The sequence below is a fragment of the Zea mays genome, chromosome 3 (genome assembly GCF_902167145.1).
Source record: "Zea mays cultivar B73 chromosome 3, Zm-B73-REFERENCE-NAM-5.0, whole genome shotgun sequence".
Taxonomy (NCBI): Eukaryota; Viridiplantae; Streptophyta; class Magnoliopsida; order Poales; family Poaceae; genus Zea; species Zea mays.
In genome coordinates, this window is record NC_050098.1 from 65,108,447 (window position 1) to 65,180,535 (window position 72,089).

The window sequence follows — 72,089 nt, forward strand, 5'->3', positions numbered from 1 at the left end:
CCACAACAAAATGGTGTAGTGGAAAGGAAGAATCGAACTCTATTGGACATGGCAAGAACCATGCTTGATAAGTACAAGACTTCGGATCGGTTTTGGGCCGAGGCGGTCAACACCGCTTGCTACGCCATCAACCGGTTATATCTACACCGAATCCTCAAGAAGACATCGTAAGAACTCCTAACCGGTAAAAAGCCCAATGTTTCATATTTTAGAGTCTTTGGTAGCAAATGTTTTATTCTTGTTAAAAGAGGTAGAAAATCCAAATTTGCTCCCAAGGCTGTAGAAGGCTTTTTACTAGGATATGATTCAAACACAAGGGCATATAAAGTCTTTAACAAGTCCTCTGGACTGGTTGAAGTTTCTTGTGACATTGTGTTTGATGAGACTAACGGCTCTCAAGTAGAGCAAGTTGATCTTGATGAGATAGATGATGAAGAGGCTCCGTGCGTCGTGCTAAGGAACATGTCCATTGGGGATGTGTGTCCTAAGGAATCCGAAGGCCACCACATGCACAAGATTAACCATCTTCCTCGATGCAAGCATCTCCACCAGCTCAAGGTGAGGATGAGGCTCAAAATGATAAAGAAGAAGATCAAGGAGTTGAGCCACCTCAAGAGGAGAGCAATGATCAAGGGGGAGATGCCCATGATCAAGATGAGAAAGATGAACAAGTTCCAAGACCGCCACACCCAAGAGTCCACCAAACAATCCAACGAGATCACCCCGTGAACACCATCCTCGGCGATATTCAAAAGGGGGTAACTACTCGATCTCGTGTTGCTCACTTTTGTGAACATTACTCTTTTGTTTCCTCTATTGAGCCACACAGGGTAGAGGAAGCACTACAAGATTCGGATTGGGTGGTGGCGATGCAAGAGGAGCTCAACAACTTCACTAGGAATGAGGTATGGCATTTAGTTCCACGTCCTAACCAAAATGTTGTAGGAACCAAGTGGGTCTTTCGCAACAAGCAAGACGAGCATGGTGTGGTGACAAGGAACAAAGCCCGACTTGTGGTCAAGGGGTATTCACAAGTCGAAGGTTTGGATTTCGGTGAAACCTATGCACCCGTAGCTAGGCTAGAATCAATTCGCATTTTACTTGCCTATGCTACTTACCATGGCTTCAAGCTTTACCAAATGGAAGTGAAAAGTGCCTTCCTCAGTGGACCAATCAAGGAGGAGGTCTATGTTGAGCAACCTCCCGGCTTTGAAGATAGTGAGTACCCTAATCACGTATATAAACTATCTAAGGCGCTTTATGGGCTCAAGCAAGCCCCAAGAGCATGGTATGAATGCCTAAGAGATTTACTCATCACTAATGGCTTCAAAGTCGAAAAGGCCGATCCTAATCTATTCACTAAAACTCTTGACAATGATTTGTTTGTATGCCAAATTTATGTTGATGATATTATATTTGGGTCTACTAACGAATCTACATGTGAGAAATTTAGTAGGATCATGACACAGAAATTCGAGATGTCAATGATGGGGGAGTTGAAGTACTTCTTGGGATTTCAAGTGAAGCAACTCCAAGAGGGCACCTTCATTAGCCAAACGAAGTACATTCAAGACATTCTAAACAAGTTTGGGATGAAGGATGCCAAGCTCATCAAGACACCCATGGGAACCAATGGGCATCTCGACCTCGACACGGGAGGTAAATTCGTAGATCAAAAGGTATACCGGTCGATGATAGGTTCTTTACTCTATTTATGTGCTTCACGACCAGATATAATGCTTTCCGTATGCATGTGTGCAAGATTCCAAGCCGACCCTAAGGAAGCTCAGCTTACGGTCGTAAAACGAATCTTGAGATATTTAGTTTATACTCCTAAGTATGGGCTTTGGTACCCTTGGGGATCCACATTTGATTTAATTGGTTATTCGGATGCCGATTGGGCAGGGTGTAAAATTAATAGAAAGAGCACATCGGGGACTTGCCAGTTCTTGGGAAGATCTCTGGTGTCTTGGGCTTCAAAGAAGCAAAATTCCGTAGCTCTTTCTACCGCCGAAGCCGAGTATATTGCCGCAGGCCATTGTTGCGCGCAATTGCTTTGGATGAGGCAAACCCTTAGGGACTATGGTTACAAATTAACCAAAGTTCCTATTCTATGTGATAATGAGAGTGCAAACCGCATGGCGGATAATCCCGTTGAGCATAGCCGCACTAAACACATAGCCATTCGGTATCATTTTCTAAGGGATCACCAACAAAAGGGAGATATCGAGATTGCATATATCAACACTAAGGAACAATTAGCCGATATCTTTACCAAGCCACTAGATGGACAAACTTTTAACAAACTTAGGCATGAGCTAAATATTCTTGATTCTCGGAATTTCTTTTGATGTCTTGCATACATAGCTCATTAATATACCTTTGATTATGTCTCTTTTATATACTATGACTAATGTGTTCTCAAATATATTTCAAACCAAGTCATAGGTATATTGAAAGGGAATTGGAGTCCTCGGCGAAGACAAAGGCTTCCACTCCACTCCATTGAATCACTCATCCTTCGTCGTCACTTCGAGCCACTCTCCTACTTTGGTATAATCTTCACTTATATTTTGTTCGCCAAAGGGGGAGAAAGTAGTTACAAGGGCTTATATTTCACTCAAGTATCCGTTTTTGGCGATTCATGCCAAAGGGGGAGAAAGTATTAGCCCAAAGCAAAAGGACCGCACCACCACCTAATTTTATTTTAAATTAAAGATTCTCAAATTGATATCTTATTGTGTTCAAAAGGGGGAGAAAGTAGTATCTTCAAAAATTGCAAAACCCTCTTGAACACTAAGAGGAGGATTTCACTAAGGGGGAGTTTTGTTTAGTCAAAGGAAAAAGCATATGAAACAGGGGGAGAAAATTTCAAATCTTGAAAATGCTTCGCAAAATCTTACTCATTTATCCTTTGATTATTTGCAAAAGGACTTTGAAAAGAATTTACAAAAGAATTTGCAAAAACAAACATGTGGTGCAAGTGTGGTCCAAAATGTTAAAAATATAAAGAAACAATCCATGCATATCTTAAAAGAATATTTATTGGTTCAATTCTAAGAAACCTTTGCACTTACATTTTGCAAACTAGTTCAATTATGCACTTCTGTATTTGCTTTCGTTTGTGTTGGCATCAATCACCAAAAAGAGGGAGATTGAAAGGGAATTAGGCTTACACCTTTTTCCTAATTAATTTTGGTGGTTGAATTGCCCAACACAAATAATTGGACTAATTAGTTTGCCCTAGTCTATAAGTTTTTCAGGTGCCAAAGGTTCACAATAAGCCAATAAAAGGACCAAGAAAGGGTTCAAACAAAGAGAGCAAAAGATATCCCAAAAGGCACCCTGGTCTGGCGCACCGGACTGTCCGGTGCACCAGGGCACTCGACGCTGAACTCGCTACCTTCGGGAAAATGGGAGGTCGCTCCGCTATAATTCACCGAACTGTCCGGTGAAGCACCGGACAGTGTCTGGTGTCACACCAGACTGTCCGGTGTGCCAGCGGAGCAACGACTACTTCGCGCGCAACGGTCGACTGCAACCGCATTCAATGCGCTACAGTGCGCGCTAGAGTCAGAGCACGCGCAGTTGGCGCACCGGACAGTCTACAGGACCTGTCTGCTGCACCACCGGACAGCCCAGAGGCCCCACCTGTCAGAGCTCCAACGGTCAGAACCCAACGGCCCGCTGACGTGGCTGGAGCACCGGACTGTCCGGTGCGCCATGCGACAGCAGCCTTCCAACGGCCACATTTTGGTGGTTGGGGCTATAAATACCCCAACCACCCCACATTCAAGAGCATCCAAGTTTTCCACCTTCAACACATTACAAGAGCTATAGCATTCAATTCTAGACACACCCAAAGAGATCAAATCCTCTCCCAAGTCCGGAATCACTCCAAATCAAATAGTGACTAGAGAGAGCGACATTTGTTTTCATTTGAGCTCTTGCGCTTGGATTGCTTCTTTTCTTTCTCATTCTTCTTGTGACAAACTCAATTGTAACCGAGGCAAGAGACACCAATTGTGTGGTGGTCCTTGCGGGGACTTTGTGTTCCGTTTGATTGAGAAGAGAAGCTCACTCGGTCTAAGTGACCGTTTGAGAGAGGGAAAGGGTTGAAAGAGACCCGGTCTTCGTGACCACCTCAACGGGGAGTAGGTTTGCAAGAACCGAACCTCGGTAAAACAAATCCTTGTGTCTCACGCTTTATTTGCTTACGATTTGTTTTTCGCCCTCCCTCTCGGACTCGTTCTTATTTCTAACTCTAACCCGGCTTGTAGTTGTGCTTAAGTTTATAAATTTCAGATTCGCCCTATTCACCCCCCTCTTGGCGACTTTCAGAGAGGAGCCAACTTCCTCAAATCCATATGCTTTTGCATGTGATGAAAGGAAGGGCAAAAAGAAGGCTCCCACTCCAAGTTCCTCAAGTGAAGAAGAGGAAGAAGAAGAAAGTGATGATGATGAAGATAATCAACCATGCACATCATCCTCCAAGGATGAAGAAACAATCCGACGCGTCGGAAAGGTAATGGGGATGATCCGCAAGATTAATCTAATGGGTGTGCCCCTGCAGGTCGAAGATGTTCTCTTTAACATTGACATGAAAAAGCAAAGAAAGAGAGGATGCTTCGCATGTGGGGAGAAGGGCCACTTCAGGGACAGCTGTCCAACTATGGCCAAACCCAAAAAGGAGAGGAGCAAAGGCAAGGCGCTAACAAGTGTTAGAACTTGGGATGATTCTTCAAGTGAAGATGAACCTCCAAGGACGCGCAACCACCGGTCCTCATCACGCTTATCACGGTCATCACACAAATGCCTTACGGCAAGAGGTAACAAAAACATTCCATCCTCTAATGATGAAAGTAGTAGTGATGATGAAGGTGAGGGAAAGCCCTCTGTAGATGAGCTTGCGGAAGCCGTTGAATTTTTCCAGGATGTTTGCACTAAGCAAAAAGCTCAACTTAAAACCTTGAAAAATAAGTTGATTAGCTCCCAAAATGATTACAAAGGTTTGCTAGAAAAATTTAAAACTTTTGCAAACTTAAATAGTGAGTTGTCAACTAAAATTGAGCTATTAGAGTCTAGTGCTCCATCCACTGCTACCGATGATGGCCTTATTAAAAAGAATGAAAAACTTAAGGCTAAGTTAGCTAGCTCCCAAAATACTATTGAAAATTTGCTAGAGAAAATGGAAATTCTTAGCATACACAATGATGAGCTAACTACTAAGCTAGAAAAAATTGGTAGCACCCCAGGAGCATCCTTAGTTAAAATTCCTGAAATTATTTAAAAGGATGCTTCTACTTCTTGCTTTGATTTAATTGATGATACTAACCCCTGCAACCAAGTTCTTGTTGAGAATATTGTTATAGAAACATGTTCGGATGAGGTTGCAAAGGAAAATGAGCAATTAAGGCAAGAAGTGGCTCGTCTTGGCAAGGCTTTGTATGACAAGAAAGGCAAAGCCAAACAAATCCGACCTCCACAGGATAACACCACTGTAGGAGTGAACAAGCCTATGGTGGGAGAAACTATGATTTGTAGGCTATGCCACATGGAAGGCCACAAGTCTTTCCAATGCAAGGCGATGACCAGGGATAAGCAAAGGAAAAAGCTCAAGCAAAAGCCATCAAGCAAAATCTCCAACACCTACATAAAAAAGGTGGACAAAAAGACTGCTACACCATATTTGATCAAGAAGAAAAAGAATGGAAAGGTGATAGCAATCAAGGCCAACAAGCAAGCCAACGAAGGAAAGGGAGCCAAACGCATCTGGGTGCCAAAGGAAATAATTTCAACCATGAAAAGCACCAAGAAGGTTTGAGTGAGTAGACCAAAGGTCTTCGGGAAATTTGGAGACTTGGCAAAGATAGGATGTATATCATGGGATACATCATATTGGATCAAGTTTATTGCCAAGTAGGTTAATAATGATTTTGGACCCAAATTTCCCCTCCTATGACTAAGGTAACTAGATTTATTGTATTCCTTATTTTTAGATATGCGTATCTACTTTCTTGTATCTAGTTTTACCTTTCATGCCTAGTATTTCATTTGATACTTGCTTTAGATTAACAATGCATGCATACTAGGTAAATCACATGGTAGGATTGCTTGCCTTCAATTCATATCCTTAAGCAACCTACATGGTTTAAAATGTTTATTTTAAGCACGGCACATAGCTTATTTAACATCCCTAAGTAAATGACACTGATGCATCAAAAGCTTATATATTACAATTTGTATCATTTAACTTATATGTGCCAAAGTTTGGATTATGGATAATCTGCCCCTCTTGATATCAAATCAAAGTGCATGTCTCCTACAAGTATTCAAAACTTGTATGCACACTTTCAGGGGGAGATTACTCTATAATCTAAGACTTTGAGACTAACACCTCTTTCAAGTCTATTTCTTGTGATAATCTCATTGTAAGGAAAATGAAGTCCCCGGAGAAAGACAATAATCTTCCACTGCAAATCTCCAAGACCTCTTCATTTTACATCATTTACATGTCTTCTCCGACATTTGGTTAGACTATATTTAATAACTTATACTTCCTTGTTGCTATACATGCATAAATGGTTCAATCATATTCTGTTATCTATGCATAAGGGAAGTTAGTCTATTCAAATCATGTCTTGCACCTCTAATTTTCACATGCTTTTTCTTAAGTAGAAGATCTCTGTCAGGAGGAGTATTTCTTCGTCTCTAAAAAGGGGAGAAACTTCTTTCTAAAAGAGAACACTCATTTAGGGGGAGTTTTCATTTGATATTTCTTCAAGTGTTTCATTCTGAGGGCAGGTCTTATTCACTTCCTACATGCTTTTAATGTCTTCCTTTTCGGTGGTTGATGCCAAAGGGGGAGAAGTTTAGGGACCAAAGCAATGAAAAATGTATCAAACACCAAACACCACCAATTTAAAATTTTAAATCTTCAAGTGGTTTTGGTTATTTGGTCCAAAATAGGAAGTAAGGGAATTACGGAGTTAGGGGGGAGGCTTAAGTCCATAATATCACATTTGTGGGGACAATCATGCATCCTAGCAAGTAGATTGCATATTTTCATTCAAATACTTATATTATTTGCTTGCTTTGGTTGTGTTGTTATCAATCACCAAAAAGGGGGAGATTGTAAGGAAAATGGACCCGGGGCCATTTGACTAATTGAGTTTTGGTGTTTGATGATCAACACAATCCGTGAACTAATGAGTTTCTCTAGTGTTTATGTTTGTAGTTCACAGGATGCAAGAATTACTTGGACTAAGGGATTGATGAAAGCAACACCTCAAAAGAAGACATTAAGAAGATCAAGAAAGGTCCAATATTGAAGGCGTGTGCTGCCTGCGGACTGTCTGTGCGTGGAGCACCGGATTGTCCGGTGGCACACCGGACTGTCCGGTGCACCAGGGAACCGCAGCCCAACGGCTAGTTCCAGGTGGCACCCGAAGAGAAGACCACTGGACTGTCCGGTGTGAAGGACCGGACTATCCGGTGTGGAAAGTCTGCGGCGCCAACGGTCACTTGTTCTGACAGGGCAACGGCTAGGCGCACCGGACAGGCTACAGTGTGATGTCCGGTGTGCCGCAGAGAAGCATCAACTTTTCTCCAACAGCTCTATTTATGTTGGGGGCTATAAATACACCCCCAACCGGCCATTTCCAGGTGTGGGAGCCCAAGCAACATACCAAGGCATATAGTAGACATTCCCAAGTGCTCTTACACCCAAGTGCTTAATAGAATCACTCGGTGATTAGCGTAGGTGCTTTGTCAAGTGTTTAGGTTAGTTAGACCACTTTAGCGCTTGCTCTAGGTGAACCCTAGATTGTTGAGTGAGTTTAGATAAACCTCACAACCCCTCGGCTCTTGTGTGAGCCGTTGTAATTGTACCGAGTGGGGTGAGAGTCTTGCGAGACCGTGACAACCGTGTTTGTGTCACGGCTGCCACCGTGTACCGGAGGGAACGAGGCCCGTGGTGTTTCGACCGGAAGCTCGATAGTGGAGACGGCGAGGAGCGTCCAAGAGGAGCCGGAAGCGTAGCACCACTTGTGTGTGGAGAAGGCCCGCGGCACTCTATGGAGGTACTCGATCGAGGTGCTTGGCCCTCGCATGGGCTTCCCTTTGCGTAGGGGCACCAACGAGGATTAGTCGGGACCTTGCGTGGTTCCGGATACCTCGGTAAAAACACCGGCGTCATCCACGAGAGTTTGCTTCTCTACTTTGCTCTTTAAGATTCCACATTTATATTAAGCATTTAAGTTTCAATCTTGTATTCATACTTATATAGTGTAGATTGAAACTTATCCATTGCGGTAGAGATAGCAACACTTAGCCAAAACCTAGTTTGCACATTCTAGTTTGATTATTTGCATAGGTTTTGCTCTAGGGATTTAATTGTGGCCTAGTTTAGTGAAAGTTTTAGAAGTCCTAATTCACCCCCCTCTTAGGCGTCACCCGTTTCCTTCACATGGCTTGACTTTGACACGAATTCATGGACAAGGTTATGATGGGGCTAGCAACATGAGAGGTGATATTAAAGGATTGAAAACATTGATCATGCAAGAGTCACCTTCTGCTTATTATATCCATTGTTTTGCACATCAACTCCAACTAGTTCTTGTTGCCAAGGGAAATAATGATTGTGTGTGGTTTTTTGATCAAGTAACTCTTTTATTGAATATCGTTGGAGTTTCTTGTAAGCGTCACGGTATGCTTCGAGATGCTAGACTCGAGAATCTCATGAAATCACTTGAATGTGGTGAACTTGAAACTGGGAGAGGATTGAATCAAGAGATGGGGTTGCCTAGGCCTGGTGAGACTCGATGGGGCTCTTATTACAAAACTATATGCAACATAATTACTATATATCATGTAATCCGAGATATTCTCATGATTCTTGGAGATGATACTACAATTAGAAGTGATTGGACAAGGATACATTCTATGCTTGGAGCATTTGAGTCATTTGACTTTGTTTTTGATGCACACTTAATGTTTGTTATTCTTGGATATACAAATGATTTATCAGTGTGTTTGCAAAGAAGGGAGCAAGATATTATCAATGCAATTTCACTTGTTAATGTGGCAAAGATAAGAATGCAACAATTAAAGCTTGATGGTTGGGATCAATTCCTTCAAAGAATCACTTCATTTTGCAACAAACATGATATCCATGTTCCTGCTATGGATGGAAATTATAAGCTTTATGGAAGATCATCACGATTTGTTCATAACCAAACCAATGATGACCACTTCAGAAGAGAAGTATATATTGGGGTCATTGATCAAATTAGCCTAGAGCTTGATAGTCGGTTTAGTGAGGCTAATATGGAGCTGCTTTCTTGTATGTCAGCTTGGATCCTTCTAACTTTTTTGCTTCTTTTCATGCACACAAGGTACGAAAGCTAGCTGATTTTTATCCTAATGACATGTCAAGCACTGACTTGTTACAACTTGACTTGCAACTTGACAGTTATATTGATGGTATAAGAGAAGATGATAGATTCAAAGACATACCTAATCTTGTGGACCTCTCGGTTAAGCTTGCTGAAACAAAGAGACATAAGGTGTTTGATATGGTTTATTTGCTTCTCAAATTGGTATTGCTTTTGCCGGTGGCGACATCAAGTGTTGAAAGAGCATTTTCTGCAATGAGTTTGGTGAAGACTAAATTGAGAAACAACACATGTGATAGTCTTTTGGATGATTGTCTTGTTACATACATCGAGAGGGATATTTTCTTCGAAGTGAATGAAGAAGATATAATTGAAACTTTTATGGCGTTGAGGAAGCACATGCCAGATAAGTAGTATTATTGCAATCTTTATGTTTAATGAATGCAATTTTCATGCTTATTTATTGAGTGTCAAACTTTATATCTATATATCAAATTGTTTACCAAATTTACTATATAATTATATGTACACTAGATAAAATTGTACATAAATTTTTTATTGCGATACACTCTATGTAAAAATTTAGGTCCGTTACTGGCCATACTAGGAATTTTTCCTTAACCAAACTGCCCCTAAATCGCACGAATGCAAAAGTCGAGGAGGTTTGTCTTCTTTCCGTAACAGGGGAGGGCCCATTATCAAAGTCATGGAAACTGTTTGCTCTTTGCCAGTGGCTCGGCCCATCCCTCGCCGGTTAGCAACGCGCAGCGAAAGTCCCTGCCGCCTAAAACCCTAGCCCCCGCCTCTACCTCCGCTGCTCGCCTTCCCCTCTCAGTCTCTCACACGCAGCCGCACGCCAATACTTAGCCTTCAGACGCCTAAAATGGGTCACAACGACGGAGAGCACGAGCACGAGGGCGACGACCTCTCCGCTGACGACTCTTCGTGGAGCGACGGCGTCTGGTCCGAGGACGACGATGAGGTGGGAGAGGTTCTTTTTATACCTTTGTCCTGATTTTTTTTTTGCGATGTTCTATTTCTGAGTAAGTTTTGTGGTTTTGTGTTGTGCGCAGGAGACGTTGTCGTTTGAGGATAGCGGCTCCGGCTCCGACGGTGAGTCCCACGAGGCTGCGGTGGCGGAAGAGAGCGACTCTTCGGAGGATGAGGTGAATCATTTGCGTTGTTTAAGCTACTGATTGGCAAACTCTTTTGTTGTTCCGTTTTTATCTTGGTTTTCTGAGTATTTGAGGTTAAAGTGAGTTAATTTTCGTGTTGTTTGCAGGTGGCGCCAAGGAATACCGTGGGAGACGTGCCTCTTGAGTGGTACAAAGACGAAGAGCACATTGGGTATGACATCGATGGGAGGAAGATCAAGAAACGTGATAGGGAGGGGCGCATTGAAGCCTACCTCAGGAACGCAGATGATGCCAAGAATTGGTAAGGCTTGAACTTGCTCAGTCACTCAACTAGCTGTTTTTAGTTCTGACCAATCTTGAATGGACGAATGATTATGCTTTGAGAATGCCTCATAGTAATGACAGATATTTATAATGCCATATATTTGTAATATGACATTTGGGATAATTTGCTCCAGTGGTAACTTTACAGAAAATTTGTAAGCTGGAAAACAACATCAGCATATTATAAACAAGTCGTCCTGGAACTTATGAAGTTCACATTGGCAGCTGATGTCCAATTTACACATTTTAGGGTGTTGCAGAGTTATTTTCCCTTGTATTTTTGGCGTGTTAGTGTTATGAATTTGTAGCCAAACTTGTGTTTCTGGAGACTGCAGAGTTAAAACATCTCTAAGCAGAATGAGCTAATTGGAGATGAGTGTGGCCATGGTTTATACATGAGATTTCTGTCATTAAGGACTGTTTTTACAATCTGGTTTTAGCAAATTAATTGTAATTATTAGGATAATATCCTGTGCCAATTTCATCTGAGCTTGCTTGATATACTGATATCTATAATAGATACTATTGTTGAATTATCATCCTACATTCCTACCCAACAACGGCCTGTATGAATTTTGAGTGTTAATCCTTGTTTACACCCTAGACCAACTACAGTGGTTTGTGTGACCTAAATGTTTAAATGCTGGTATTAGACCTGGCTTCTGTTATTGAATTATCATCCTACATTCCTACCCAACAATGGCCTGTATGAATTTTGAGCTTTAATCCTTGTTTACACCCTGGACCAATCACAGTGTTTTGTGTGACCTAAATGTTTAAATGCTGGGATTAGACCTGGCTTTATGACATGTACAGTAATAAACTAGTAGCAAACAAATATATAACAGTCAAAATTTAGGAGCTCTAGGTTGATCGTTTTGTGTGAAGCGAGGATGAACGTCAAAGAGTTGCTAAATATTTGTAGGCTCATCCTGCTTGGGGATTGGGCTTAGTATTTTGTTAGATCCTAGTGTGTCATACATTGACACATCATTCTTATATTTTGATTGTATTGAATCATCTTTTTGGTTATCACCACTAAGAACATTACCCGTAAAATTTTAAATTTACTTTAATATGAAAAATTAAGCTTTCAATTGCTGTCAGTACTCCTAAATCTTACAACAGGACATTGTTTATGTGGTTCAATCTATCTGCATGGCGTTTCAGTACATATATAGTTTCTCTAAGAACTTGTATTAAGCAAGTCATTGACAGTCACTTTGATTCAGTGCTCCAGACTATACTCATCATAGATCTTTCTTCTCTGAGAACCATGATTATTCAAATATGTTAATTTTGGATCTCCCTGTGCCAGTTAGCTGATGCATCTGATTGTCTACCTTATGCAATTTCTTTATCTTATACCTAATACCATTTGGTTGTTTGCATTTGGTATTATTTTTTTTGCTCATTTAACTTAATCTTATAACTTCTTTTCTTCTTCACCTAATGTAGGAGAAAGATCTATGATGAGTATAATGACGAGGAGGTTCAGATTACAAAGGATGAGGCTAAGATAATTAGTAGATTGTTAAAGGGAAAGACTCCACATACCAATGTTGATCCATATCCAGTATGTACTACAATCCTTATCTAATTATTACTCAAGGTGCTAAGTTTAATCCTTATCTAAATATTAGTCAAGGTGCTAAGTTTAATCCTTATCTAAATATTACTCAAGGTGCTAAGTTTAATCCTTAGCTAAATATTACTCATGGTGCTAAGTTTATATGTTAAGTAAATGATTATTCAACACCCTAGGATTATATTGTGAATGACTGGATACTTGCGTGAGTTGTTTTGTTAAAACTTTCATACTAGATCTCCTATCCTTAGCCTAAGTACAATGTGTAATTGTTGCTTATTGCTTGCTGACATGTGGCCTGTTTACAATTTAGTTTCACTGATAATAACCGATCGACCTGTACATGATATATACTTGTATAGTTTTGAATTCGTTATGCATAGTGCCAGTGAATTTTTGCTATCTAGATTCATGCAAATGGATTGCTCTTTTACAGTTAAATGATTTTTTTCTCCATATTTGTATACTGCACGGATGTGGCATACTGATTAACTTTTATCCTAGGATTATGTTGATTGGTTTGAATACGAGGATAAAGGTCATCCTCTTTCTAATGCCCCTGAGCCAAAGAGGCGATTTGTACCTTCAAAGTGGGAGCAGAAGAAGGTATATCATTTATCTCATCCCTCCCTTTTTTTAGACCATTCTTTTTATTTGGTTTGAATTTTTTCCAAGGGATCTGACTGCTTGGATCATGAATGTCTTATTATTGAGTTCTTCTCAGGTATCTATACAGATTCATTTAAATATTTTATCCCGTTGAGCAGTGTTATGCAATGGAAGGACAGTCCGGGCACAGTGGTGGAAGCCTCCCCACTGAGCCAAAGGTCCTAGGTTTGATGTAGCCTCTCTGCAAAAATGCAGAAGTAAGGCTTGCCTCGGTTATTCCTTCCACAGACCCCACTCATGTGGGAGCTTTCAGCACTGGGTCTATCCTTTCCTTGAGCAGTGTTATGCAATGATCTAATGAATAGCCATGAGTTAAATATTAAATTATTTTTATGATGATTATCTATCTCTTACTATTTTTTTTCTTTTAATTTCATCATACTACATCTACATTTCATGTTGTAATTATAATGTTTCAAAATCTGGGACCAAGCTGATAAAATAAAAGACACTTCAACAATGGCTTAACACTTTGTGTTGTTGTTGTCCTGCCACATTGATTATGCGACAATCTATGTGTCTTGTGCATCACCTGCATAGGCAGTGCAAGTCTATTAGTAGCCTAGGCTAGAACTACATGAAGAGAACATTTGAAAGAATGTAGTCACACATGTCATCACACATTTCTGGAAGATATTTGGTTGCTTAGGCAGTGAGGTGGTGGCTGCTAGGGATGTGGAAGATGACCCATGAAATAGACAGTTTGAGAGTGTGGAACAAGATTGTTTCATTGTTTATCACGTCACTGTAACCTGTAAGCATATCTTCTAATCTTAATGATTTTAACTAAATTATTTAGAGTTAAGTTCGATTGTTTTGGGAATTTGGGCGCATTGCTATGATATGACACATCACTGCTTATTGGTTCAATCCCTCTGCATGAACCATGAACTAGCCCACCTAGGGCATCTCATCATATCACATGTTTAGGAAGTAGCAGGTGACTTAGTTATGCAGTCACAAGTTTTATGTCTCAATTATGCATTCACTAGTGAATTTGGGAGTTTATTTATCATACTGTTATTCTTTGCGGTGCTACTTTTTTGTCTGAACAGCACAGTCTTGTATGTGCACCTGCATAATGGTGTCAGTAATCACAGGGCTTGTTTTGGATCTTCTCTTATACTGCTCGGTGATTGTATTGCGTCTTGACTCTTGAGTTATTTGAATTACTCCTTGAGCTTATGCATTCTGGTGGCAGGTTGTTAAACTTGTAAGAGCCATTCGCAATGGATGGATAAAGTTTGACAAGCCCAAGGAGGAACAAAACTTGTATTTATTATGGGGAGATGAAACTGATACAACAGATAATAAGCGGCATGGCTTGAGCTACATTCCTCCTCCTAAACCTAAGTTACCAGGTATGTCGACATTTTTTTCAGCGTAATCACTTCTATAATAATCTTTGAGAAATTATTGAAACATGTTTTCACTTGGTGCTCATGTACTATATAATTTTCTGTTGATTCTTCATGGTGTATCTAGGTCATGAAGAGTCATACAATCCTTCTGTTGAATACATTCCTACACAAGAGGAAATAGATTCATACCAGCTTATGTATGAGGAGGATCGCCCAAAGTTCATTCCGAAACGGTATTATCTTCCTTTTTATTATCCATTGCCTTATATCATCTAAATCATTTTGACTTTTGAGTTGTGCGCTTCACCAGATTTGAGTGCCTTCGAAGTGTACCTGCATATGAGAAGGCGTTGAGGGAAGGTTTTGATCGGTGTCTAGATCTTTATCTATGCCCTAGAACCCGCAAAAAGCGTGTAAGTTGAGCCCCTATGTTATTTTTATGCCATTTATTGCTTTAAAAGACTATTTATCTCTAATTTGTGCAAATCATTTGACAATGCCAGATAAATATTGATCCTGAGTCACTCAAGCCCAAGTTACCAAGTAAAAAGGATTTGAGGCCATACCCGAAAACTTGTTACCTTGAGTTCAAGGGCCATATGAGTCCTGTGAAATCCATTTCGGTCGAAATTACAGGGCAGTGGCTTGCATCTGGTATGCACCATTGCTATTTATTTTCTGCATTTATCTGAATATACGTGCACAGAACTTTATGATACTCAAATATGGTGATATTAACTAAGTCAATGAGAACTGTAATGTGTACTCACATCATATTTTCTCCATACACTGTAATTTATGACTTAGAACAGTAGCACTAACTATATCTCGGTTTTTTTGTTGCGAAAGTAACTTATATTTTGGTCAGCTTGGATTGTAGAGAATGCAGAGCTCATTTTAGTTGCATATAGAAGTGTGGTAATAAGTATCTCCAAGAGTCTTTTTAAATTGCACTCTCTAAATTATCATTTGGAGAGTCATTTGCATAAAAATTGATTTCTATATCTTTTCACTCTCCAATAGCTTTTCTATATCTTGTTTGCACTCTAGAGAGCCATTCTTGTTTTCTATCTTTGACTAGCGAAAAATCTGAATAGAAGATGGCTATATTTTGAGTATCCATTTAGAGAAGCTGCTGGAGGGTATTTTTTTACCCAAATCTCTATCCCTAGTAATTAGGAAGGATATAGTCTCTTGGAGTTGTTCTTACATGTCTTAATCCACATGAGAAGGGAGGTGAAGAGTATCATAATCTATTACTAAGCAAAACCTGTGGTTAGGATATTTTTAATAAAAAAAACTCGACCTACGGGGGTAAGAAGATAGCCCCAGACAATCAGGCATTACATTAAGAAGACGTCACATTGGTCGAGAAAACTCCTGAAACCCTACCCCACCCATACACAGTGACACCATAGCCCATGTGAGAATGTCTGAGGTCGGGGCTGGGCCTTTAGACCTGTGCTTTGACGTGGGACAAACGGGAGGATTTTTTTAACCTCAGTCTAAATTTCGCCCCCACAGGCACTCGAACCCATAACCTGAGGAGTGCTACTTAGATCACCTAACCAACTCAGCTAGAGGCCCTTTCACAAGATATTTCTTAATCAAGCCAAATAGTTCTTATATGAGTTATGAACTGTGTAGTATGATATGCGAAAAGTAGTAAATCGAAGTTGCTTTTAAAAAGTTGCAGCTGGCCAGCTGCTAAGTTGGCATTAAACTTGGGGGTTCTGTTTTAGTACACATAGATTATTGGTAACCTTCATTGTATAAGGTTAACTGACTTGAGAAGGTTTCTCCACTTTAGAAGACCATTTCATAAAAATGAGTGACAATTAAACTTGGGGGTTCTGTTTTAGTACACATAGATTATTGGTAACCTTCATTGTATAAGGTTAACTGACTTGAGAAGGTTTCTCCACTTTAGAAGAGCATTTCATAAAAATGAGTGACAATGTTAAGTTATAATTGCCTCTTTCTGAAGGTTCTTGTGATGGTACAATTCGTGTCTGGGAGGTTGAAACTGGTCGCTGTCTTAAAGTTTGGGATGTTGGAGGTGATGTCCGTCATATTGCCTGGAATCCTTCACCTGACAGGCCTATTCTTGCTGCTGTCGTGTAAGACCTTTGATATTCTAGCATATGTTTCCTTTATGTAAGTTTTATGTATTCTTATTATTTATTTTATTTGGTGTAGTGGACATGACCTACTACTTATTAATGCTGAGGTGGGGAGTGAAGAAATGCAAACGATGGTAAAAGATCTGCTCAAGGTTGATGAAATGGCTCTTCAAGATGACACTGGTGTGTTGAATTGATAGCCAATCAATGTACTGCCGTCCTTTTCAGTCTTCTGAAATACTTTTTTTTTTTATTTAACAGATGACAAGAAACCAGCTGTGAGGTGGTTGAAGCATGACAAACTTGATGGGATCACCTTAGTTCATCAAAAGGTATGATATTCATATTTTAACTTTTTTTTTATCTTTGAACTTAATAACTTGTTTTCTTTGCTTACTAGTTTATTTTTTGTTTAGGCCGTGTCAAATGTGGAGTGGCATTACAAGGGAGATTACTTCACCACAGTTGTGCCAACTGATATCCTTTATGAATCATGTCTTGTTTCTGTTTTATTTCCATCCGTTCCGGTTTCCTTTTTTTTCAAGTGTGGCACCTCTCCACTTGTAGGTATATTCACATTGAATATTCAGGACCAATGCTACCATAGATTCAAATTTCCCCTTTCAATTGTACACCTTAATTCCAATGTACGTGATACGAGAGCTGTATTGTTGCATCAGCTCACGAAAAAGCACTCGCACCATCCTTTCCGTAAAATGCCAGGCCTTCCTGTTGCTGCAACATTCCATCCAAGTCAGAAGATGTTCTTTGTTGCTACTAAGAAATTTGTTCAGATTTATGATCTCCAAAAAGCGCAGTTGGTAAAGAAGCTGGAGTCAGGTCTTCGCGAGATTTCCTCCATCTCGATTCATCCTGGTGGTAGGTCACAGTCACCTTGTTGTGAATTTTGAAATCTTCTAACGACTTGCTTCAAATTGATTGTAGCAAGATATCAATATTGGTTGTGTAAGTATTGTGATTACTTCATGTTTCTTTTGTAGGTGATAATGTTATTGTCGGAAGCAGAGATGGAAAATTATGCTGGTTTGATACTGATCTATCTACCAGACCATACAAGACTCTAAAGTATGGTCCTTATCTTATTTCAATCCCTTTTTGAAAATAAAAAGGACAAGTACCTTTTCATGATCTACATATTGCATTGCCAAGGTGTCATGGACCTTCGGTCCATGAGGATAGCTGTCTTCTCCGGCGAGGTTATACCCCTCTGCCGCAGGCTTGGTTCTAGGGTAGCAGCCCTAGGCGCTTGAGAGGGTCATTGCAAGGGAGAGAGATTGGTTTGATAATGATCTTGCTTGATTTATTCCCTGCTGCCATGCGGCTTATAAATAGCCCTATGGCTAACCAACTTCTCCTACAAACTCTCAACTAACTCCTACTTTCTTGGACTTATCTGATGCTAACCAACTCTCCACAATTCTCTCATCTCAATCTTATTCTCTAGCCTTATCCCAGCTCATCTCAATCTTATTCTCTAGCCTTATCCCAGCCTGGCTGTTGCCTCTCGCTCCCTATGATGCCCATGACATCTCCCCCTCCCTTGAGGACCAGCTCGTCCTCGAGCTGCCATAGACTTACCTGACACGACTTAAGGTTAAGCCTTTTACATCTCGGCTTACCTTTATTATTTAAGACGAAAATACAAAATAATTGTGGAACTAAAATATAAATTTGAACTGCTGCTATGTCCTCCTGGATCCCAAGGAAAGAGCTGAACTGCGGACTTCACGTTGGATGAAAGGTGAAGGAGGAACCAGCCCGTTCTTATGTTGGGTCTGTCCAGCACCAAGGCAGTTGCTCGAATGAAGGAGACGACCCTCTTTGGCCGTGCAGGGGGACTGCATACCCAGATCTCGACTTCTGCAGGGGGTTCAAAAAGTATAGACGAGACCTGGTGGTTGGGCGCGCAGGCTGCGAGTTGGTGCAGCGATGAGCTGATCAGCAAGTGTAGCTTCCGCACCGCCTGCCTAACAAGGAAGCCGCGCACTGCGGCTTGCAGGCGCACCACGACCTGCTCATGTGATGACGGCCATGGGGTGGCCCTGGAGGCCACAGCAAGGTGCTTCTCCCCACGAAGGGACTGTACCTGGCGGCGTGCCAGGAACCCTCGCGCTGCCGCCTGAAGCCGCACCGCTGCTTGGAGTTCCTTCTCTGTCTTCTCCTTGTAGCGGTGGAACATCACAACGAATTGATCCCACTTTTCTTCGAGTCGAGTGAATGCATCTAGAGTTGGAGAGGGCGGGTGGGAGGTCGTTGCGGCGGCATATGGCGCGGCGGCTGGTGGTGGTGAGGGATGGGCGGCTGGTGGTGGTGAGGATAACCTGGAGCTGATACCAGGTGTCATGGACCTTCGGTCCATGAGGATAGCTGTCTTCTCCGGCGAGGTTATACCCCTCTGCCGCAGGCTTGGTTCTAGGGTAGCAGCCCTAGGCGCTTGAGAGGGTCATTGCAAGGGAGAGAGATTGGTTTGATAATGATCTTGCTTGATTTATTCCCTGCTGCCATGCGGCTTATAAATAGCCCTATGGCTAACCAACTTCTCCTACAAACTCTCAACTAACTCCTACTTTCTTGGACTTATCTGATGCTAACCAACTCTCCACAATTCTCTCATCTCAATCTTATTCTCTAGCCTTATCCCAGCTCATCTCAATCTTATTCTCTAGCCTTATCCCAGCCTGGCTGTTGCCTCTCGCTCCCTATGATGCCCATGACATCCTACTGTCATGGGCATCATAGGGAGCGAGAGGCAACAGCCAGGCTGGGATAAGGCTAGAGAATAAGATTGAGATGAGCTGGGATAAGGCTAGAGAATAAGATTGAGATGAGAGAATTGTGGAGAGTTGGTTAGCATCAGATAAGTCCAAGAAAGTAGGAGTTAGTTGAGAGTTTGTAGGAGAAGTTGGTTAGCCATAGGGCTATTTATAAGCCGCATGGCAGCAGGGAATAAATCAAGCAAGATCATTATCAAACCAATCTCTCTCCCTTGCAATGACCCTCTCAAGCGCCTAGGGCTGCTACCCTAGAACCAAGCCTGCGGCAGAGGGGTATAACCTCGCCGGAGAAGACAGCTATCCTCATGGACCGAAGGTCCATGACACAAGGTTACCATTATAAGCAATCTTAAATTATCTGCGTGTTATATGAAAAATCGTACTAATACTGATGCTGGAAGTCTGCTTCCCTGGAGACATAATGGAAATCATTATTTAGATGCAACTTGATTTTCATGCGTTCTACTATATATTTAAATATATTAGATCGCTCATGGTCTAATGTATTCCACTGTCTTAATTTTTCTGCCTACTTTCTTTTAGGACTTATGCCAAATTAATATTTTGATAAATGTGTGCAATATTTATAAAATATGGGCAATATGTTTTGATGCCTTGTTGGTGTGGTTACTGCTTGCACTTCTACAATTGTCATCAACATCTATTATTTGTCCATCGCCTCATGAGTGCCAAATTAATATCAAAAGTTCCACAGTTATCTGCCAGTCTTGTCTTTGATTTTTGCTCTTTCTTTTTTCATTTTCAAATACTAATAACTTATTGGCTATATTTCAGGATCCATTCTAAAGATGTTACCAGTGTTGCCTTTCACCGAAAGTACCCTCTTTTTGCCTCATCCTCCGAGGATTGTACTGCCTATGTATGTCATGGAATGGTCTATTCTGATCTTAACCAGAACCCACTTATTGTACCATTGGGAATTCTTCGTGGCCATTCTAGTTCGGATGGAAGAGGTATGCATGTCACTGCTTCAATGATTTTTGCAGTGGCCTTAAACCCAACAATGAGGATACATCATTATTTACAGTTCTGTTTTGGTGGGAAACTAGTACATAGTTAAAATGGTTTTATTTCCTGCTAGATTGACCGTGTTCATTGGATTGGTTGATCTTAGTTTTTCTTGGAGATGCATTGCTGTGAGTGCAAAGATGATATTCGTGGCATTGTAGACTAGGACTTGTTTTTTATTCTTTGCAATACAAATATCATGATTTTCTTTATTTATACCTTAATCAGGCATATTATGTTGCTCCCCAGACATCTCAAGTGAATATTTGATCACTTTTCTTGGTTTGCAGGGGTTTTGGACTGCAAGTTCCACCCTAAACAACCATGGTTGTTCACTGCTGGCGCTGACTCTGTGATTAGATTATACTGCGACTAAGCATTCCTCCAAGGATTCATGATTTTGCCAAGCAATATGACGTGTAGCCTTTTGTTGGGCCTCAGTATGGTGATGATTGCTATATTCTGGTATGAAGTTGGATTGGTACACATGTATGAAGCCAAGAGTGGTGGATCTTTTGTTATGGGGTCATGGCTGCTCTGGAAAGGAACATTCAAACAGCGGGTAGGGTGTTTAATCAATGTCAACGGTTTGCCAGCAAGTGAAAATTTTCAAATGTTCAGTACAGCCACAGAGGCCTTAGAGTAGTGGTTATGTTCTTTAGATGTGAGACTTTAGACGCTTATTTTGGTGATTTTGTAATGTCACCTATCTTGTACCATGAATCTTGTAATACTAAAAATACTTTTCGCCAAGCTCATCCAAGGCTGAGGTTCACAGCCGTTCATCGCATGGTACTAGTGCAAGGATCGAATGGTCAAGATGGGTAGTTGAATTGGGCTCTAAAACTTTATGCGATAATCTTAGCCAGTGCAAATTAAACCTTTTTAGCACCCTGGGTCTTAAGTTCTTTAAAATCATTCTATTGAGCTGTTGATGCTAACGTACTTACGATGTCTAAGGTTAACATGCTAACCATGTCCTAGCAAGGAAAGAGGAAAACTCCACTTGTGAGGGTATGTCCTAGCGAGGATGATAAATCTAAGTTACCGTACATATAAGAGGAGGTTATCGTGACATTGAAGAGGATGTGAGTTATTTTAGACTAAATGGCCAACTAAAATTTACTTTTCAAAACATATGTAATATATCTATCTAGGTATGCACCATGATTTTCGTTTACTTATGCAATATATCTATCTAGATGTATCCCACGATTTTGCTAAGTGTTTACTATATCTTAAAAAAGGTATGCACTGTAGGTTACGATCCTATCAACTAACCTAGTTAGCTAGACTTGAAAGGAAAATCACAACCGAAAAAATATAACAAAAGCAAAAACTTAAACAATATAGAACATACAAACTCCAGATAATAATATCTTTGAGGTATGGAGAAGCTCATGCTCCGTCATCGTCTTTATTAGAGCCATTCATAATGGTATCCTCGTAAGATCCAATCTCTTTGTTGGTAAACTCCGAGGATAGCTTTCGAAACTTTTTCATATGCACATGGGTATTCGAGACCGTCTTTTCCAGACCGCTCCCTATCATCTCCAATCTTGACCGTCGCGGTTCTCATTTCTTTCGGTACAATCTAGACAGCCACAATACAAGTGCAATTGGTTAGATCTTAGAAGGTTAATAATGAAAGGAACAGTGTAACTATAGTGTTGGTCACCTCTTCTAATATCTAGGAATGGATGGCAACACAATTAACAATAGAAAACCCTCGTTCCTTAGAGGAAGAAGATTATCGAAATAGAAGAAATTTTGGGTCCAATGCAATTGTACGAGGGGGAATAATTGCTGTCATGTTTTTGTTATTGCTCCTCTTCCTTCATAAACTATTGCAGATGTACATTCGTAAGTAAGAAGGGTAGCAAAAAATCATAGCTTCGAAGGCAAAACTTTTCCAGTTCTCCTTTTCATCGTGCCCTTCTACATGGCACTATGCAGCTATTTATCGTTGGTGTGATCTCGCAAACATAGTTGGTGTGATCTCGCAAGATTACAAGCCCCTCCTTGCATAGGTCTAATACAAAGGTGCATGCAAGCACCAAGAGGATAATAGGTGTGTCTAACCTCACTTCTAATTACTACGACTAAACATAAAGTAAGCGCTAATGGAAGTGATCTAACTAACTGATAGTCGCCTAGAGGGGGGGGGGGTGAATAGGGCGAAACTGAAATTTACAAGTATAAACACAACTACAAGCCGGGTTAGTGTTAGAAATAAAATCGAGTCCGAGAGAGAGGGTGCAAAACAAATCGCAAGCGAATAAACAAGTGAGACACGTGGATTTGTTTTACCGAGGTTCGGTTCTCGCAAACCTACTCCCCGTTGAGGAGGCCACAAAGGCCGGGTCTCTTTCAACCCTTCCCTCTCTCAAACGGTCCCTCGGACCGAGTGAGCTTTTCTTCTTCTCAATCAAACGGGAACAAAACTTCCCCGCAAGGGCCACCACACAATTGGTGCCTCTTGCCTTGGTTACAATTGAGTTTTGATCACAAGAACAAGTGAGAAAGAAAGAAAGCGATCCAAGCGCAAGAGCTCAAAAGAACACGACAAATCTCTCTCGCTAGTCACTAAAGGCTTGAGTGGAATTGGAGAGGATTTGATCTCTTTGGTGTGTCTAGAATTGAATGCTAGAGCTCTTGTAGTAGTTGGGGAGTGGAAAACTTGGATGCAATGAATGGTGGGATGGTTGGGGTATTTATAGCCCCAACCACCAAATGTGGCCGTTGGGAGGCTGTCTGCTCGATGGCGCACCGGACAGTCCGGTGCACACCGGACAGTCCGGTGCACACCGGACAGTCCGGTGCACACCGGACAGTCCGGTGCCCCCTGCCACGTCATCACTGCCGTTGGATTCTGACCGTTGGAGCTTCTGACTTGTGGGCCCCCCTGGGTGTCCGGTGCACACCGGACAGGTACTGTTTGCTGTCCGGTGTGCCAGTATGGGCGCGCCTGACTTCTGCGCGCGCATTTAATGCGCCGCAGGTAGCCGTTGGCGCAGAGATAGCCGTTGCTCCGGAGTTGCACCGGACAGTCCGGTGAATTATAGCGGACTAGCCGTTGGAGTTTCCCGAAGTTGGCGAGTTCCTGAGGCCGCTCCTCCTTGGCGCACCGGACACTGTCCGGTGTACACCGGACAGTCCGGTGAATTATAGCGCGAGTGCCTCTGGAAATTCCCGAAGGTGGCGAGTTCGAGTTGGAGTCCTCTGGTGCACCGGACAGTCCGGTGCCTCCAGACCAGAGGGCCTTCGGTTGGCCCTTTGCTCTTTTGTTGAATCCAAAACTTTGTCTTTTTATTGGCTAAGTGTGAACCTTTTACACCTGTATAACTTATGCACTAGAGCAAACTAGTTAGTCCAAAGATTTGTGTTGGGCAATTCAACCACCAAAATTATATAGGAACTAGGTGTAAGCCTAATTCCCTTTCAATCTCCCCTTTTTTGGTGATTGATGCCAACACAAACCAAAGTAAATATAGAAGTGCATAATTGAACTAGTTTGCATAATGTAAGTGTAAAGGTTGCTTGGAATTAAGCCAATATAAATACTTACAAGATATGCATGGATTGTTTCTTACTTATAACATTTTGGACCACGCTTGCACCACGAGTTTTGTTTTTGCAAACTCTTTTGTAAAACCTTTTCAAAGTTCTTTTGCAAATAGTCAAGGATAAATGAATAAGATTTTGCAAAGCATTTTCAAGATTTGAATTTTTCTCCCCTTGTTTCAAATGCTTCTCCTTTGACTAAACAAAAACTCCCCCTAAATGAGATCCTCCTCTTAGTGTTCAAGAGGGTTTTGATATACAATTTTGAAATACTACTTTCTCCCCCTTTTTAACATAATAGGAAAACCAATTGAAAAATATTCAACACTGAGTTTTTTGAAAATTGAAATAGGTGGTGGTGCGGTCCTTTTGCTTTGGGCTCATTTCTCCCCCTTTTTGGCATGAATCGCCAAAACGGAATCATTAGAGCCCTTGAAGTGCTTTTCTTCCCCTTTGGTCATAAATAAATGAGTTGAGATTATACCAAAGAAGAAGTCCTTTTGCTTGGTGCTCATGTTTTCTCCCCCTAGAACGGAGAGTTGCTTGGAGCAACGGCGAGGGATGAGTTTACGGAGTGGAAGCCTTTGTCTTCGCCGAAGACTCCAATTCCCTTTCAATATACCTATGACTTGGTTTGAAATAGACTTGAAAACACATTAGTCATAGCATATGAAGGGGATATGATCAAAGGTATATAAATGAGCTATGTGTGCAATCTAACAAAAGAAATTGCGCGAATCAAGAATATTGAGCTCATGCCTAAGTTTGTTAAAAGATTGTTCATCAAGAGGCTTGGTAAAGATATCGGCTAATTGATCTTTAGTGTTAATGTAAGAAATCTCGATATCTCCCTTTTGTTGGTGATCCCTTAAAAAGTGATACCGTATGGCTATGTGTTTAGTGCGGCTATGCTCGACGAGATTGTCGGCCATTTTGATTGCACTCTCATTATCACATAGCAAAGGGACTTTGGTTAATTTGTAACCGTAGTCCCGCAGGGTTTGCCTCATCCAAAGCAATTGCGCGCAACAATGGCCTGCGGCAATATACTCGGCTTCGGCGGTGGAAAGAGCGACCGAATTTTGCTTCTTTGAAGCCCAAGACACCAAGGATCTTCCCAAGAACTGGCAAGTCCCCGATGTGCTCTTTCTATTGATTTTACACCCCGCCCAATCGGCATCCGAATATCCAATCAAATCAAATGTGGATCCCCTAGGATACCAAAGCCCAAACTTAGGAGTGTAAGCCAAATATCTCAAGATTCGTTTTACGGCCGTAAGGTGAGCTTCCTTAGGGTCGGCTTGGAATCTTGCACACATGCATACGGAAAGCATAATGTCCGGTCGAGATGCACAAAGATAAAGTAATGAACCTATCATCGACCGGTATACCTTTTGATCCACTGACTTACCTCCCGTGTCGAGGTCGAGATGCCCATTGGTTCCCATGGGTGTCTTGATGGGATTGGCATCCTTCATCCCAAACTTGGTTAGAATGTCTTGAGTGTACTTCGTTTGGCTGATGAAGGTGCCCTCTTGGAGTTGTTTGACTTGGAATACTAGAAAATACTTCAACTCCCCCATCATTGACATCTCGAACTTTTGAGTCATGATCCTACTAAACTCTTCACATGTAGACTCGTTAGTAGACCCAAATATAATATCATCAACATAAATTTGGCATACAAACAAGTCATTTTCAAGTGTTTTGGTAAAGAGTGTAGGATCCGCCTTTCCGACTTTGAATCCATTTGCAATAAGAAAATCTCTAAGGCATTCATACCATGCTCTTGGGGCTTGCTTGAGCCCATAAATCGCCTTAGAGAGCTTATAGACATGGTTAGGATACTCACTGTCTTCAAAGCCGGGAGGTTGCTCAACATAGACCTCTTCCTTGATTGGTCCGTTGAGGAATGCACTTTTCACGTCCATTTGATAAAGCTTAAAGCCATGGTAAGTAGCATAGGCTAATAATATGCGAATTGACTCAAGCCTAGCTACGGGTGCATAGGTTTCACCGAAATCCAAACCTTCGACTTGGGAGTATCCCTTGGCCACAAGTCGAGCTTTGTTCCTTGTCACCACACCATGCTCGTCTTGCTTGTTGCGGAAGACCCATTTGGTTCCTACAACATTTTGGTTAGGACGTGGAACTAAATGCCATACCTCATTTCTAGTGAAGTTGTTGAGCTCCTCTTGCATCGCCACCACCCAATCCGAATCTTGGAGTGCTTCCTCTACCCTGTGTGGCTCAATAGAGGAAACAAAAGAGTAATGTTCACAAAAATGTGCAACACGAGATCGAGTAGTTACCCCCTTATGAATGTCGCCGAGGATGGTGTCGACGGGGTGATCTTGTTGGATTGCTTGGTGGACTCTTGGTTGTGGCGGCCTTTGCTCTTCATCCTCCTTGTCTTGATCATTTGCATCTCCCCCTTGATTTATGCCGTCATCTTGAGGTGGCTCATTTGATTGATCTTCTTCTTCATCAACTTGAGCTTCATCCTCATTTTGAGTTGGTGGAGATGCCTGTGTGGAGGAGGATGGTTGATCTTGTGCATTTGGAGGCTCTTCGGACTCCTTAGGGCACACGTCCCCAATGGACATGTTCCTTAGCGCGATGCATGGAGCCTCTTCTTCACCTATCTCATCAAGATCAACTTGCTCTACTTGAGAGCCATTAGTTTCATCAAACACAACGTCACATGAGACTTCAACTAGTCCAGTGGACTTGTTAAAGACCCTATATGCCCTTGTGTTTGAGTCATAACCAAGTAAAAAACCTTCTACAGTCTTAGGAGCAAATTTAGATTTTCTACCTCTTTTAACAAGAATAAAGCATTTGCTACCAAAGACTCTAAAATATGAAATGTTGGGCTTTTTACCGGTTAGGAGTTCATATGATGTCTTCTTGAGGATTCGGTGAAGATATAACCGGTTGATGGCGTAGCAGGCGGTGTTGACCGCCTCCGCCCAAAACCGATCCGAAGTCTTGTACTCATCAAGCATGGTTCTTGCCATGTCCAATAGAGTTCTATTCTTCCTCTCCACTACACCATTTTGTTGTGGCGTGTAGGGAGAAGAGAACTCATGCTTGATGCCCTCCTCCTCAAGGAAGCCTTCAATTTGAGAATTCTTGAACTCCGTCCCGTTGTCGCTTCTAATTTTCTTGATCCTTAATCCGAACTCATTTTGAGCTCGTCTCAAGAATCCCTTTAAGGTCTCTTGGGTTTGAGATTTTTCCTGCAAAAAGAATACCCAAGTGAAGCGAGAATAATCATCCACAATTACAAGACAATACTTACTCCCGCCGATGCTTATGTAAGCAATCGGGCCGAATAGATCCATGTGGAGTAGCTCAAGCGGCCTGTCGGTCGTCATGATGTTCTTATGCGGATGATGAGTGCCAACTTGCTTTCCTGCTTGGCATGCGCTACAAATCCTGTCTTTCTCAAAATGAACATTTGTTAGTCCTAAAATGTGTTCTCCCTTTAGAAGCTTATGAAGATTCTTCATCCCAACATGAGCTAGTCGGCGGTGCCAGAGCCAACCCATGTTAGTCATAGCAATTAACCAAGTGTCGAGTTCAGCTCTATCAAAATCTACCAAGTATAGCTGACCCTCTAACACTCCCTTAAATGCTATTGAATCATCACTTCTTCTAAAGACAGTGACACCTATATCAGTGAAAAGACAGTTGTAGCCCATATGACATAATTGGGAAACAGAAAGCAAATTGTAATCTAGAGAATCTACAAGAAAAACATTGGAAATAGAATGGTTAGGAGATATAGCAATTTTACCCAATCCTTTGACCAAACCTTGATTTCCATCCCCGAATGTGATCGCTTTTTGGGGATCTTGGTTTTTCTCATATGAGGAGAACATCTTTTTCTCCCCAGTCATGTGGTTCGTGCACCCGCTGTCGAGTATCCAACTTGAGCCTCCGGATGCATAAACCTACAAAACAAGTTTAGTTCTTGATTTTAGGTACCCAAATGGTTTTGGGTCCTTTGGCATTAGACACAAGAACTTTGGGTACCCAAACACAAGTCTTGGAGCCCTTGTGCTTGCCCCCAACATATTTGGCAACTACCTTGCCGGATTTGTTAGTCAAAACATAAGATGCATCAAAAGTTTTAAATGAAATGTTATGATCATTTGATGCACTAGGAGTTTTCTTTCTAGGCAACTTAGCATGGGTTGGTTGCCTAGAGCTAGATGTCTCACCCTTATACATAAAAGCATGATTAGGGCCAGAGTGAGACTTCCTAGAATGAATTCTCCTAATTTTGCTCTCAGGATAACCGGCAGGGTACAAAATGTAACCCTCGTTATCCTGAGGCATGGGAGCCTTGCCCTTCACAAAATTAGACAATTTTTTAGGAGGGGCATTAAGTTTGACATTGTCTCCCCTTTGGAATCCAATGCCATCCTTGATGCCCGGGCGTCTCCCACTATAGAGCATACTTCTAGCAAATTTAAAATTTTCATTTTCTAAGTTATGCTCGGCAATTTTAGCATCTAGTTTTGCTATATGATCATTTTGTTGTTTAATTAAAGCCATGTGATCATTAATAGCATCAAAGTTAACATCTCTACATCTAGTGCAAATAGAAGTGTGCTCAACGGTAGATGTAGAGGTTTTGCAAGATTTTAGTTCTACAACCTTAGCATGCAATATTTCATTTTTACTTCTAAGGTCGGAAATAGTAGCATTGCAACCATCAAAATCTTTAGCCTTAGCAATCAAATTTTCATTTTCTAATTTAAGACTAGCAATAGAAATGTTCAATTCTTCAATCCTAGCAAGCAAATCATCATCATTATCTCTAGGGTTGGGAATTGAAACATTGCAAACATGTGAATCAACCTTAGCATTTAAACTAGCATTTTCATGTTTAAGGTTGTCAATTATCTCATGGCAAGTGCTTAGCTCACTAGATATTTTTTCTACTTCTAGAGCGTAAGCATTTTTAACCTTAACATGCTTCTTATTTTCTTTAATAAGGAAGTCCTCTTGGGTGTCCAAGAGATCATTCTTTTCATGGATGGCACTAATTAATTCATTAAGTTTTTCCTTTTGTTGCATGTTGAGGTTGGCAAAAAGGGTACGTAAATTATCCTCCTCATCACTAGCATTATCATCACTAGAAGACTCATATTTAGTGGAGGAGTTAGATTTAACCTTCTTCCGTTTGCCGTCCTTTGCCATGAGGCACTTGTGGCCGACGTTGGGGAAGAGAAGCCCTTTGGTGACGGCGATGTTGGCGGCGTCCTCGTCGTCGGAGGAGTCGCTTGAGCTTTCGTCGGAGTCCCACTCTCGACAAACATGGGCATCGCCGCCCTTCTTCTTGTAGTACTTCTTCTTCTTCTTTCTTCTCCCCTTCTTGTCGTCGCCTCGGTCACTGTCACTAGATATGGGACATTTAGCAATAAAATGACCGGGCTTACCACATTTGTAGCAAACCTTCTTGGAGCGGGACTTGTAGTCTTTCCCCCTCCTTTGCTTGAGGATTTGGCGGAAGCTCTTGATGACGAGCGCCATTTCCTCATTGTCGAGCTTGGAGGCGTCTATTGGTTGTCGACTTGGTGTAGCCTCCTCTTTCTTTTCCTCCGTCGCCTTGAATGCGACGGGTTGAGCTTCGGATGTGGTGGGTTCGTCAAGCTCGTTGATCTTTCTCGAGCCTTCGATCATGCACTCAAAACTTACAAAATGCCCGATAACTTCCTCGGGGGTCATTTTAGTATATCTAGGATTACCACGAATTAATTGAACTTGAGTGGGGTTAAGGAAAATAAGAGATCTTAGAATAACCTTAACCACCTCGTGGTCGTCCCACTTTATGCTCCCGAGGTTGCGCACTTGGTTCACCAAGGTCTTGAGCCGGTTGTACATGTGTTGTGGCTCCTCCCCTTTGCGAAGTCGGAACCGACCGAGCTCCCCCTCGATTGTTTCCCGCTTGGTGATCTTGGTGAGCTCGTCTCCCTCGTGCGCGGTTTTGAGCACATCCCAAACCTCCTTGGCGCTCTTCAACCCTTGAACTTTGTTATACTCTTCTCTACTCAAAGAGGCGAGGAGTATTGTTGTCGCTTGAGAGTTGAAGTGCTCGATTTGGGCCACCTCATCCTCATCATAATCCTTGTCCCCTACCGACGGTACCTGTGCACCAAACTCAACAACATCCCATATACTTTTGTGGAGTGAGGTTAGATGAAATCGCATTAAATCACTCCACCTAGCATAATCTTCACCATCAAAAGTTGGTGGTTTGCCTAATGGGACGGAAAGTAGAGGTGCATGTTTAGAAATGCGAGGGTAGTGTAGGGGGATCTTACTAAACTTCTTACGCTCTTGGCGTTTAGAAGTTACGGAGGGCGCATCGGAGCCGGAGGTTGATGTTGATGAAGTGTCGGTCTCGTAGTAGACCACTTTCCTCATCCTCTTTTGCTTGTCGCCACTCCGATGCGGTTTGTGGGAAGAAGATTTTTCCTTCTTCTCTTTGTGGTGAGAAGAAGATTTCTTCTCCTTCCCTTTGTTGGAGGAGATCTTCTTCTTCTCCCTCCTCTTGATGCGGGACTCTTCCGATGAAGTGCTCCCGTGGCTTGTAGTGGGCTTTTCGCCGGTCTCCATCTCCTTCTTGGCGTGATCTCCCGACATCACTTCGAGCGGTTAGGCTCTAATGAAGCACCGGGCTCCGATACCAATTGATAGTCGCCTAGAGGGGGGGTGAATAGGGCGAAACTGAAATTTACAAGTATAAACACAACTACAAGCCAGGTTAGTGTTAGAAATAAAATCGAGTCCGAGAGAGAGGGTGCAAAACAAATCGCAAGCGAATAAACAAGTGAGACACGTGGATTTGTTTTACCGAGGTTCGGTTCTCGCAAACCTACTCCCCGTTGAGGAGGCCACAAAGGCCGGGTCTCTTTCAACCCTTCCCTCTCTCAAATGGTCCCTCGGACCGAGTGAGCTTTTCTTCTTCTCAATCAAACGGGAACAAAACTTCCCCGCAAGGGCCACCACACAATTGGTGCCTCTTGCCTTGGTTACAATTGAGTTTTGATCACAAGAACAAGTGAGAAAGAAAGAAAGCGATCCAAGCGCAAGAGCTCAAAAGAACACGACAAATCTCTCTCGCTAGTCACTAAAGGCTTGAGTGGAATTGGAGAGGATTTGATCTCTTTGGTGTGTCTAGAATTGAATGCTAGAGCTCTTGTAGTAGTTGGGGAGTGGAAAACTTGGATGCAATGAATGGTGGGGTGGTTGGGGTATTTATAGCCCCAACCACCAAATGTGGCCGTTGGGAGGCTGTCTGCTCGATGGCGCACCGGACAGTCCGGTGCCCCCTGCCACGTCATCACTGTCGTTGGATTCTGACCGTTGGAGCTTCTGACTTGTGGGCCCCCCTGGGTGTCCGGTGCACACCGGACATGTACTGTTTGCTGTCCGGTGTGCCAGTATGGGCGCGCCTGACTTCTGCGCGCGCTGCGCGCGCATTTAATGCGCCGCAGGTAGCCGTTGGCGCGGAGATAGCCGTTGCTCCGGAGTTGCACCGGACAGTCCGGTGCACACCGGACAGTCCGGTGAATTATAGCGGACTAGCCGTTGGAGTTTCCCGAAGCTGGCGAGTTCCTGAGGCCGCTCCTCCTTGGCGCACCGGACACTGTCCGGTGTACACCGGACAGTCCGGTGAATTATAGCGCGAGTGCCTCTGGAAATTCCCGAAGGTGGCGAGTTCGAGTTGGAGTCCTCTGGTGCACCGGACACTGTCCGGTGTACACCGGACAGTCCGGTGCCTCCAGACCAGAGGGCCTTCGGTTGGCCCTTTGCTCTTTTGTTGAATCCAAAACTTTGTCTTTTTATTGGCTAAGTGTGAACCTTTTACACCTGTATAACTTATGCACTAGAGCAAACTAGTTAGTCCAAAGATTTGTGTTGGGCAATTCAACCACCAAAATTATATAGGAACTAGGTGTAAGCCTAATTCCCTTTCACTAACCTAAGCACTTTGCAAAGCACCTACTCTAATCTCCAAGTGATCTTTGAGAACTTGGGTGTGTAGAGCTACTAGAGATGAGCCTCAACTCTCTTGCGGTGTTCCTTATTTTTTACACTTGTAAAATGGTGGTAGTGGCCCTATTTATAGCCTCAAGCTGAGAACTATCCATCGAAAAACATTTTAGCCATCTGCGTACTATTATATGGTTCGATGGCCTTTTGTCAAACCATTGCTTATGGTCTAGTGCTCTCTCATTACACCATGTGTACTAGCCATTTGATTCTATTCGTTGCTAGTTGAGCTTTTGATCCCACGCCCTCTTGTCCGATGCTCACCGGGCTAGAGTCTCCATAGTCCGACACCCTATGGACACCTCCTTGAGAGCTTCAAGGCACCATCAGATTGGTCTGACAACCTCCATCGAACTATAGTCCAGGGTCTGATGCCCTATAGACAACTCCTTGAGAGTTTCTAGGCACCATTGGACTGGCTAGATGAACTTAGTCGGACTATAGTCTATGGTTCGATGCCTTCCCATCCTTTGCATTGACTAGTGGGCCCTTCAGTGAGTAATTTTTTTGTTTGGTCCGATGCTGTCTAGGACATAGTCTGACGGTTGCGCCTGATGCTCTATCCTTAGTCGGTTCATTCTGGCACCTCCACGCTATAGTCTGACGTCACTAGTGAACTGTATGACTGTACTGGTCTGACGCCTCTATGAGGAGAGTAGTGAAGTCTTAAGGTCCAACACCCTATAATGTCTTCTATTCTTCTATTTTTCATGATCTTCACGTCTGGCTTTGTTCCATGTCATGTCTTGGACAATTGCATGTTGTTGTAGATCTTTAATGGGTCTTCTATCGTCTTTCTTAAGGTGTTGATCATCTTGATCACCACTTTGGCTATGTCTAATTCCACATTACATCCTTTGAACTATAATAAAAAATACTAGCAAATAATGTTAGTCCAAATAGTTATGCTGATCACCAAACATCAAATCTTAACTATCAAATGAGCATTGGTCCATTTTATTTACAATCTCCCCCTTATTTGGTGAGTGATGACAACGCAACCAAAGCAAGCATATAATAAATACCAAAATATAAAATACAATCTACTTGCTAGGATGCAAAGGCAAGATTTATATGACACTAAAAGACACCACTTGGAAGATTTTAGATGAAACCCTCTTGCCCTTTCTAAATGATTCCCATATTGTGGTATTATGGACTTAAGCCCTCTAACTCCATAATCCACTTTCTCCATTACTAGGACCATTTTCCAAAAATATGATGATATTCCCCCCTTAGTTAAAAGGTTCCTCTATCCCCCTATCCAAATACTTCTCAACCACAACAATACATTTTTGTATGTATGATACCAACAAAGCTTGACACCAATGAACATATTTATGAAAAAATTGATTTTGTGGTTTTGGTATTTAACATAGGTTTAGCTTGCTTTAGTCCTACAAATTCTCCTCCTTTGGAATCAAACACTAAAAACAAAGACATTTAAATCATTAGGGAGGGTCAATTTTGATGATCCTATAAATTCTCCCCATTTTTGAAAAGAAAGTTTCTTTAATAACATATGGGATCGATTATAAAAGATCGACACTTGTATTATATAGACTATACCCCTACATGTATGCATATGTATGATGAACAAATGATGAAAACCTTATCCATAGTAGATGGTAGATTAGAATGAAACTAAATTTTAGTCTATATATTTTATGGGGAAATCATGCATAAGCTACTAAAAGATCTTGATACCAATTGAAAAAGACTACATAATGACATCAATTTAGAGAGACCACATGTAGAAATTCATTTGAACTTTATACCAATGTGCATTATGCCACTTTTGAAGTTGAACACTACTACAAATCATGTTATATGAGACGGTTAATTTTCAGTTATTAAGACGCTTATGAAGTGTCCAAATTTGATGGAGTCGCAAAAGATGTCTCACATTTAAGATGGTTGTAAACCGTCTCAAAAGATATTATATAAGACAATTTTTAATTTATAATCGTCTAAAAAAATATTTGTTTAAGTCATTTTGTCCGATAAACCGTCTTGAATTATGTTTTTATTTAAGACACTTATTCTAAACAACAGTTGAGAATACGAACATTATAAGTCACAAAGCATTTATCGAACTGTCTAAAATATCCTATAATAATAGACGTTTTAAACAGAAAACCATCTTATTTAAGATACTGATATTGGACGTTTTAAGAACCGTCTTATTTAGGAGACTGATATTAGACGTTTTGGGAATTTAAATGAAATGACTTACATAACAGTACATTCTTCAATTTATAATCATTTTTGAGATACCAAGGTATAATAATTTGAAAGAGAAATACACACATGCCCATATATTTAATAACATTATAATTAATATAACATAGACAAGTGCCATTCAATATCTCATAAATAAGCATTGTCAAATAACTCATACATAAGTGTACTATACATCCAAACTAAAATACTAATTAAAAAACTTGGTCATCAACTGTTTGCACTAACATTGAGTCTAACTAAGTGTATACATGAATTCAAGTCTCCACACTAGTGCAACCACCAAAATTTGAGTTCCATTCTATCTTTTCCTGTACAACAAATAGGAGAAGACAATAATTATTAGTTAGACACAGTTGAACACCTCACATTGTGACATCATGAGTGTCATATAGATATATAAAAAAGAATAGAGTAATGCTAGATTTTGTATCTGTCAAAAGAACTTATCTTCTTAGGAACTTTGCTGGAAGTAAGTCTACTAATAATTGGAGAGACAATCATTTTTATGAAATACTGGTATGTCCCATCTGAGGACATGCTAATTAATTCTGGCAGGGATATTTTTGTATGGGGCTTTGGGCTAAGTAGCTTTAGATATATTCCTATTTGTTTGTGAGTTTCCTAAACTTTTAATGTAAACCTGACTACATATACCAATATGTAAAAAGCAGATTATAGCCATCAGTATAAGGTATGTCGATGTCAACATGTGCATAGAAGTATGGAACTAGTCTTTGTAAGTATCCTAGAAAAGCGAAATTGAAGTTTTGAAACCATGTCATGGAATGTTTGTAGAAGGTATTACCTGAGATATAGTGCTATCTTTCAATGCTTCTAGTTTATGTGGAACTAAATCATCTTCAAAATCAATATGTCCTAGTTGAACGTATTTGCGCCAACCATAAGTGTATAGATTACTTGAGTCACGAACAGTAATCGTATAGCGCCATCCACATGCCAGAAGCACCATCTTCTCAACCTACAGAAGGGCAATATAAGAATTTCAGAAACTTGGAATAACAGAACAAAGAGTAAAAAAATAATTATCTATGGGAAGAGGACCAAAATGGCCATATCTTTGTGACAGTCCTGCTAACTTATTTAAAGCATGAGTAAGCTAAAGCTGTAGGGAAAACTGAATCTTATTTCACATCTTGTTACTGTTGAGTTACTGTTAATGATTAGGGTAAGGAACACCCTTTTCACCTACAACTGAACCATAAATCAAATATTTAAACTCTGATTCATGCTTGGATGGCAGACTCTGATATGTGCTTGGATGATGGCAAACCAGTGCTAGGGCTTTGCTTTGTTAGATTACAAAAGGTAAAATGGATGCTTATGATTTCAAAAAAAAAATCACAGGCATAAGTTTAGACAAGAACATAGAGTTGTTTAATCAACTTATCTTTGACAACTTATTCAGTTTTTATGCAGTGACGATTACAAATTCCTATGATTGCGAGGTATCTTGCAAGCTTATCTTTGACAACTTATTCCTATTGTTCGCCACCATCTTTATGGTGTTCACTGCAGTAGCTGCAGCCAATGGGCTCCATAAGTGGGCACTAACAAAAACCAAGGTCATAGCTATTTTATACGCTGTGAGTATGTCTAGAAAGCATGTATGCTTAGACCACATCATCTGCATAGCAGTGGTGCCAAGGTTTAGGAAACTCGATCTCCATAGTGAAATAATGTTTGCTGCAAATTTAGTATTGAAAGGATGTAAACACTCGCAAGCTGCAAAGAGGATCAATTACTAGATTAACAAGTTAAACAAAAAAACACTAGAATAGCAGCCAATTGTGTCGTCTGCTGACAACCGTTTGACGTGTATTTAAAGCCATACTCGTAGTGCAAATTCAGTATTGAAAATTAGCATTTCCTAAGCTTGTTGTGTTTCCCTCAAGAGGACCAGTGCTGACTTGAAACACATACAACGATCAGCAGACATGACTGGGGCTACATATTCAGTTTGCAAAATAGGACATAAATATATGTACCACCATATTTTCAACTAAAAAAAGAGGATAATAATTACACATTCAGTTTGCATATCATAGAGAAAATTTGAACATATTCAGTAGAGTACGACAGATCATATATTCTTGAAACGCAACAAATTTCCAAAACTAGAATAGTAGTATTTAGGAAACAAATATTTGAACAGATCTATAAGCACAAGATTATTTAGGAAATCATTCAGTGAAATTTTTACCTTTTAGCTTATGATTTGGCTTCGATGATGGATTATTGTCCATTTGTCCTTAATGGGTGGAATCTACTGCAACTCATCTAGGGTTGTACAGATGTCTTGTAAAGTTTCTTCATATACTCCTTCACTCGATAATTGGGTAAAACTGACAGCATCTCCTTCCATTTCTGAAACAATATGCAATCAAAATCAGAAGTTGTACATCACATATGTACTCAAAAGGGGTTGATTGATTGACTATATATATTCACGTGTATGTATATATATATATATATATAAGTAGCACGAGCAATATGATGATAATGAAGCATAAGCATATATACCATTGCCGCATCGTAAACGTAGAGCTTCTCCCCGGTAGGAACATGGATTGTCCAGGGACCAGCCTCGCCATTAAGAAGCTTATTCACGATCCTCATATTGGCAAACGCTCCCCTCATCACCACCTCATTGTTCCCGCGGCGGCCACCATAGGAGCTGAAGTTCTTGGGCTCCACGCCATACTCGAGCAGATACTTGGCCGCAGGTGTGCCCTCGGGGATCTTCCCCGAGTAGGAGATGTGGTCCGTGGTGATGCTGTCCCCAAGGTTGAGCAGGTAGTAGGATACAGCACCGCAGCAGCAATGATATCTGTATGTGCAAGAGTAGACCATAAGCTACCAAATAATCAATTCAAAAAAAACTTGTTATGTGCGCAGCTACAAAAAACATCGATAATGCCGTACCATTTTCTATGATAGCAGCGGATACAGATCCATCCAGGTCACCAGAGTTGCCCACACAAGTGGCGCAGCCATGCGCAGCGACATGGAACCCTTGCTGGTTCAGATAATCTTGAAGGCCACTGCATGGAGAAACCACAAACAGTTGCTTCATTGCCATCGGATGACATGGCGCATCCCAATTTTGGACTAACAGAACAAGGTTTGGATGGCTAAACTATAGATATACCTATGTTTCAAGTACTCAGTAGCAACCACAGATCCAGGGGTAAGGCTTGTCTTTACCCATGGCTTCACCTGACGATATATATAAGACTTGTTCCACATGTAAGAAAACAGAGAAGAGAAGTTAATCAATACAATAACAAAAGATTATGTACACTAAACCAACCTCAAGGCCCAATTCGCATGCTTTCTTCCACAAGACCAGCACCAATCATGAAGCTGGGATTTGATGTGTTTGTGGAGCTGCATATTGCTGCAAGAACAACACTGCCATGCTTGATTTCAGCTGGCCTTCCATGGAAGTTGAATTTCACAACTTTGCCTTGCTGTTCCTTTGGCACCGCATAGCCCTGGAGTAGTGTTTGCCATGTAATAAATTTAAGATGCACGAACATTATTTTTTAAAAGAAAATTGTAAGGAAATATCATGGACTACAAAAGCAAGGGCTTATTACCTTGAAACCAACTTCGTTGTCCAGGCAAGCATGCCAGTCTGACTTCATTTCCTTCAAAGGGACACGATCATGAGGCCTGCAAGATGGCAAATCAAACAGGCATAGAATGATCCAAGTCCCCATTAGCACTAGCACAAATATATAGTTATTGTCCAACAGTGAGAAAACCATAACTAAGGAGCACTATATCTACCTTTTGGGGCCTGAAACGCAAGGCTCCACCTCACTAAGGTCCAGCTCCAGATATGAAGAGAAAACTCGTTCCGTCTCAGGCTGCATGGCACCATGAGTAGTGCAAATATGTCAATTTCTTATAAATTAGGAATTGATGGATGGAACCCAAGTGCTGTAAAATTTAAAAGGCAAACCTCATGCTTGTCCACAAACATTTTGTTAGCTCGCAGGTATGCTTCAATCATCGACACCTGAATCACATTTAATGCAATATATACAACTTTGCTTTATTAATAAAAATATATACATATCAGAATGATGGAACGGGTATGGTAAAAGAGTAGTCTGCACATAGTGAAATATACAGTTTCATCGCTTCGGCCTGTCAATTTGAGATAGTCCAATGCTACTTGTCTACAGGGAAGAAGCCCATGGTAGCTCCATATTCTGGAGACATGTTGGCAATTGTGGCCCTAGCAGGCAAAGATAGCTCGCCCACACCAACACCTGAATGCAAAAGAGAAATAAAGAGAAAAAATGTTGAAAGATATATGAATAAGATAAATTATGCTCCCAACGATGTAAACCATGCTTCTCTACTATTCTTACCATAGAATTCAACGAATTTGCCAATAGCACCGTGCTTCCTTAGCATTTGGGTCATAGTAAGAACAATGTCAGTAGTAGTGACACCATCCTATAACTTCCCACTCAACTTGAATCCAACCACACCAGGCAAAACCATGCCCATTGGCTGCACAATACACCAACTTAGGGGTTAATTGAAATCCATAGACAAGAAGTCAGCATTTATGTGTTGTTAAACTTATCGGAGCAGAAAGTTGTGTTAAGGCTAGCTTTGCACTGACTAGAGTTTCCTTGTTGACTGCCATATACAAAGTGTTACCTGATGAGACGAGTAGTGGGCGGGACTGACCAGGAAGATAATGGCGTCTGGAGGGGTAGGCTAGCTACAACAAGGTAGGGTTTGGCCATTTGGAGGAGGGGCGCGGAGATGACCCGGACACGGCCAACCGGTTTGACGGCGTCCAAATGGCCGGCGGACACGCCCGAGGAAGCGGAGGGTACGGGCCCAAAGGACGAAGAGGTGCCTGGTCGACTGGGGAGAGTCGCCATGCCCGGGAGGCCGCCGGCACTGCCATGATGCGAGACTGCGCAGATCTATTCATGTGATGTGCCCCTCCAACTCGGCGCTATGTGACGCGGCGGCAGCTGCCACAACCGGCTATTGCTGGTGTTCCCTGTCACCATCGCCGTCCACCATTGCGAACCGGAGCCAAAGGTTACACAAACACGTGCTCACCTTCGGACCTTCCCGACGATCTCGCTAGGGTTCCGCGATGGCGACACCGTGTTCCCGAGCCCCTGTGTCGACGCGCTCCTGAACTTGGCGCGTTTCGTCGCAGGTGTCGGGTAGCGCCGCGAGGGCGCGTTGTGCCGGTCGTCGCCTCGGGGACGTGGGGCGGGCGCCGAGCGATGCGTGAGCCGTCGCCGGCGGAGGGTGCCTGCGCACGGATTGAATTCGGGTCAAGAAGGTGTTCTGCTGCCGCGGCGCAAGTGTGGGCGCTGAAGTGGGGAAATAACGGGCTCTGCCGCTGAACGTTAGTGGGTTGGCCCATCAGAGTACAGGCGCAGGCTCAGCTGGGAGAGAAAACAAAGGGACACGAAATATTAAAGATCTTTTTTTATTGGGTCCAAACCGAATCGGGTCGAGGGGTAGTCTCTAGTGAGGGCTCGTGGTCAGGAGAGAAAGTGAAGACATAAAAAGAAAATGATAAATAAATTTTCACACGTCAGCACGATGTGGTGTAGTCGTACGCGCCAAACGTTAATGTGGAGGGAGGAGGATTCATGTTTTAAAAAAACTGAAGAGATATATCATCAAACTAAGTTGAATTCATTATTTACTATATTTTTTTACAATATGTCTAATTAGAAATATCATATGAAGACAATTTCATATTTAGAAATGTCTAATATACCCACTAACATCTAAGACAATTCTTATAGTCTAAACGACTTCAATAATATCTTTATTTCAGATGGTTTCATATACAAAAGTGTCTAATATACTAACCAAAATCTAAGACAATTCTTGCAATCTTAATGACTCAAAAGGTATATTGATTTGAGACGGTTTTCAATAACAATCCGTCTTAAATCAATATAAGACATTTCTTACTATGTAACTGTCTCAAAACACTTGTTTATTAAAGACGGATCTCCAACAAACCGTCTTAACTTACTCATCACCATATGATAAAAGACGGTTCTATAAAATGCATTGATATACGTCTTAAAATGTGCGTCTTAAATAAGCATATCTCTAGTAGTGGAAGTGCGTTTCTTTTCTCTAAGGATCCCATTTTATTTCCAATAAGACTACTACACACATGATAAGCTTTGAAAATGTGTTAGTCTCAAAGGTACCATCTTATAGAGTGACCTACCCCTAAAAGTGTGCATATAAGTTTCGAATACCTATAGGAGACATGCACTTAGACTTTTAAAATTGAGATACCACTTTAAGGATAATGTCACATGAGTATGATCATGACTTATAGGTGGTATTAGGAGTTATACTCGAAGGGTTTGTAGTCTTGCAATCAGACTGGTGTGGTCACCACCTTGTACTAGAGGGAACAAGGTCCATGCATCTTGGTCAAAAATTTGATAGTGAAGATGACAGGGAGTGGGCTAGGATATGCTATTCTAGTTACCTACTTGCACATGGGAAGGCCTAGGGCTATGCATGAAGTTACATGACCGAGAGCTCCACCGTTGTGTGGGCATCCTTGCAAGGGGCTCCAACAAATACTAGGGGAAACCTGCATGCTTCTCGACACCTTGATAAAAATACTAGTCATCAATAGGAGCTTGTATCTTTATCATATTTTAGCTTCTGCATCTACATTGTTTACCTTGGTTATGTGCTTTACCTATCTAACTTATTTTGTGAAATATATTTCCCGATTCACCCCCTTCTTAGGTGTCGTGGTCCCTTCACCTAGAAAAAACGTCAAGATGTTAGTCTAACTAGCCTAAACATTTTTGATGACTAGAGAACTTGAAATGGAGCCCCAACTTCTCTACAACCTTAGCACACTCTAACACCCTCAAACAGACCGACCAAGGGGATATATGTAGTCTTAGCAACAAAAACTAACCATTGGAACATGATTGCACATGTGCATCGAGCATCAAAGAGGTTTGATGACTCCAACGAAGAGTTTCCATGTCACCGAGTCAAATAGCTGTTAGAATCTAACCACTGTTACTTGATCACTCCAATGGATACTATGGTGCATCATGCGAGGGTTCCACTGTGTTGTCCAAGCCTCCTTTTGTTGTTGGACCACACCTTATCTTTCACTGCTTTCACTCTTCTACTGATCCTATATGACACTCTATATCGAAGCTTTTATGCCGAGTTCTAGTGTCAAACCCATCGTTCACCTACAACCATTTAAATGCCATTTAAAGGCTAAACAACACATGATAGTGTAATTTATCACCTATTCGACTAATTAAATAACCATAACATTTAAATAATGAAATGATCTAGCAACTGACTAGATGAGTGGGGGTGAAACGATCTAGGTTGCTTTAGGTGGTGTGTGAATATCACATAATTTTTTTCTACAAAACGCAAGACTAGCACACAAGTTGATTAGTACAAAAAGAAGCCATAATAGCAACTATTTTGCACTAGCTCTAACTTCACCCAAAGGGATCCCCTAAAGGCATGGTACATCATAGGGTTGCTCGGCCACCCCCTTGGTCATCGCCTGAGTCGAGGACGACTCCAATTAAAGTGGAGGAGAATGATGAGGACATCACTCCCATACAAACAATGCATGGACCGACAAAACGAGCACATGCACGAAAGCTGAATCTCCAGGTTCGTTCTAACCTAGTCAATTGTGTTTTAGAGCTTACGCTGGGTGTCATGGATATTTTAATGATTAGGAACCTTGGAGAGGACCATCAAGGACATGGAAAAGTCTAAGGTGTTGAGGAGGAGCAGCAAGGACGTCCACAACAGGAAGGAGATCTAGTCTGACTCGACTATGATTCCATCTCAGGTTACATTACCAATATGCACTAAAATGGACGCCCAGGACGCATCCAGACTCCGATTATGATAGACTTGATATGGTTGGAAAGCTAAGAAGGCTATCTAATAAACCCAACTGGTCCCACCATAAAATTCATTTGAAGTCAACGGGAATCGTCGAAACAAGTTAGTGCTCAGATTCTGTTTTGGTGCTACAACACCGTCTGTTGAGCTGTTGGGCCGTGTATCGTGTTGGATCCCATTTTGGGTACCTCCAGAGGTTGTGCACACCCCTAACCTCTATTTTAATAGCAGCCACCACATTAGGGTTTGGGTTTTCTTAGATCATATCTATCATCGAACAATATCACCGTTCATCGGTTTGTGAGACCCCACCTCGTGATCAATGCAATTTTGATTGCGTTCTTCCTATTCTTGCTTGTGTTATTGATTGCGCTTGCAGAGATAAGCCTTCGTGGCGAGGTCACTTGTGTGTCACGGGTGATAACCCATGGAGCAGTGGTGTAGTGATTGCGAGGAGCTGTTCGCTTGGAGGCTTGGATCATCAACGTCGAGATCTCCACCCAATCAAGTTATTGTACCTCATGGAAGATCGAGCCTTGCCTTCTATCACGTGCTAGGGTAGACATAGACCCTTGAGCCTCCAATCGAGACTATCGAGTCAATCAGGGTTCATTTAGTGGGACAATCTTATGGTCAGATATAAAGTTTGGACATCTGGTTGTCAGTTACACTTGGCACACTAGGGCGAACATAGCCTCTAGAGCCCTTGATCAGTCTATCGAGTCGACCAGGGTTCATTTAGTGGGATAACATTATGGTAGGGTAGGAAGTTTAGTCATCTAGTTGCAGGACGCACTTGGCGCTCTAGGGCAGACATAGACTGTTTAGCCCCCAAGCGAGTCCGTCAAGTCGATCAAGGTTCATTGAGTAGGACAACCTTGTGGTTGAATAAAATATTTGGCCATCTGGTAATCAGGCATACTTGGCACATATGGGTGGACATAGACCCCTATGCCCCTAGGCAAGTATATCAAGTTGATTGGGATTCATTTGGTGGTAGAACCTTGTGGTCAGACAAAAAATTTGGTCGTCTGGTCGCCGAGCGCACTTGGCGCACTAAGACAAAGACCCCTGAGCCTTAGAGTGAGTTTGTTATGTCGAGCGGGATTCACTAAGTGGTACAACCTTATGGTCAGACAAAAAATTTGGGGGTCGTTCAATGGGCATAACCGTTCATATCCTTTTTAATGAATCAGTTAGGTATCTGTTGTTGTTGTTGTTGTTCCCATATGTCCCCCATCTATAGATGTTTGTGTTTTCCTAGAGGGTGTGGACATGCTGACGTTACCAAGGCTGAGCAAGACCTAAGGATTTTATAAGTGAGGGATCTACCCTAGTAGGTGGTCCCACATGGTGCATGCCTAACATGCTAGGGTTTTCTCATTATATAACCATTCCTTACTCAACCTAGTATGGAATCAGTGACAAATGAGCTCGAGCGACCAAGTGGCCTACCCCTTGAAGGGCTTCATAGGGGAGTGCTAGGTATGATCTTAGATGCACACTTGAACGATTGGCCATGAGATCCCACACATACAAGTGTGGTTAGTCATGGTCCCTGTCACTAAGCTGTCAATTGTTCCTTAAGAGGGCCTACTCATAGTGTGCCCCTCACTCGCCCGATGGTCCAACCATTGTGGTCCTTTAGGATGACCATAGGGGCATAAATTCGACTCTAGGATGTAAAGCCCAGGTGGATTCTTCCCCACAACACACGAGTATAATAGTAGGGGTTCTGAACGAAGTTAGGGTTTGGGAGTTGTACTCATAATGATTTATGGCCTAACCATGGATGCTACACATGCGTCATGGGGGTCAAGGCGGTTGGTGTTCATGAGTCGGCGTGTGATGCGGAGAGCCGAGACAAGCAGATGTGACTTAGCTATCAAATGTTTGGAAACAAGGTACTATATATTTAATGTAGCATGGTGGATGAGGGATTCTAGTTACCTAGTGAGGGTACCCCCTAGAGTTTAGGCAATGTGTCTTACAATGGAAGAGGCGCAAGTTTGTCGAGCCTTGGTGCGTGGGTCGTTGCCATTTTGGGGAGATGTGCATCATGTGATCCTTTGGGAAATGAGCCAAAGCACATTAAAAACAAGGTAGAGGTGGAGGATTGCTGGTTACTTGGTAGTGGTGAGCCTATGGGGTGGAAGGAGTGCTTAACATTGTGGGTGTTGGTGCACTTTATAAAATGCGTTCCTCTGGTTCCATTGCTTGTAGTTTGCTGCCAAACTTTTGACCCTCTTGCCATCCTCTTCTTGTGCATGCGTTTCCCTTTGCCCTTCTAGCCTTCTTCTTCTTTGCTATCCCCAACTAGTGAGATGGAGAAATAGGCTACTGCTATTGCTTAGTCATGGTTGTTCCCACGCTGCACGGCTACCATATTTGTTCATTAGTAGTGAAGTGCCTTTTGCTAGAGGCATTCACATGGATGATGATTCTCAGGGTGGATGAAGCGAAGCCGAAGGCAAGGGAGGTGGTGGCAATGGCCAACACTTCGAGCGTGGGCTCGAGTTACCACTACATCTCTTTGTTTTGGGAACATTGTGGTACTATGGGATTGAGATTAACCCCAACAATGTTCTTCACATAGCCATCGTTATGACGCTATGTGAGTGAGGCATTCTTTGGGGTGGAGCCCCACTAGGAAATTTGGAAATATTTATTTGCCCCACTCACCCCAACATCGACCACCAAGTCATCGACAATGTCTCCTTCCGAGTGTGCTTAGGGCAGAGTTGGGAGTATATCATCATGCCAACCGCTTTCTCTCTAAGTGAGTGGCACGATGAATGGTTCTATGTTAACCACCATAACACACTAGTGTTTGCCATCACCTCTAAATTTATAACCGCCCATAGTTCTAGGACTAGGGTCTAGAGAAGGGAGGGCAGAGGAACCAAATCATCGAGCTTCAGGAAACCCTAATGAAGATGAAGGATTAGAGCTTGAAAGGTTCGAGGGTGATCTTGACCTTCATGTGCTTCTGCATGCAACCCCTAAGGGCAAACATGGGCACATGGATCTTATTAAGGGTCCCTATGATCCAATGCAAATGATCTTAGGTGAGCTATTCGACGAGGAGGTCTAACGACACATGGTAGTGGTCATCATAGAGAACTTGCAAGGAGTCATGGTGGCACACCCTTTGTCATTCAGGAAGGATGCGCCTGCTGACCTTGTAAATACTTGTTTTGTTTAGAGTTTGTGGGCATGGGCCTAGGAGAGCATCAAAGTTTGACACAATTATTATGCTAGGCTTGGTAGTTTGAAGGATTCGGTGCCCTAGCCAAAATACAAGGTGATGAGGGCTCAATGCCATTTGGCGGTGGAGGCCAAGTAAGAGAATGTCTGCCATCAAAATTAGGAGGAGAAGAAGGTCTGCACATGACCCATGGGGAGAGCATGTATGATAGCACCAACAAGCAGCCTGTGATAATGCCCCAACATGTGCCACCCCAATGAAGCGGAGAGTGTTGCCCTAGGTCTTCTTGAACTAGTAAGGGGTTCAATATTTGAGATTGGTCGGAATGAGGTCGCCTAACCTATAACACCCTTGGTGTTATGAGAACTAAAACTTTGACATGTCATCATATATACTAGCATTACCTTGCTTGTTACACCTAAAATGCATTCACTAGGCTAAAATTTCCAGAAAACAATTGATGTGATGTTTGCTTGAGTACATGATCTAGTTTAAGATTGTTGTTGTTGGTCCTTGTTCTCGAATGCTATACATCAAGAACAAAGCAACACAATTGTTAACGATTAAAGACCTTCGTCCTTTGAAGCATTATCTCCTTTGGGATATAATGATCTTCGGACGAAGGTCATGAAGGGCGTACCTTCATCATCTCAGTGGACGAATATAAATAAGTATACATGAAACACAAAAGAATATAAAAATCATGATATATCAGTAAATTATTTATATTCTCATTTTATAAATATGAATAAACATCAACGATATTAATATTACATTAATACCTTCGGCTTGCCAGAAGGTGAAGTGCGAGAGTGACGCAAGAGTGATTACAATTCAGCGTGAACAGTACGGTGTTACTGTTCATCTATTTATAGGCACGAGGCACAACCCGGATAAGATTACATCCATGCCCCTGACATCTACTCTTAACCATAATGCAAACTATCGAGGACTAAGTAGTCTTTTCTCCCTTAGGTCGGTTTCATCCTTCATCTTCGTTAATATGCCAAGCCGAAGCTCCTTTAGCCATAGCTTCGGTGTCCATCCACGTTGCCTTCGGGCTGTATCCTCATGTCACACGCCTTTATCCCAAAGCCGAAGCTTCCTGTAATAGTCTATGTCATGCTGAAAACATATGGTTAGTCACATTTTTGAGGACCTTTGGAAAGGGAAGACCCCCAACAGTAGCCCCTCACAGTATTAATTTGTTTCTTTGTAACAAATTCAGACTGCGACGTGAACAAAGGCCTGTAGCCGAAGGTCCTAAAAACACCTTCCCTTCGCTAGAATAGCAAAAGACACTAACATGCTGGGCCCACCAAGTCATGTGGCGCTAGGCGTATAAATAGGAACTCGCATTGACAGCATTTGCTATGCCATTTTAGTTGCTTGCACTACTTTTGTCATTCTAAATTTTCTTGCTCTGCCGAGTTTTGATTAAATTTTAGGCTTCGACATTTGTGCAACCGTTGACTAAATGGCTGAAGAGAAGAAGATTGTTGACCCTGCACTGACTGGGTTTTATGAAGCTATGGAGAAGACAAATACAGAGAAAATCACCAATGAAATGCTGGCTGGGTTATCTGAGGATTCTGGCGACAGTGAAAGTTTTCACTTGGAAAGTGGAAATGAAGATGCCGAAGATCGGCCCTGGCGACCGAGTCATACCATCTTCGGAAAATCAACCATCAAGCAGAGTCAGATTGATGCTATGAAAGGAATATACTTCCGCGATATTTCTATTGTGAGAGCTGGAGGAGATAGCACTGCCCTTGCACCCAAAGTAGACGAAGTTGTTGTCTATAGGAGTTTTATGAAGGCAGGGCTTCAGTCCCCCCTGAGCAAATTTTTAGTTGAAGCCTTGAAGACTTTTAAAATTTACCTTCATCAGATTACCCCCGAAGCCATCATTAGAATGGAGATGTTTTTTGGGCTATGAGAAGTCAGGGTTTGGAGCCGAATACAAAATGCTTCTGCAATATGCATGAGCTATCCTATGAGACGAAGGCTACTGGCAAGGAACAATATCATAATAATTTTGGTTGTTACGACTTTGTGCCTCGATCTGATGTGAGCTATCCAGTCCCAACATTTTGGAAGAGGTGGCCAGGAGCCTGGATGCAAGAGTGGTTTTATGTGAAGGACGACTTAGCTGAAAGAGAAGATATAAAGGGGATCATTCAACACTCTATTTGGTCTCGCTTCGGCATCAGAAGGCCAGCCACTGCTCTTGGAAATGATATTCAAGCATGCCAGATGGCCTTTAACACTGTGTGTACTTATATTGGCACCAAAGACTTAGTCCAGGAGCACATTGCCTATAGAGTGTGGCCTCTTGGAAGTGGCTGGGAGATGCCGAAGGAAGCTGCTGCCGGGTCCAGTCAAGGCGGTTTAGTTTACCTAAAATACACCTTCAGATACATAAATCAATTTAATGAGCCGAATGATGGCTGGCTGGATTGTATTGAGGCAACTAGTGACAAATTGTTTGGGGCCAACACAAGGGCCAAAGATGATGCCATGACATTATCCTTCGGAGGACGAGGCAAGAAGAGATTAAATAGAGTTTTTGATGTGATTGGTTTGAAAGTCGCCTAGAGGGGGGGGGGGTGAATAGGCAAATCTGAAATTTATAAACTTTAAGCACAACTACAAGCCGGGCTAGCGTTAGAAATAAAACTGAGTCTGAAACAGAGGGTGAAAACAAATCACAAGCAAATGAAGCGGATGACACGGTGATTTGTTTTACCGAGGTTCGGTTCTTGCAAACCTACTCCCCGTTGAGGTAGTCACAAAGATCTGGTCTCTTTTAACCCTTTCCCTCTCTCAAACGGTCACCTAGACCGAGTGAGCTTTTCTCCTTAATCAAATGGGTCAAATAGACCCCTACAAGGACCACCACAACTTGGTGTCTCTTGCTTTGATTACAAGTTGCTTGAGAACAAGAAAGAGGAAGAAGAAAAGCGATCCAAGCGACAAGAACTCAAATGAACACGAAAATCTCTTTCTCACTAGTCACTAATTGTTTGGAGTGTTTTTGGACTTGGGAGAGGATTTGATCACTTGTTTGTGTCTTGGAGTGAAGTCTAGAGCTCTTGTATTGAATGCAATGGCTGAAAACTTGGATGCCTTGAAGTGGTGGTGGTTGGGGGTATTTATAGCCCCAACCACCAAACCAACCGTTGGGGTGTCGATGGGCGCACCGGACTATCCGGTGCGCCAGCCACGTCACCCAACCGTTAGGGTTCGACCGTTGGAGCTCTGACAGCCTGGGCCATTGGACAGTCCGGTGGTGCACCGGACAATCACTGTTCACTGTCCGGTGCGCCTTCTGGCGCCTGCTCTGACTCTGCGCGAACTATCCGCGCACTGTAGCGCTTTTCAGGTTTCCGTTGGAGTCGACCGTTGCGCTGTAGCCGTTGCTCCGCTGGCACACCACGCAGTCCGGTGAATTATAGCGGAGTGGCTTTTCTAGAAACCCGAAGGTGGCAAGTTGGAGTTGATCCACCCTGGTGCACCAGACACTGTCCGGTGCGCTAGACCAGGGTTCACTTCGGTTTCTTTTGTTCCTTTCTTTTGAACCCTAACTTGGACCTTTTTATTGGTTTGTGTTGAACCTTTGGCACCTGTAGAACTTATAATCTAGAGCAAACCAGTTAGTCCAATTATTTGTGTTAGGCAATTCAACCACCAAAATTATTTAAGAAAAGGTTTTACCCTATTTCCCTTTCAATCTCCCCTTTTTGGTGATTGATGCCAATACAAACCAAAGCAGATATATTAGTGCATAATTGAACTAGTTTGCATAAGGTAAGTGCAAAGGTTGCTTGGAATTAAACCAATTTATACTTCTATAAGATATGCATGGATTGCTTTCTTCCTTTTAACATTTTGGACCACGCTTGTACTACTTGTTTTGTTTTTGCAAATGTTTTTGGAAATTCTTTTTCAAAGTCTTTTTGCAAATAGTCAAAGGTGAAGAAGATCAAATATTTTAGATGCCAATGTTTGAAAAACTCCTCCTTAAAATATAGATACCAATTGAGATAGAATTTCTTAGAGGAATACTAATTTCAGAGATACCAATTGAAAACAACTTTGTTTCGAAATTTTTTGAAATTGGTGGTGGTGCGGTACTAATTGGCGTGGTGGTGCGGTCCTTTTGCTTTGGGCTAATACTCTCTCCCCCTTTGGCATTAATCGCCAAAAACGGAGTTTTTAGAGCCCTTTTACTTTCTCCTTAATGGTATGAGTAATAAGAGTGAAGATTATACCAAAGTGGAGAGCGATGCGGAGTGACGGCGAAGGGTAAATAATACCGATAGAGTGGAGTGGAAGCCTTGTCTTTGTCGAAGACTCCATTTCCCTTTCAATCTACGACTTAGCATAGGAATACACTTGAAAACACATAAGTCGTAGACATAAAATAGATATGATCAAAGGTACATAAAATGAGCTATGTGTGCAAAGTATCAATCAAAATTCCGAGAATCAAGAATGTTTAGTTCATTCCTAAGTTTGGTAAAAGTTTTCTCATCTAATGGTTTGGTAAAGATATCGGCTAATTGTTCTTTGGTGCTACCATAAGCAATCTCGATATCCCCTTTGTTGGTGATCTCTCAAAAAGTGATACATAATGGCTATGTGCTTAGTGCAGCTGTGTTCAACGGGATTATCCGCCATGCGGATTGCACTCTCATTATCACATAGGAGAGGGACTTTGGTTAATTTGTAGCCATAGTCCCTAAGGGTTTGCCTCATCCAAAGCAATTGCGCGCAACAATGTCCTGTGGCAATGTACTCGGCTTCAGCGGTAGAAAGAGCTACTGAATTTTGTTTCTTTGAAGCCCAAGACACCAAGGATCTTCCCAAGAACTGACAAGTCACTGATGTGCTCTTTCTATCAATTTTACACCCTGCCCAATCAGCATCTGAATAACCTATTAAATCAAAAGTAGATCCCTTGGGGTACCAAAGACCAAACTTAGGTGTATGAACTAAATATCTCAAGATTCTTTTCACGGCCCTAGGGTGAACTTCCTTAGGATCGGCTTGAAATCTTGCACACATGCATACGGAAAGCATAATATCCGATCGAGATGCACATAAATAGAGTAAAGATCCTATCATCGATCGGTATACCTTTTGATCTACGGATTTACCTCCCGTGTAGAGGTCGAGATGCCCATTGGTTCCCATGGGTGTCTTGATGGGCTTGGCATCCTTCTTTCCAAACTTGGTGAGTATGTCCTGAGTATACTTGGTTTGGCTGATGAAAGTGCCCTCTTGAAGTTGCTTCACTTGAAATCCTAGAAAATACTTCAACTCCCCCATCATAGACATCTCGAATTTTTGAATCATAATCCTACTAAACTCTTCACAAGTAGATTTGTTAGTAGACCCAAATATGATATCATCAACATAAATTTGGCATACAAACAAATCATTTGCAATTGTTTTAGTAAAGAGTGTAGGATCAACTTTTCTGACTTTGAAGCCATTAGTGATAAGAAAATCTCTTAGGCATTCATACCATGCTCTTGGGGCTTGCTTGAGCCCATAAAGCGCCTTAGAGAGTTTGTAAACATGATTAGGGTACTCACTATCTTCAAAGCCGGGAGGTTGCTCAACATAGACCTCTTCCTTGATTGGTCCATTGAGGAAGGCACTTTTCACGTCCATTTGGTAAAGCTTAAAGCCATGGTAAGTAGCATAGGCAAGTAATATACGAATTGACTCAAGCCTCGCTACGGGTGCATAGGTTTCACCAAAATCCAAACCTTCGACTTGTGAATATCCCTTGGCTACAAGTCGGGCTTTGTTCCTTGTCACCACACCATGCTCATCTTGCTTGTTGCGGAATACCCACTTGGTTCCTACAACATTTTGGTTAGGACATGGAACAAGATGCCATACCTCATTCCTTGTGAAGTTGTTGAGCTCCTCTTGCATTGCCAACACCCAATCCGAATCTCTTAGTGCATCTTCCACCCTGTATGGCTCAATAGAAGACACAAAAGAGTAATGTTCACAAAAATGAGTGACACGAGATCGAGTGGTTACACCCTTATGAATATCACCGAGGATAGATGTGATACCCGGTTTGCAAAGAAGAGAAGTTGAAGGTTATTCTTTTTGTTTGTTTTTTCTCTTATTCGGGTGTCGCGCTTTGGGGATTTAGAATTTGTGGAAAACATTCACCAATATAGCAGTAGAGTGGTTGGTCGGGAGCTGTCGTGCAAGCGAGTTGGGCCGCGAATCGCAATCCGGCTCACTAACCCTCCCCTAACCCTAGCCGCCCCCCCCTTTTTCCCCCTTGGGTTGTTGCAGCCGCCCCTTCCCCTCCCCTTTCTCTTGGACGCCCCCCTCTCCCATCTTCTTCCTCCTCAAACCTTTGCAGCCCTCACCACCCAAAACCCTAGCCGCCCCCCCCCCCCATTTCTCCCCCTCCTCCAAGGTGCAGCCCTCCCGTGTGGTTCTCCGTCGTGTGGCTGCGATCTCAATTGGAGTTTGGAGGGAGGAAGAAGGAAGGAGGAAGGGAAGAACCTAAGGTGAATTTGTGATTAACTTTTGTTGTTTTTGTGCTGCAATCAATTGGATTATGTGTTTATCTTTGCGAATCGGTAGAGGTGCTGTCCAGGAATTTTGTGAGTGGGTGAACAGCAGTAGTTCTAGGGATTTCTGGGAATTTTCGTGGGGTAATTAGTGGGAATCAGTGGGATAATCATGTAGAGCTTTGTCATACCTTTCCAACGAGTACTTATGCGCTCGATTCGGAGTTATAATTTAGGAGATATCGTTGTTTGAATCCGGGTATGTTGCTGTCCAAAAAAACAGTTTTTTCAGGTGGGTGAACAGCAGTAGTATTAGCAGTTTCTGGGAATTTTTCGTGGGTAATTAGTATTAACCAGTATTATAATCATGTAGGGCTTTGTCTTATCTTTCCAATGAGTACTTATGTGCTTGATTTGGAATTATATTTTAAAAGATATCGCTGTTTGAATCCGGGTATGTTGCTGTCCAAAAAAACAGATTTTTCAGGTGGGTGAACAGCAGTAGTATTAGCAATTTCTGGGAATTTTTCGTGGTTAATTAGTGCTAACCAGTATGATAATCATGTATGGCTTTGTCTTATCTTTCCAATGAGTACTTATGCGCTTGAATTGGAATTATATTTTAAAAGATATCGCTGTTTGAATCCGGGTATGTCGCTGTCCAAAAGAGAAAAAAACAGATTACAAGGTTCATCTTGTGAACTGTTTTGGGCTAATTAGATGTTGGAATTTAATTATAAATTGTATACAAAACTTGTGGGGAATTTTATGTAGATGCCTCTGGAGTTTTTGTTTGTTACCAATGCTGTCATAATTTTGAAGTTATGAAACTATTAAGCAGCGCCGCTGCAGTTTGGTGGGTGTGGGGAGAGATGTAACCCGCGGCGGGGTTTGAGTTTGTGCGTAGGTGCGGCGTCGTTTATGAGCCTGGTTATGTGAAATTGGTGCACTAAGTTGTGTGTCAAAAACAGGTGGTGGACTTCCGAATCGTACTTAGGGATTTGCCCAAACTTCCGGTAAAGGCAAGTAAATACAGTGGTGGTTGCTACCGTTTGGTTTGCATCCTATTCCCTGTCATTGAGTATGCATAAGTTTTAAATATGTTAATCATTGAATTCTATGATGAAGTTTATTTGTTCGAAAGTATTAATTCTCAATTGTCTAATATTGTGGATGATCATGATTTGGTAATGATATATGTGGTTGATTCCTATCATGGATGGAGTTGAAGTATTTTTTTTGAATCACGTTATATGAAGTGTTGTAGGCATGTCATGCACATTGCATCATCCATCTTGCATTCTGAAGTTATGTCGTGATCTTATGGTCCGACTGTACCGGTACATTTTTAGCATCGTACGTTGCCCGAGGAGGGGTACGATGCGGCTTCATATCCTTAGAGGTATGAAGGCAGAAGTCATCCTTGCATTTGCAGACATTTGCACTCATGAGGTATATATATGAAGAGTGACATTACTATGTTACTATTGTGGTTTCTACCTGCGAGGTGTGGTAGCTAGGAGTGTTGTACGTTGTATACGTGCTGCACCTTTGTAATAAGAAGGTTGTGAAATCAAGTGGTGGTAAAACAATATTCTTATGTGGTTAAACAGTTTGATATTATTTTACTTGCTGAGATGTGTCATCTCACTCTTGCATTACTCAATGCAGGTACTTGATACATGTTGGGAATGAGGGGAGTAGCAGCACGTCCACTTTCACTCTCATAATAGTGCTGCCCAGGCGTAGCCATGATTTAATTAGAAACTTGTTGTCAAAAGAAGTTTATATTTTTTTGCTAGTCGTGCGCACTGGTTAATTCAGTTCATGTCGTATGTTTAACTTCCCTTTGCTAGCCGATTAATAATACTTGGTATGTTTTTGTCATGATATATGTTTATACACTGTTGTCCCCCCCTCATTTATGCAATTTTGTAAAGGAGATGCTGCCAAAATTTTATATAGATGTCAGAAGTGTAGTTCAGTAGCATTCCGGGGTGTTTGTGGACCTCGGGGTGTTACAGTTGGTATCAAAGGATATGCTTTAGATTCTACGCAATTTGAAGATAAATTTGACACACTTGCACATATAGGAAGGGTATGGGTTCGTATATCTTTCATATTAGTATTTTATTGTATAGATGACTAGAACTTCTTTACTCCAAATTCCTTTATGGTTTGATGGGGTACGTCATTAATGACGTAATGCTTGATATGATATGTTATTTCTATTTAATATTGGTTTCTTGATGTGGTTGTTATTGAAGATATTATGCAAGTGAAGCTACTACTGTACTTGTTTTATATACATATTGTCATGATGTTTTTTTTGATGCAATGTTTTCAAATCTCTGAGCTATTACTATCATATATTTCTATATGCTTGACTGTGGATGTTTTTTTCCAAAAGGATTCTTGGGTTCTAGTACTTGTAGGACCGATTGTTTATTGAGCTTGTCTATAGTGGGTCTAATCCGACTTGGTGTAGTGTGAAAACACTATATAATGTAGTTTTATGGTGTTGTTGAGTTTGATTGACTGTTGGGTTACAACCCAATTTATCAATGTAATATTTCCATGGGTGCAATGCTTTGCGCCTCACTTTTTTGGCTAGTGTGGCTACTTGCTAACTTGATCTTAGTATAAAATTGGTTTGTCTCTATAGAGCAAAGGCAACATTGTAATGTCTATGAAATCTTGAGACTGGTAGAACTCAAGTGAATTTGTAAGATGACGTAGATTGATAAGTCCAACCATGTTTACCTGATAGGTTTTCTTATTATGTGCAACCTTATTTTTTTAACAATAAATAGGGTGGTTTCAAGTGGATTTTATGTCGTGCATGTTTTCCTTCTATGGTTTGTTTCAATATCCATAAAGGCTATGCATAATTTTTAGTTGTTGCAGGCTAATCATGTGGACGATATTGACAACCCATTTTATTTTTTTTATTTGCCAACATTGTATGGTAGTTTGATTTTTTTTATGATCAGTTTCTCTATGCATGCTTGTTGAATCATTATTTGGACCGCTTTATCTTAAACGAAGTCAATGCTTAACTGGGAGTTGCTTATGTTTGTTAGTCATCTATCTCTTTAATGATGGGGTTGTTGCATCGGATTGAGATTTTTCTTATATGAATGATGGTTTGATAGATCATGTATGTCTACTACTTTGAATGCATCCTGTGATATCACGAGGTACAAATTGTTCAAGTGCAGTAATAGTAGGTTTTGTTGTATGTGAGGTTATCAAGGTAGTTTGGTTATGTGGATTGTCTTATTGACATCCAATTACTCCTGATGAGCATAGTATCGTGTTGCTATTTTAGTATTGAAAGTAATATTTATGAAGCTTTTGCATGAGTCTGTGTCAAGAAGTACATTAGTTTTTCTTGTTGTTATCCCTCCATTGCTTTATGAGTATTGCAAATTTTATCTCTTTTGAGAGGAGGAAAAGACGTTACATGACATGAGCACCATTTGCTTCACGTCAACAGAATAGTTGTGGAGAGCTCTAATAGTTGGATTCTAGTGTAATAACAACCATGTCTTATAGTGCTAGAGACGGGTATGTCAGGTGTTTCATACATTGTCGATACATGGATGTTTGACCTTAGTGGCATTAACAAACGAGGTTGTTTAATTCGTTGATTGTTGTGCTTAGTGTTCTAACCTATTAGGTAAAGTGTTGCTTAAAGGCTTTGGGGAGTTGCATCCCCATTTGGTAGTGGAAAATCCTAGTGTTGATCGCACCTGCCAATGCCTTGGGTTTTATTTTATATTGTTTTTTTTATTATGGGTAAGGTGTTGTTTGGTTTTGGGAGTCATTTTAAATTAGTTGGAGGCTGAATCAGGCTTCACTTATCTAGAATGTTTTGTAGTAGGCTTCTTCATCTTTGCATAGGATGCTCAATCACCCAGTTTGGTCTAAACATTGGAGAGTTATGGGTTTCCTATAGCAGCCTTAATTTTGTACGGAAGTATAGACATTGAAGACGGTAAATTTTGGTTTTGTTGGATTATGAAAGTTTTAGTAATTTCATGATCTTTCCAAAGATTATTGGTTTGTAATTTTCATTGCATATAATTGGAGTTAGGCTACTCTGAAGTTGTTACACTGTTGTGTCTGAACTTTAGGTGTCGTTAAAACCACCAATAAATCGACCGTGTTCTGATAGTTTCAGAGCCCAAATTTGGGAATTCTCTTTAAGAAAAACTTTTAGTTTTTCTAAGTACCTTTTAATGGGTATTTACTTGTAATTGCCTATTAAATAGATTGGGAGAGGTGGTTGTCCGGATATAAGTCGAATCTCTGATGTGCAGTATCTCAGGTTGAGTTTAGCTGTAGGTCATGCAGAGTTGAGGGTTATAAAGATAAATTTGGGTGCAACTTTATTGCAAAAGTCGTGGACAATTTCCAAACTTTTCCAACGCATGTTCGTTATAGTTTTAAGTTGAGTATAGCAGGAGTTATAGGATTTTGAATTTTAGTTGTCCAATATTTCTATCCTATCAGTTTTGCAACAAAGCAGTTGCATTGTTTTATCGGTTTGGAAACCAATTCTGAGACACTCATTATAATAAAAGTTTTAGGGAATGTTATAACCTTTCCAATGAGTTTGTATTTGCAAAATTTTGTTAGATGCAGATTGGGTGAGTTATTGGATGGATATATATGCATAGTATAATTAAAAAAAAAGTGTTCTTCGATGGAATGATATAATGTATAGAATATGCTTGGATGGATATATGGGCAGGCGTAGTATGCTTAAATCGATTCTTGCTTCCATGATGTGAGATAAGGCTTAAAATGATTTAAAAAGTTAGCATATGGCTTCTATCTTTATGTTGGCTCTGTGTGTCTCGTAATGAAGAACCTAAAGTTATTAGTCCTTCGATGAACACTTAATCTTAGAAGAGTATAGAACCTGAATAAATCTATTGCTTGCTGTTTGGGACTACATGACCAGTTTTGGTTATGCAGCTAGTTCAATGAATTAAACCATGTTTTCTGTAGAGGTGTTGTATATAAAAGTTGTAGCCAACTTCTTCATCTTACTTGTGTAAAATTTCATGACCATAGGTCTAGTAGTTTGGGAGTTATGATTTTCTCAAGTCTAGTCTTGGAATCTATCCAGATTCTGTACAGATTTTGAAACTGACCTTGTTTGCCCAAGTTAAACTTTGAATCAGTTCTTAAAAATTATAAAGAAGTGGAGTACTTTCCTTAAGATTTCCAACAAATATTGGATCACCCTTTTTGGTGACCTATAAGTTAAGCTACAGCTGTTTTAAGTGGAATCTTTGAATCTGTCCAAATTTGGACAGCAAAGCCTTTCTTATGTCTTTTGACCTTGATATGCATTGAATTAACCTGATATGTTTATAAATGAAATATAGACAATTTTACTGGCTTTCAAAAAAGTCTAGGAGCGCCTAAATTGGATGACTGAGACTCCAATTATGGATTTTTTAAGTGAGTAGTTGAATTCTGTCCAAGTCTGGACAAAATTTACGTTTCACATTGTTTGTCCTTTCTAAGTGTCAAATCTTGTGGTGATGATAATACCAAGGGTATAGTGGACTTTGTAAGCTTTCCATAAAGTCCTAGTTTACTACTGTTGGATGCATATTTTGTGAGTTTATGAGCAAAACAATTAACCGTTGTGCTGATGTCTAGAAATATGCAAGCATTAAATTGATCTTTTGAAGTTACTCTTGTTTGGATAGGTTTGGTTTAGGCTATTGGAGCACAGTATGTATTGCTTTCATTATATATATTCATTGAAGTACTTGCATGTGTCAATGTTGATTTGGTGTCAGGAAAACTTTGTCCGGGTTATATAGGACTGTCTATTATCTTAGCCCGAGTTGGCAGCTTGGCTTAGCACATGCAATTGTCAGAGTCTATGATCAGAGTACGCCATGTATTCCATGTCTCTATGTTGAGAAAGTATTTGCGGAATCCATATCAATAATCGAGCTAGAGTCGATTCCCATGTAGCAAGACCTGACTCTAGAGTGTCGTCTGCTGCGTATCCTAGAATCCTTGAAGCTCGAGGAGCTGATGCGGCAGAAGTACCCCGAACTTTTCGTTATGGGGTGAGTTTTTGTTGTCGCTGATCTTTCCTTGTCGTTCCGATAGAAGCGTCGGAATTCGAGGTCGAATTCTTTTTAAGGGGGGTAGAGTGTGATACCCGGTTTGCAAAGAAGAGAAGTTGAAGGTTATTCTTTTTGTTTGTTTTTTCTCTTATTCGGGTGTCGCGCTTTGGGGATTTAGAATTTGTGGAAAACATTCACCAGTATAGCAGTAGAGTGGTTGGTCGGGAGCTGTCGTGCAAGCGAGTTGGGCCGCGAATCGCAATCCGGCCCACTAACCCTCCCCTAACCCTAGCCGCCCCCCCTTTTTCCCCCTTGGGTTGTTGCAGCCGCCCCTTCCCCTCCCCTTTCTCTTGGACGCCCCCCTCTCCCATCTTCTTCCTCCTCAAACCTTTGCAGCCCTCACCACCCAAAACCCTAGCCGCCCCCCCCCCCCATTTCTCCCCCTCCTCCAAGGTGCAGCCCTCCCGTGTGGTTCTCCGTCGTGTGGCTGCGATCTCAATTGGAGTTTGGAGGGAGGAAGAAGGAAGGAGGAAGGGAAGAACCTAAGGTGAATTTGTGATTAACTTTTGTTGTTTTTGTGCTGCAATCAATTGGATTATGTGTTTATCTTTGCGAATCGGTAGAGGTGCTGTCCAGGAATTTTGTGAGTGGGTGAACAGCAGTAGTTCTAGGGATTTCTGGGAATTTTCGTGGGGTAATTAGTGGGAATCAGTGGGATAATCATGTAGAGCTTTGTCATACCTTTCCAACGAGTACTTATGCGCTCGATTCGGAGTTATAATTTAGGAGATATCGTTGTTTGAATCCGGGTATGTTGCTGTCCAAAAAAACAGATTTTTCAGGTGGGTGAACAGCAGTAGTATTAGCAGTTTCTGGGAATTTTTCGTGGGTAATTAGTATTAACCAGTATTATAATCATGTAGGGCTTTGTCTTATCTTTCCAATGAGTACTTATGTGCTTGATTTGGAATTATATTTTAAAAGATATCGCTGTTTGAATCCGGGTATGTTGCTGTCCAAAAAAACAGATTTTTCAGGTGGGTGAACAGCAGTAGTATTAGCAATTTCTGGGAATTTTTCGTGGTTAATTAGTGCTAACCAGTATGATAATCATGTATGGCTTTGTCTTATCTTTCCAATGAGTACTTATGCGCTTGAATTGGAATTATATTTTAAAAGATATCGCTGTTTGAATCCGGGTATGTCGCTGTCCAAAAGAGAAAAAAACAGATTACAAGGTTCATCTTGTGAACTGTTTTGGGCTAATTAGATGTTGGAATTTAATTATAAATTGTATACAAAACTTGTGGGGAATTTTATCTAGATGCCTCTGGAGTTTTTGTTTGTTACCAATGCTGTCATAATTTTGAAGTTATGAAACTATTAAGCAGCGCCGCTGCAGTTTGGTGGGTGTGGGGAGAGATGTAACCCGCGGCGGGGTTTGAGTTTGTGCGTAGGTGCGGCGTCGTTTATGAGCCTGGTTATGTGAAATTGGTGCACTAAGTTGTGTGTCAAAAACAGGTGGTGGACTTCCGAATCGTACTTAGGGATTTGCCCAAACTTCCGGTAAAGGCAAGTAAATACAGTGGTGGTTGCTACCGTTTGGTTTGCATCCTATTCCCTGTCATTGAGTATGCATAAGTTTTAAATATGTTAATCATTGAATTCTATGATGAAGTTTATTTGTTCGAAAGTATTAATTCTCAATTGTCTAATATTGTGGATGATCATGATTTGGTAATGATATATGTGGTTGATTCCTATCATGGATGGAGTTGAAGTATTTTTTTTTTGAATCACGTTATATGAAGTGTTGTAGGCATGTCATGCACATTGCATCATCCATATTGCATTCTGAAGTTATGTCGTGATCTTATGGTCCGACTGTACCGGTACATTTTTAGCATCGTACGTTGCCCGAGGAGGGGTACGATGCGGCTTCATATCCTTAGAGGTATGAAGGCAGAAGTCATCCTTGCATTTGCAGACATTTGCACTCATGAGGTATATATATGAAGAGTGACATTACTATGTTACTATTGTGGTTTCTACCTGCGAGGTGTGGTAGCTAGGAGTGTTGTACGTTGTATACGTGCTGCACCTTTGTAATAAGAAGGTTGTGAAATCAAGTGGTGGTAAAACAATATTCTTATGTGGTTAAACAGTTTGATATTATTTTACTTGCTGAGATGTGTCATCTCACTCTTGCATTACTCAATGCAGGTACTTGATACATGTTGGGAATGAGAGGAGTAGCAGCACGTCCACTTTCACTCTCATAATAGCGCTGCCCAGGCGTAGCCATGATTTAATTAGAAACTTGTTGTCAAAAGAAGTTTATTTTTTTTGCTAGTCGTGCGCACTGGTTAATTCAGTTCATGTCGTATGTTTAACTTCCCTTTGCTAGCCGATTAATAATACTTGGTATGTTTTTGTCATGATATATGTTTATACACTGTTGTCCCCCCCTCATTTATGCAATTTTGTAAAGGAGATGCTGCCAAAATTTTATATAGATGTCAGAAGTGTAGTTCAGTAGCATTCCGGGGTGTTTGTGGACCTCGGGGTGTTACAATAGAGTTCATAGGGCGATCTCTTTGTATCGCTTGGTGGACTCTTGAGTGAGGCGGCCTTGGACCCTGATCATCTTCCTTGTTTTGATCATTAGCATCTCCCCCTTGATCATTGTCCTCCTCTTGAGGTGGCTCTTCTTGATCTTCATTTTCATCATCTTGAGCTTGATCCTCACCCTGGGTAGGTGAAGATGCTTGCATGGAAGATGACGGTTAATCTTGTGCTTGTGTGGGCTCTTCGGATTCCTTAGGGCACACATCCCCAATGGACATGTTCCTTAGCGCGACACATGGAGCTTCTTCATCATCTAGCTCATCAAGATCAACTTGCTCCACTTGGGAGCCATTAGTCTCATCAAACACAATGTCACAAGAAACCTCAACTAATCCAGTGGATTGGTTGAAGACTCTATATGCCCTTGTGTTTGAGTCATAACCGAGTAAAAAGCCTTCTACAGCCTTAGGAGCAAATTTAGATTTTCTACCTCTTTTAACAAGAATAAAACATTTGCTACCAAAGACTCTAAAATATGAAACATTGGGCTTTTTACCGGTTAGGAGTTCATAGGATGTCTTCTTGAGGATTCAGTGAAGGTAGAGTCGGTTGATGGCGTAGAAAGCGGTGTTGATTGCTTCCGCCCAAAACCAGTCCGAAGTCTTGTACTCATCAAGCATGGTCCTCGCCATGTCAAGTAGAGTTCTATTCTTCCTCTCCACTACACCATTTTGTTGTGGTGTGTAGGGAGAAGAGAACTAATGCTTGATGCCCTCATCCTCAAGAAAGCCTTCTGTTTGTGAGTTCTTGAACTCCGTCCCGTTGTCGCTTCTTATCTTCTTTATCCTTAATCCAAACTCATTTTGAGCCCATCTCAAGAATCTCTTTAAGGTCTCTTGGGTTTGTGATTTTTCCTGCAAAAAAACACCCAAGTGAAGCGAGAATAATCATCCACAATTACAAGACAATACTTACTCCCACCGATGCTTATGTATCGGGCCGAATAGATCCATGTGGAGTAGCTCAAGCGGCCTGTCGGTTGTCATGGTGTTCTTGTGTGGATGATGGGTACTAACTTGCTTCCCTCCTTGACATGCGCTACAAACCCTGTCTTTCTCAAAATGAATATTTGTTAGTCCCAAAATGTGTTCCCCCTTTAGAAGCTTGTGTAGATTCTTCATTCCAATATGGGCTAGTCGACGATGCCAGAGCCAACCCATATTAGTCTTAGAAATTAAGCAAGTATCGAGTTCAGCTCTATTAAAATCAACTAAGTATAGCTGACCCTCTAATACTCCCTTAAATGCTACTAAATCATCACTTCTTCTAAAGACAGTAACACCTATATCCGTAAAAAGATAGTTGTAGCCCATTTTGCATAATTGAGAAACAGAAAGCAAATTGTAATCTAAAGAATCAACAAGAAAAACATTGGAAATCGAATGGTCAGGTGATATAGCAATTTTACCATGTCCTTTGACCAAACCTTGATTTCCATCCCTGAATGTGATAAACTCTTTGGGGATCACCATTTTTCTCATAGGAGGAGAACATCATTTTCTCCCCTATCATGTGGTTTGTGCACCCGCTATCAATGATCCAACTTGAGCCCCCGGATGCATAAACCTACAAAACAAGTTTAGGCCTTGTTCTTAGGTACCCAAACGGTCTTAGGTCCTTTGGCATTAGAAACAAGCACCTTGGGTACCCAAACACAAGTCTTGGAGCCCTTGTGTTTACCCCCACATATTTGGCAACTACTTTGCCTGATTTGTTAGTTAAAACATATGAAGCATCAAAAGTCTTAAATGAAACAATAGGCTCATTTGATGCAGTAGGAGTTTTCTTTTTAGGCAATTTAACATGAGTGGATTGCCTAGAACTAGATGCCTCACTCTTATACATAAAAGCATGATGAGAGCCAGAGTGAGACTTCCTAGAATGAATTCTTCTAATCTTATGCTCAGGATAACCAGCAGGATATAAAATGTAACCCTCGTTATCCTGTGCCATGGGAGCCTTGCCCTTAACAAAATTGGACAATCTCTTAGGGGCATTAATCTTGACATTGTCTCCCTGTTGGAAGCCAATGCCATCCTTAATGCCAGGGCGTCTCCCATTATAAAGCATGCTATGAGCAAATTTAAATTTTTCATTTTCTAGTTCATGCTCGGCAATTTTAGCATCTAGTTTAGCTATATGATCATTTTGTTGTTTAATCATAGCAATGTGATCATGGATAGCATCAACATTAATGTCTCTACACCTAGTACAAAAGTAACATGATCAACACTAGATGTAGATGGTTTGCAAGCATTTAATTCATCAATCTTAGCATGTAACATTGCATTTTCATTTCTAAGATTGGAAATAGCAACATTGCAAACATTTAAATCTTTAGCCTTAGAAATTAATTTATCATTCTCAATCTTAAGGCAAGAGAGTGATTCATTTAACTTGTCAATTTTAGCAATCATACTAGCATTGTCATTTTTAAGGTTGACAAGAGAATCATCACAAACATTTAATTTTTCAACCTTAGCAATTAATTTGGCATTTTCAATTCTAAGGTTAGAGATGTTGTCATGGCAAATGCTAAGTTCACTAGTTAATTTTTCACATTTCTCTACTTCCTGAGCATAGGCATTTTTTACTTTAACATGCTTTTTGTTTTCCTTAATAAGGAATTCCTCTTGGCTATCCAAGAGTTCATCCTTCTCATGAATGGCTCCTATCAATTCATTTAATTTTTCTTTTTGTTGCATGTTAAGGTTGGCAAAAAGTGCAAGCAAATTATCTTCATCATCACTAGAACTACCCTCATCACTAGATGTAGTATACTTGGGGGTGGTTCTAGCTTGTACCTTCTTTTTCTTGCCGTCCTTTGCCATGAGACACTTGTGGCCGACGTTGGGGAAGAGGAGGCCCTTGTTGACGGCGATGTTGGCGGCGTCCTCATCGGAGGAGGAGTCGGTGAAGCTCTCATTGGAGTCTCATTCCCGACACACATGGGCATCGCTGCCCTTCTTCTTGTAGTACTTCTTCTTTTCCTTTCTTCTCCCCTTCTTGTCGTCGCCCCTGTCACTATCACTTGATAATGGACATTTAGCAACAAAATGACAGGGCTTACCACACTTGTAGCAAACTTTCTTGGAGCGGGGCTTGTAATCCTTCCCCCTCCTTTGCTTGAGGATTTGGCGGAAGCTCTTGATGATTAGCGCCATTTCCTCATTGTCGAGCTTGGAGGCGTCGATGGGGAGCCTACTTGATGTAGACTCTTCTTTCTTCTCCTCCATCGCTTTGAATGCGACGGGTTGCACCTCGGGTGTGGAGGTGGCGCCTCGCTCGATGATTTGTTTGGAGCCTTTGATCATCAATTCAAAGCTCACAAACTTTCCTATAACCTCCTTGGGAGACATTTGCTTGTATCTAGGATCACCATGACTTAATTGAACTTGTGTAGGATTAAGAAAAACGAGTGATCTTAGAATAACCTTGACCATTTCATGGTCATCCCATTTTATGCTCTCGAGGTTGCGCACTTGGTTCACCAAGGTCTTGAGCTGGTTGTACATGGCTTGTGGCTCTCCCCTTGGTTGAGCATGAATCGACCGAGCTCCCCCTCGATCGTTTCCCGCTTGGTGATCTTGGTCACCTCATCTCCTTCGTGCGCGGTTTTTAGCATGTCCCAAATCTCTTTGGCACTCTTCAACCCTTGCACCTTATTATACTCCTCTCGACTTAGAGAGGCGAGGAGTATAGTAGTGGCTTGGGAGTTGAAGTGCCAGATTTGGTCGACCTCCTCCGAATCGTAGTCCTTGTCCCCTACCTTCGGTACCTGCGCTCCATACTCAACAATATCCCATATGCTTTTGTGGAGTGAGGTTAGGTGATGCCTCATTTTATCACTCCCATAGAATAATCTTCACCGTCAAAAACCAGTGGTTTGCCTAATGGGACGAAAAGTAATGGATTGCGTTTGGAAATGCGAGGATAGCGGAGGGGCATCTTACTATAATTCTTACGCTCATGGCGCTTAGAAGTGACGGATGCCGATTCGGAGCCAGAGGTGGAGGGTGACGAAGAGTCGGTCTCATAGTAAACCACTTTCTACATCTTCTTCTTTTTGTCACCTTTCCGTTGTGACTTGATGGAGGAAGAGGATTCCTCCTTGTGCTTGTGGCTGGACTCCCTCGAGTGGGTTTTCCCCGAGCTTGCGGACTTGTCGCCGCTGGTCCCGATCTCCCTCTTGGCGTGATCTCCCGACATCACTTCTAGCGGTTAGACTCTAATGAAGCACCGTGCTCCGATACAATTTGAAAGTCGCCTAGAGGGGGGGGGGGGGGTGAATAGGCAAATCTGAAATCTATAAACTTTAAGCACAACTACAAGCCGGGTTAGCGTTAGAAATAAAACTGAGTCCGAAAGAGAGGGTGAAAACAAATCAAAAGCAAATGAAGCAGATGACACGGTGATTTGTTTTACCGAGGTTCGGTTCTTGCAAACCTACTCCCCGTTGAGGTGGTCACAAAGATCGGGTCTCTTTCAACCCTTTCCCTCTCTCAAACGGTCACCTAGACCGAGTGAGCTTTTCTCCTTATTCAAATGGGTCACTTAGACCCCTACAAGGACCACCACAACTTGGTGTCTCTTGCTTTGATTACCAGTTGCTTGAGAACAAGAAAGAGGAAGAAGAAAAGTGATCCAAGCGATAAGAACTCAAATGAACACGAAAATCTCTCTCTCACTAGTCACTAATTGTTTGGAGTGATTTTGGACTTGGGAGAGGATTTGATCACTTGTTTGTGTCTTGGAGTGAAGTTTAGAGCTCTTGTATTGAATACAATGCTAAAAACTTGGATGCCTTGAAGTGGTGGTGGTTGGGGGTATTTATAGCCCCAACCACCAAACCAACCGTTGGGGTTGGGCTGCTGTCGATGGGCGCACCGGACATTGTCCGGTGCGCCAGCCACGTCACCCAACCGTTAGGGTTCGACCGTTGGAGCTCCGACAGCCTGGGCCACCAGACAGTCCGGTGGTGCACCGGACAATCACTGTTCACTGTCCGATGCGCCTTCTGGCGCCTGCTCTGACTCTGCGCGAACTGTCCACGCACTGTAGCGCTTTTCAGGTTTCCGTTGGAGTCGACCGTTGTGCTGTAGCCATTGCTCCACTGGCACACCAGACAGTCCGGTGAATTATAGCGGAGTGGCTTTTCCAGAAACCCGAAGGTGGCAAGTTGGAGTTGATCCACCCTGGTGCACCGGACACTGTCCGGTGTGCCAGACCAGGGTCACTTCGGTTTCTTTTGCTCCTTTCTTTTGAACCCTAACTTGGACCTTTTTATTGGTTTGTGTTGAACCTTTGGCACCTGTAGAACTTATAATCTAGAGCAAACTAGTTAGTCCAATTATTTGTGTTGGGCAATTCAACCACCAAAATCATTTAGGAAAAGGTTTTACCTTATTTCCCTTTCAGTTTTGTGTACCCAGACTATTGCTATCCCTCGCAAAAGCAGGGAAAGAAAAGAAAGGCTGCTGCTTCGTCCATCTCTGCCACGCCGAAGGGAAAAAAGATTAAAGTTTTGACACATCGGCCTAGGTACATTGAAATGGCCAGAGTGCCGAAGCTTGCTGAGGATCCTTCTTCCGCTATTGAGCCAGAGTTCCCCGCTCCTGCTGAAGCCAAGGGAGAATCAGCCAAAGTGCCGAAACCGAAGACAGCAGCGGAGCAACCAAAAGCCGAAACAACCGATGTGCTGAAGTGTCCTGCCGAAGCTATGGCAAAAACATCCGAAGAGCCAGAATTGAGGAAATCGGCAGAGGCATAAAAAATTCCTGCACTAACTCCAAAGAGAAGGAGAATGGCTAGCGTACTAGACGCTGTCATGGAGTCAACAAAGGTACCAATTCCTGCCTCTACAGAAGTGCCCAACACGAGTGAGAAAAATATAAAGGAGACCGCCGAAGCTGTTGTAACTCGGGTTGAGGCTGAAGCTGGGCCCTCAGTTTCCGCAAAAACAAGGCCTGCAGAACTTGTTGAAAAGGATACTGAACAAGAGCCCTCAGATGCTGCAAAAGGTCCGTTACCGTTAGAAGAAGAGAGAACCAGCAAAGAATCTGAATTCTCTGCCGCCGAAGCTTCTACTGAGGGATTGGAATTTCTAGTACGCCACGCGACAGGGAAAAAGCTATCAGAGGAACAGGTTGCCGAAGCTATGCAATATGCTAAAGATTTGCAGTACCCCCCGAGATCCCTTGTGTTTAATGGCACTGACGAAGATGATTTTTTGTACTGCCTTCTGGACAACAAGGAAATATCTGTTTGCCAGGAGATGGCAAGGAATATAGGATTCCCGAAGCTAGAGCTTGGCTTATCTGCGATGTCGAAAGATGACCTTGCAGACAGCCTCGCTTATAACAGTCTAAAGGTACAAATGTTTTGACTTATAAATAGATTATTTTTTATATCTTTTTATTATTGTGTGCTGATCCCCCCTTCTATTTTTTAGGGCTTAATCTTAAGCAATGCTTTAAGAGCACAAAAGAACGCGAAAGACGAAAGCGGCCAAATAGCCCTTGGGAACCTTCGGTCAGAGGTCATCAGACTAAGGAATGAAGCATTTGAAAAAGATAAAATTCTGCTTTCCTTAGTGGATAGGCTGAAGAGCAGCGAAGCAAAACTTAATGCACAATCCGAAGCTCATAAAGCCGAAGTTGAAAACCTAAAGAAAAAGCTTGCCGAAAAGAACGAGGATTTTGAAGTGGCGAAAGCAAAACAAGAAATAAGCGAATGGACTAGTTCAAGATTACAAAAGAATGTGGATGAGCTTCGTGAATCGAAGGAGAGATATTATGAGAAATCCTTGGATTGTGCTAAGAAATTAAAAGAGAGTTTTGCAAAGGTTGGTGCATACTCATCGGAGCAAAAATTTATTCGAGGCGATCTCGAAGGAATCATTGAATGGATCGGCAAATAAGCTGAAGCCTTTGATGAAATACTTAGCGACCGTGGGGATTTCTGCGCCTTCGCCGGTGCCCGAGGGGTTGCAGCAATTTTGGAGAAAACTGGGTGTGAATATGTTAAAGCTGCAGCCCAGGCAGAAACCGTCTTCTCCGTAGACGACACGAAGGAGCCTTCGGCCGAAGCTACCTTGATGGGCGGGAAATTCTTTTCCAATGTTTGGATGAAGGGCGGCCGCGAGATAGCCGACGAAGCTATAAAGAAAAATGAAAAAGAATCCCATGATGTCCGAGAAGAAGCTAAGCGAGCCGAAGAGGCTGCTGAGCGCGCAAGGGGTATAAGTATTATTACTGTTTTTTAGCTTCGGTGTTTGTTTCTGGCTTCGGATTAACAACTTGTTCTTTACTACAACTGAACTTTCACCGCCACCTGAGCCATATGATCCCCAAGCCGATCCGGCCATGAAGGCAGCATTAGAAACGATAAGGATTGCCGAAGAAGCCGTTGACGAAGCTGTCAACAAACTCCTAAATGAAGCTGCCAAAAAGGTATTGAAAGAAGACTAAATTCTTGTGTACTAAGAAATGTAATATTCGTGTATGAGTCGAACATTGAACATTTGTATGTATATTAATGTAATATATTTCTTTGCGATGCATGAAATCTATGTACTTACCTGTTTTTGAGCCTTCGACAAAAAAACACCTTCCCTTCTTTTCATGTTTCGCAAAGAAAAATCACCCCTTCTTATGCCGTAGCTGTTATACAATATTGTAGTCGACGAAGATTTTCTTGGTATGTAAAATTATAGCTGCCGAAGGTACACTTTGTGCTTCAGCACATTGTACCATTCATCAAATATTTTGAAAGAAGCATCTTTGCTTCTCCACAGTTCTGTTGCCGATGCGATATGATGTATGATGTAATGCTATGCGAAATGATGCGATGATATGATGCAACATGATGTTTATGCCGAAGACGCATACCCACACGAAAACACACCCAGACTCTGCATCCCTTAGGAACGACTTTTGAGTCTATTCACCTTCTATTTCGGTGGCATTTAAGCTCTGCATCCCCTTAGGAACAACTTTTGAGCTTCTTCACCTTCTATTTCGGTGGTATTTAAGCTCTGCATTCCCTTAGGAACGACTTTTGAGCTTCTTCACCTATTTTAGTGGTATTTAAGCTCTGCATCCCCTTAGGAATGACTTTTGAGCTTCTTCACCTTTTATTTCGGTGGCATATTGGCTCTACATTCCCTTAGGAACGACTTTTGAGCTTCAGAACTTACTCTGCACTCCCTTAGGAACGACTTTGTACCTTCGAAACTTACTCTGTGCTCCCTTAGGAACGACTTTGTAGCTTCGGAACTTACTTTGCGCTCCCTTAGGAACAACTTTGTAGCTTCGGAAGCATTGTTAAGGGAATGCGTTCCACACTTGATGATGTGTCCACAATAATATTACATCAAATTGGAGATTAAACCTTCATGAATTGTTTTTCATGCAAGAAAATAAAATTACGGACAAAACTAAGATACACCAGATTCGGATATTCTTTTGATTGAATCGCCGTAGCACCTTTAGTAGATGTGCTTCGACTCAGGCACAGTTCTGTTCACTGTGCGAGCTTTAGACTCCTCCCGAAGGTCGCGCCGTTGCTGAGCGTGGTGATGCCCTTCTGTTTGTTGACTGCGACCCAGAGCAGGTGCTAGCGGTGGTGGTGCTGGCAACTGGGCCCAAGAAGTTTGAGAATGGCTTGTCGAAGCGACAAAGGCCGCAGGATGTTAATTGCCTACATACTCCGGGACGTAGGGAGAGTAGCATGAAGCGGTATGCAAAACCTGCTTCGGTTGATTCTGCCGTGTTTCAGCTTCAACAATTTCTTTTCGCTTCTGAATCGTGACTTGGCACGTCCTTGTGGTGTGCCCTTTGTCTTCGCCGCAGAACAAACAAAATAGTTTCCTAGGCTGATCTCCATATCTTCCTCCGAAGCTTTTGCCCCCTCTGCCTCTTGGAGCTGGTGGCCTGAAAGAACTTTGTTGCGCCCCTGATGATTGAGAGCTGTGTTGTTGCGTTTGGGTATGATTCCCCCTGTTGTCATTTGTACTGGAATTATGAATCGACCTGACATGCCTAGGGTGGAATCTTCCTCCGAAGCCCCTAGCCAACTCGGAGTATCTGAAGGCTTCTTCCCTTCTTTACCGAAAATCATTGTCGGCTCTGATGTACTCGTCCATTTTCTGGAGAAGCTTCTCCAAGGTTTGTGGTGGCTTCCTTGCGAAGTATTGTGTCGTAGGTCCTGGACGAAGCCCCTTGATCATGGCCTCAATGATGATCTCATTGGGCACTGTAGGTGCTTGAGCTCTCAGCCGCAAGAACCTTCAGACATACGCCTGCAAGTACTCCTCCTGGTCCTGCGTACACTGAAAGAGAGCCTGGGCAGTGACCGACTTCGTTTGAAAACCCTGAAAGCTGGTCACTAACATGTCCTTTAGCTTCTGCCATGACGTAATTGTCCCTGGCCGAAGAGAGGAGTACCAAGTTTGAGCTACACTTTGATTGCCATGATGAAGGACTTTGCCATTTCTGCAGTATTGCCCCCATATGAGGATATGGTTGCTTCGTAGCTCATCAGGAATTGCTTCGAATCTGAGTGCCCGTCATACATGGGGAGCTGAGGTGGTTTGTATGACAGCGGCCATAGGGTAGCCTGCAATTCTGCTGCCAAGGGAGAAGCATCATCAAAAGAAAAATTGCCCTGATGAAAGTCACTGTACCATTCATCATCATTGAATAGGTTTTCTTGGCGAAGCTCCCTGTGTTGGGGCCTTCGCTCTTGGTCATCCTGAGTGAGGTGACACATTTCTTTAGCAGCTTCGTCGATCTTCTTTTGAAGGTCGGCGAGCCGAAGCATCTTTCCCTCTTCCTTTGCACCTGTTGGTGGATAGCCTCCAATCTCTGATCTCTTGATCTAGCTCCTCCTCCTGAGGTGTTGGGCTAGTAGCCTTCCTCTTCTGGCTCCTAGCTTCTCGCAGCATCTCCTGATTAGTGTCCAGTGGCTGCAGGGCAGCCCCTGGCACCGTTGACTTCTTCGGCGGCATTGCGAAAGTCGATGCTTGCCGAAGGTGATCAATTGAGTTCACCGGAGGTGGCCGCCAATGTTGCTCCTTGTTCTCGAATGCTATACATCAAGAACAAAGCAACACAATTGTTAACGATTAAATACCTTCGTCCTTCGAAGCATTATCTCCTTTGAGATATAATGATCTTCGGACGAAGGTCATGAGGGGCGTACCTTCATTATCTCAGTGGACGAATATAAATAAGTATACATGAAACAATAAAGAATATAAATAATCATGATATATCAGTAAATTATTTATATTCTCATTTTATAAATATGAATAAACAACAATGATATTAATAATACATTAATACCTTCGCTTGACAGAAGGTGAAGTGCGAGAGTGACGCAAGAGTGATTACAATTCAGTGTGAATAGTATGGTGTTACTGTTCATCTATTTATAGGCACGGGACGCATCCCGGATAAGATTACATCCATGCCCCTGACATCTACTCTTAACCATAATGCAAACTATCAAGGACTAAGTAGTATTTTCTCCCTTAGGTCGGTTTCGTCCTTCACCTTCGTTAATATGCCAAGCCGAAGCTCCTTTAGCCGTAGCTTCGGCGTCCATCCATGTTGCCTTCGGGCTGTATCCTCATGTCACACGCCTTTATCTCAAAGCCGAAGCTTCCTGTAATAGTCTATGTCATGCTAAAAACATATGGCTAGTCACATTTTTGAGGACCTTCGGAAAGGGAAGGCCCCCAACAGTTGCTTAAGCTAAGTAGGGGTGAATCAATCCATGAGCTAGTAACTTGTTGGCTTTGTGTCTTAGTATCAAGGAGAGATCTTGTTTAAGAGGGTAAACCTTAACATCAACTTTATATGGTCAAAGAGGGTAAACCTTAACAACTATCAAAAGAGCATCAAAATGGCGCCATTCAAAGCTTTATATGGTCAAAGGTGTAGAACACCCTTGAACGGTCCGAACCAGGAGAGCGCTGGTTCTTCAGACCTGATTTAGTGGAAGAAACTGAAGAAAAAGTTCAACGGATTTGACACAACTTAAAGGTGGCCTAATCATGGCAAAATAATTATACTTATAAACGACGCTGACCATTGACCTTACAAGTCGGGATCACATCTACTTAAAAGTGTCACCTATGAAAGGAGTTACTCATTTTGGGGTCTAAGGGAAATTAGCACCCTGATATATGGGTCTGTTTCCTGTTCTCGAACTGTGTGGACATGTTGCATACAAGCTCCAATTGTTAGAGTCTTTATCCACAGTGCACAATGTGTTCCATGTCTCTCAATTAAAGAAGTGCCTTCGAGTACCCGACCAAAGCATGACCATATGT

The 72,089-nt window shown here is 41.9% G+C and overlaps 1 protein-coding gene and 2 pseudogenes across 3 annotated transcripts; 1 reads left to right on the plus strand and 2 right to left on the minus strand.

The window, feature by feature from the left end:
- Window positions 1-10,261: 10,261 nt before the first annotated feature.
- On the plus strand, window positions 10,262-21,173 carry LOC100382622 (ribosome biogenesis protein BOP1 homolog). The gene is made up of 17 exons (NM_001384191.1): window positions 10,262-10,377; window positions 10,469-10,561; window positions 10,678-10,832; window positions 12,314-12,431; window positions 12,948-13,049; window positions 14,314-14,473; window positions 14,598-14,706; window positions 14,784-14,886; window positions 14,977-15,127; window positions 16,461-16,593; window positions 16,673-16,779; window positions 16,858-16,928; window positions 17,013-17,073; window positions 17,248-17,475; window positions 17,598-17,682; window positions 20,187-20,365; window positions 20,711-21,173. The coding sequence occupies exons 1-17, from the start codon at window positions 10,279-10,281 to the stop codon at window positions 20,794-20,796; spliced, it is 2,040 nt and encodes a 679-aa protein (NP_001371120.1). The 5' UTR covers window positions 10,262-10,278; the 3' UTR covers window positions 20,797-21,173.
- Window positions 17,899-19,060, minus strand: LOC100273046 (LOC100277727-like pseudogene; annotated as a pseudogene). Its single transcript, NR_148461.1, has one exon. The product of NR_148461.1 is annotated as a protein-like pseudogene (transcript).
- Window positions 21,174-34,393: 13,220 nt separating the features above from the next.
- On the minus strand, window positions 34,394-39,602 carry LOC103650160 (aconitate hydratase pseudogene; annotated as a pseudogene). Its single transcript, NR_161182.1, has 12 exons — window positions 39,420-39,602; window positions 38,705-38,849; window positions 38,461-38,602; window positions 38,290-38,346; window positions 38,115-38,194; window positions 37,922-37,997; window positions 37,633-37,816; window positions 37,471-37,538; window positions 36,843-37,363; window positions 36,523-36,686; window positions 35,107-35,280; window positions 34,394-34,609 (listed from the first exon to the last, which is right to left on the minus strand). The product of NR_161182.1 is annotated as an aconitate hydratase pseudogene (transcript).
- Between the last annotated feature and the right edge of the window lie 32,487 nt (window positions 39,603-72,089).

Bases quoted from the DNA above. Each gene is read 5' to 3' on its own strand.
- LOC100382622 (NM_001384191.1), top strand. From the start codon at position 10,279: ATGGGTCACAACGACGGAGAGCACGAGCACGAGGGCGACGACCTCTCC. The intron at 10,833-12,313 runs GTAAGGCTTGAA...CACCTAATGTAG, and splicing joins GCAGATGATGCCAAGAATTG to GAGAAAGATCTATGATGAGT. The intron at 17,476-17,597 runs GTAGGTCACAGT...TTTCTTTTGTAG, and splicing joins CATCTCGATTCATCCTGGTG to GTGATAATGTTATTGTCGGA.